Below are 72,089 nucleotides of genomic sequence, written 5' to 3' on the forward strand. Positions count from 1 at the left end.
GATGTATTATTTTTTAATATATTTTTTATGTATTTTAATAATGTATTTTTGAAGATCTTTATTGTTATTAGTTTATATTTATATTTTTTTGTATTTTGCAGTTATATATAATTAGTTTTTTGTTTTAATGTTTTTTGTACAATATATATTTTTTATATATGGTTTTTGTATTCTTTAACAATTTTATAATTATATAAAAAATTATTTATTAGTTTAATTATATGAAATATATAATTTTATTATATTAATATTTTTGTAATTAAAACAAACGGATGTGGTGGAATGGGGTAAGAATCTGAAAAGAAAGAGAAGGAGAGTTGGGAGGTGGGGCTCAGTGAAAAGTAAAAATGGGTAAAAAGATAGGATTGAGTTTAAAGTAAATAAATAGGGTTAAAATAAAAAAGGTTATTTTTGTAGTTAAAATTTTTTTGCAAAAAGGTTGGGGAGGTGGAGGGAGAAGTGGTGGTGGTGGAGGGAGCAAAACCCATGTCTTTTTGGAAGACACTTTTTCCACCTCTATTCTGGATCAAACTTTCCGAAAGCTTACAAATGGGGTACAAGAAGAAATTTGATATGGTGTAGAAAGAAATACCCTGTACTTTATAAATAAGGAAAGATAATGATTCAATCTTAATGGTTATGGATAGATTTTTAAAAATAGTCCATTTTATTCCGGTCATTAAGTTGATGATGTGTATCATATTATAAATTTCTTCTTTAATGAGGTTGGGTAACTCTATTACTTTTAAGAAGTATTATGTATAATAGATATTAAAAATTCTTGAATATTTTTAAAATACATTTATGCAAAAATGTGAAATTAAAATCTTAATTTTTATTGCTCATCATTCCCAACTTGGTAATCAACATAAAGGGTCAATATAACTATTTAGATGCACAATTACTAAGAACCTAAAAAAATAGTAAAAACGTTTACTTTTTGTTAAGTTTTCGTATAATAGAGTGGTTAACAACTTATTATTCTCCTTTTGAGGTTATATATGGATTAAATCCATTAAAATCTGTTATAGTTCTTCTTGATTATAACTCTATGATATGCTATGGTGGTTTTGAGAAAGCACAATTTGTAGAAGAATTACACTATTGTCAAAGCAAAAATTGGGAAGAATGTTGGTTAATCATCAAATCCAATAGTAGCTTTATCTCTGAGTTCTTTTCGAACATGTATATAAAATTACACCACTCATGGTGAAAAAAAAAATACAACCATTTTGGCTTTTACATTTTCTTCAAGCCCATTTCATATACACACTAAGATGACTTCCAAAAATCTCCATTTACATTTCCATCTTTCCAAATTTATAAGTTTTAAGGATCAGAACATGCAACAACAAAAAAGTAATTCTAAAAGAAGAAAAAAAAATCAAAGAAATGTGTGAAACCACAGTGTATGCGTTAATTATGCATGCAAACTAACAATGAAAGTAATGTAGAATATGCAGAAGTAGAATGCATCACTTAACTACTCTTACCCTTTGTTTGGTGACAAAAATAGAGTGAACAAGAATAGAAATGTAGAAAATAAAAAAAAAAACAAATAAAGTCAATACGTTTGTTTGAAGAAAAATAAGAAATGAAAAAATTGGAAAGGAGAGAGGATTATTAATTATTTTCATTTTAATTTTGCTTTGTCTTTAGGGCTTGATTAGTATTTAGTCTTTATATTTAGGCTTTTATTTATTTTGGTTCTTACATTTTATTTTATTTAATTGAGTCTACATTTTTTAAAAAAAAATTAATTAAATCTCTATTTTTGTTTAAAAGTTTCAATAAACATAATGAGTTGTTCTTCATTTATAATCTGCTAACAAAATATATACTTTAGTCACTATTAGATCAACATTTTGAGAGTTATGACTTGTAGTCTCTATTATTTTGAGAGGTTGCATAGAATTTTGTTAATATTATCAAAATTATCATAAACCTTACCTAGTGATCTTAACTCATTGAGATGGTTTGGAATCTGTTGAACATGATTTGCATATTCGCAAGAAGAACAACATGTATTGTGTGGTCAACAAATAGAGGTTGTTCTTTTAACTTCATTAAATCTTTCATATGTGATAATAAGGGTGTCACATATTTTCTTAGCGCTTGAATCCATAAATTTTTCTATATTCTTTTTCAAACTTGTGAACTTTGAAGATAAGAAAATACCTTTTTTTTGTCTGACCATCTCTTTCTCATCAGTAACTCACCCTCTTCATTACACCTCTTCATTAAGAGGTATATAGTTTTCGTTTCCAACTATATTCCACATGTTAATATAACATGATTCAGAATAGAAAAATGATTTTTTGACACACTTAAATATTTTACATTCATTTGACATTACGCTTACTTATTTTTTATTTTACTCTTTTCTTTCTTGAAAAAACAAAAATAATACTTTGACACACATGTTTGCTTTTCACATTCAAATGACACAATGGGTTTCACTTTTTTTTTAATATTTATTAAAGATGAAAGGGTAATTTTGGAAGAAATAATTGAAAAATAGAGTGTCAATTGAATGTTTTTGCCACGTGAGCGTGTCAATGTATTAGTATCCTCGAAAAATTACAAAACTTTACACTTTTTGAATCATTTTACCTTTATATCTTGTGTCAAATGAACGTAAAAATATGTCATAGTACCATTTCTCTTCAGAATGTTATCATTCTCTATTTCTAGTAGTTGAATTGTTCCTCCTTAAAAAAAATACGGTAAATAACGTAGTATTTGTTTTCCATCGAAAAAAGAAACTTTCCTCACGTCAATAACTAACCACTAAGAGTACCGCTTAACTCTCTGCATAATTTTTTTTGTTAAGAAAACCCAAATACATACTTTTCAAATCTAATTGATCCAGTTTCATAGAAAGAAACTTCAAAGTTGATTGCAATTTTGAAACTATTGGCCAATGAGAAAACACCGTATCCATACAATGAACTTAATGAAGCTAACATCAAAGTGATGGTAGATCAGTAATTCAGGGAAGCAATCGCCATCAAGCTTTTCATTTTCCGCCAAGTAACTATCGGTAGCGGGTTATTATATATGTGATCTTCAATGTATATGATTAAACCAAATAATTATACCAAAATTTATACAAGTTAAGTATTAAAACTAAATTTATCCTAACTCATTCTATAAACAACCCCGAAAGAAGAAAAAAATGGAGAAGTTTGTAGATGTGAGCGATAAAATATGACAATATTTAAAGAAAGAAAGTAGAAAAACATTGAACCAAATAACGTTTGACCTACATCATACAGTGTTAGATAGAGGTTGATGAAAATCTGGACCTAATTTCAAAGCATTTTGAACGCAGAATAAGGCAATGCTAGCCAGCATTAAGCAACCAACACCTTACTTGCTGTGAAGAACAAAATAAATTGTCACATGGCTGACTTCATTTCTGGACAAGGTAATGACACCTGTAATTGATGCTGTTTTACTCCTTTTAAGGTCTCCTACCATGGAAATTTCTCTACTCATCCAAAAACTTGTGGAGAAGAAGGTGACACATCATAACACCATTTTATTAACACAACAAAACTATAAACTTTTCAGAATTGACTAAAGTAAAAAACTCAAATGGTAGTTGATTAAATAAGGAATGTTTTATTTAACAGAGGGAATTCATTAATTCTCTTCATCATGTTGATATAAAATTTGCTAATTAAGAATAATTTAATTTTTTAAATTCATTTTGTATTGATAAATATTAATAATTCGTTTAATATTATGGATTTAATTCTATTCAGTGATAATTTAAAATCTTACATAATTCTTGACATTATATAAAATCGTTAGTACGAAGAAGTACTATTGTCGTTATTATAATGATAATAAATCTGTTATTTATATATCTTTTTCCTTTCTTCATGATAATGATAAGGAAAACTATGTTGTTCCAAATTGCATTTCAAAAATGTGTAATGTATTGCACAATATAAGGCCAAATTGGAGTAATAATGATTTTAAATTTTTTGTTTAGGAAATAAATTATTAGAGTTGAAAAACAAACGAGTGGGTGTGGGAAGATTTTTGACCAAAGAACATCCTTTTTCTGACCCAAAACAACAATCGTCACGCTTACATCAGAATCGAATAGAAAGAAAAAAATGAAAAAGTAATCTTCACCAAACAGTAATTTTTGCAGCACATTTGTTTTCTTTTAATTTCTTGGAAAAAGCACCAGTTTAATGTTTTAGAAAAAATTTCAAAGCGGATAAATTTAAAAAATAATTATAATTATATTAAGATAACATGAATATGTTGGAGAAATGGTGTGAAAGTAAATAATTTAGTTTAAAGAATTTTAAAAGTTGAAATTATCGTATTTATAACATTTTAAATTGAAGTAGTAAGTGACACGAGTTCAACTTAAAAAAATCTTTATATTAAAGTTGTTTCATCCTAATAACCTAATTTCTTTTAATAAAATCATGCGACTTATCCATACATGTAATTATTTTTAAATCTATTAATTTTTTGTAATTTAAAAAAAAAATCACAAGGAGACTCAGTAAACCTAAAACATGTGATGTAAAGTGGAAGAAAAAATTACTCTTATTAATTGAACGTGATCACTGGATTAAGTCTAAAATTCAGAAATACAATCCTCTAACTTCGAAAAATGTTACTAAGTTAAAGATAACACCACCGTACACACCAAGAAGAAAACGTGATAAGTTTTATATTAGTCACTTTTTGAAACCTTTCTCTCCCCTTCACACCCTTGTAGAAGTTTTATGCATAGTCAAACGAAACCCCACAAGGAAGCAGTGTAGTGAAAGAGAAACAGTGGAGCATATTTTCTGCAAACGTTGTTAAGGAGATTTAACAACCGTACCGTCCATGATTCTACACAATACGTAAAAACTGTAAGGTCAAGCAAAAAAGTTCAAAAATCGTTTTCTACCTGCTTCTCTTCACTGGTTTTACAATGGAAAAAGTCAGCTCCCTTGCATGTCCTTTTCAGTTTTGAATTTCGTTAACCCTGTTCTGTCCTATAACGTCACGTGCCATGGTTTCATATGTGCCCATATGAGATGCGTAAACCGTACATGGATGCAAGTATTCTACGGATATGTATTCATTGTGAAAGAAAATCTAGACAGAATACTATACATTAATTCTACTTCTATATATGAGGACCGACATCATTCTTATTATAATCAGATGTTTCTGATATCTGACACTCTTTTATACTTATCGAACACATGTATGGTGACACTTTTAATTAGATATTAGTTAAAACAAAACTTTTTTGTTAATTTGGACATTTAATTCAATATATATACTCAACTTTGACCAACATTTCTATATATAGATAGATAGGCTAAGAGTAATATATGTTAGTGTGTGTTAGGGTATAAGGTGGGAGGTAATGAGAAGGAGAAGAAAGGTAGGATGGAAGTGAGGCCGAATGGTATTGACCGTAAAGACCGAACGGTGGAAGGCATGGAGAGGTTAGGCCGAACGGTGGACAAAAAGGGAAGTGAGGCCGAACGGTATTGACCGTAAAGGCCGAACAGTGGAAGACATTGAGAGGTTAGGCCGAACGGTGGACAAAAGGGAAAGTGAGGCCGAACGGTATTGACTGTAAAGGCCGAACGGTGGAAGACATGGAGAGGTTAGGCCGAACGGTGGGAAGCAAAGAGAATATTCAGTATAAGTTAATTAGAGTAAATAAATATAGTATAAGTCAATTAGAGTAAATAAATATATATTCAAGGAAATATTCAATATAAGATATTTATAATTAAGGATATATGTTAGGATAATATATGAGGAGATATTTATATTAAATATAGGGATATTTATATTAAATGCAGATATATTCTAGGGAAATATTTAATAAGAGATGTGCGGGAAATAATTAGTATAAATAAAGTTAGAGTCTAGGGTTAAAGGTATGTTTTTTATTATTGAGTTTTGTGACAGACATTATTGTCTTGTGAGGGAGGTTATGCTCTCAAAGTAATTGAAGGAGGTTATGCTCCCAATTATTGTTTACTCTTGTTTATTCAGATATTACCATCAATAAAAGAGATTCATTCATCTATTGTCATTCGTTTATTGTTATGTTACGTGTGAAAGAGTGTGAAAGGTTGTATTTGGCTAGTTTACGTACTCAGGTATGTAACAATTGGTCCGACCTGCCGGATCATCATGGAGGGAAGAGTGAATGTCATTGAAGGGAAATTAGAGGTCATAGAAATCTTCATGGGCGGATTGCAGACGACAGTCCAAGAGCTAGTGAAGATGATGGGGGAGCGCGGTCGACGACATGAGGGGAATTCGGAGGACAGTCAAGGGTCTGTCAACGGGAGAAAGGAGGAGGAGGGTAAGAAAGACGATGGCGGGCTAGATGGGGGACACCGAGAGGAGCAGCCGATTTGGAGGAAAAGGGTCGATTTACCCGTTTTTGAAGGGATTGATCCGTTGAATTGGATCAATAGAGTGGAAAAGTTCTTTGAACTACAAGGAGTATCGGAGGAAGAAAAGTTGTGCCTATCTTATATCAGCATGGAGGGAGTTGCTAGACACTGGTTCAGTTTCTGGAGAGAGAAGGCCAGGGACAGTTCATGGGGAGGATTGAAGGAGGCGATGGTGAACCGATTTGGAGGAAGGAGTCGGGGAACAGTCTTCGAGAGGTTGGCGGCCTATAAACAAGCAGGCACCGTGGAAGAGTATATCCAAGGTTTTGAAATCTTGGTCGGCCAAACGAAAGCAATACCCGAAGCACAACTGATGGGGTATTTTATGGCAGGCTCACAGGAGGGGATCCGTATCCGAAGGAGTTGATGGTCACCATGAGAATTGCAAGGGATGCCAAGGAGGCCCAGGGCAGGACAAAGGATGAGAATTGGAGTGTGACAAAGAACCCGTCACCTTTGGAACGAACGAACGGTGAGGAGACACGACCTGGAGTAAATCGTTACAACCCAGGCCGATTGCGGTCTGAAGTCAATCACTATAACTCAGGCCGATCCGGAGTCGCCGAGAGTGTGGGGTCCGTACGGAAGGAAGGTAGTGATAATAATGGGAGAAACACCAGGAATATGCCTTATTCAGAAGCCATAAAACGAAGAGAAGAGGGAAGGTGTATCAGGTGTGAGGGACCGTTTGGTCCTTGTCACCACTGCCTGGACAGGAGTTTGAGAGTCCTGATATTGGCAGAGGACGAGGAGGAATTTCCACCACCCAAACCTCCAGACCTGAATTGATAAGGAGCCATGAGATCAAGCTCCCCCAATCCAACCTTGGGGACAAGGTTGTTTTGCAGCAGGGTGTAATGTTAGGGTATAAGGTGGGAGGTAATAAGAAGGAGAAGAAACATAGGAGGGAAGTGAGGCAGAACGATATTGACCGTAAAGGCCGAACGGTGGAAGGCATAGAGAGGTTAGGCCGAACGGTAGACAACAAGAAGCGACCAGGCCGAACGGTGGGAAGCAGAGAGAATATTCCGTATAAGTTAATTAGAGTAAATAAATATATATTCAAGGAAATATTCAATATAAGATATTTATAATTAAGGATATACGCTACGATAATATATAGGGAGATATTTATATTAAATATGGGAATATTTATATTAAGTGCAGATATATTCTAGGGAATATTTATATTAAATGCAGATATATTCTAGGGAAATATTTAATAAGAGATGTGCGGAAAATAATTAGTATAAATAAAGTTAGAGTCTAGGGTTAAAGGTATGCTTTTGATTATTGAGTTTTCTGACACACATTATTATCTTGTGAGGAAGGTTATGCTCTCAAAGTAATTGAAAGAGGTTATGTTCCCAATTATTGTTTACCCTTGTTGATATTACCATCAATAAAAGATATTCATTCATCTATTGTCATTCGTTTATTATTTTGTTACGAGTGAGAGAGTGAGAAAGGTTGTATTTGGCTAGTTTAGTTACTCAGGTACCTAACAGTGTGTATGCTACCTCTTTAATTTTTTAGAAAATGAACTTTTGTTAATCTGCTAAAAATGTGATTCATAATTCTACTTCTACCATGTTAATCTCCTTTTGGTTTCAAGTCCAATGCAACGATGTAATGGTTAGATTAATAGATAAGACATTGTTTTTGTCAAGATATCAAACACATGACGTATATAAACCGTGTATGCAATTTACTGTATGTATAATACACGTATATATATTATAACACATACATAATGCATTGATGAGTATCTTCGCTGAGCCTGAGAGAGACATGTGTCAAATGGTCGGCGCCAAATCCTTTTGACTTTGAACATCTTACACTGCTTTCCTCAGCTATAAAAGCATTGTCGTCTCAGCCATCACCACAAGCAACAGAACTTCACTTTCTGTGTCTTTTTGTGGCAAGAAATATTAAGTTTTCTACCCTTTTGGCTTATTGGAACCTTCCTGCACCGTACTCCACTTTTCATCTATATACTTTGAAAATGGGAAGAGCTCCTTGCTGTGACAAGAATGGACTCAAGAAGGGTCCATGGACACCAGAAGAAGACCTTAAACTCATCAAGTACATTCAGACTCATGGACCAGGCAATTGGAGATCCCTACCTAAAAGTGCTGGTTTGTTATTTCCTTCTCCCTCCCTTTTCATTAGCATTTACCAATAACACATTGTTTTGTTATAGGAAAGATTAGTCATACTAACTTAGAAGATATCATTTTTGTTTCGAAAAGATGTAAATGTTGTAATATATATCAAATTCTCCTAACAAAATATTGCTTGGGTTGACCTTGAGTTTGAGAAACACCATTTTTGTTTATACTAACATGTTTTCAACACATACACGGTTTTCTTGTTCTATCTACTCGATTGTTACTATTCACTAACACATACATTTGACCAGGTCTACAAAGGTGTGGCAAGAGTTGCCGCCTTCGATGGACAAATTACCTTAGACCTGATATTAAGAGAGGAAGATTCTCCTTAGAAGAAGAAGATACGATTATTCAGTTGCACAGTATCATGGGAAACAAGTAAGAACTATCTACGACCATTTTCCTTCATATATATCAGGATCTGTCTAATAAGCTTCAATATTATAGATTGGTACGAGTTTCTGATCAATAATATGGTTAATTTCTGGTTTACTTAGATGGTCATCTATAGCAGCTAGGTTGCCAGGAAGAACTGACAATGAAATAAAGAACTATTGGAACACACACATTAGGAAGAGGCTTCTTCGTATGGGAATTGATCCAGTTACACATGCCCCACGCCTTGACCTGCTAGACATGTCATCTATTTTAAGGACAGTGTTGAATCCCTCCCTTAACATGCAAGGCTTCTTAGGAGGAGCTCAAGTTTTGATCAACCAAGGCTTGTTAAACCTTGCTGCTACAGCCTCTCTTCTAGAGAATCAAAATTTGGCTTCACACAATTACGTACAAAGCCAAGTTGCTCAACCACTGGACATAACTCAGCTTCAAAGTTTGGAAGGATTCTCTGGCACCGTGGAAAACTTTAGCTGCTCAAATTCTCCTTCGGGTGATGAGAACCTTGTTTTGCAACAAAACCAAGTTGATTTGTTAGGTAACCATGTTTTTGCGCATTCCATGAAAAATGCAGAGCTGAAAAAGGGGTATGACTCGGCTATGCCTACGCCTGAGTCAAGTCCAAACCAGTTGAATTCATCATCCAACTATTTGAGAAGTGGCGGGGAGGAAGAGAAGAATAGTTTTTGCAGTGACTTGTTCGAATTTGATATTCCAGAGGGTTTAGACATTGCTGATATTTTTTGTACTGTCCCAGAGTGTTAATCTGTTAGAAGTTATCTGAAGGAGTGGCTTGTGTTGCCCCTTTTGGATGCATTGTTGCGTGTATATACATTCCAGTATTTTGCAGTTGAATTTTGTTGTTCATACAATTGGATGTTCATGTTCCTTGGTTTGTTTTCATACGTGAAATTTTGACTTTTGAGAAGATTGTTGGAGTTTTGTATTTTCACCTTCTGTTGAATATATTGTATCTCATTTTGTAAATAAGTCAACATTCTCTGATCTTTTTCACAAAATTTCATAAAGTTATACTTCCTTTGAATTTAAATATAACACTTTTTTTTAGTTTTCTCTTTTATAAAATTGTCTTTTGTTTGTGTGGTATTGAATATTTTCATCTGAATATTTTTAAATGACTTTAATTGATAACTGAAATTTTCTGTATGAATTGTTTCAATATATGTGGAATAGGGATTTTTAGAGATTAAATGTATTAAAAATTAATATTTTACAATTGTTCTCTCACAATATTCATTACGGAAAGTAATGAAATAGGAATAAATAGTTAGTCTCAATAATTTTAAGGATAATTTTGAGAACTATTATAATTATTGATTATTTAACGTTAATAAATTAATTACTTTTCAAATAGATGCTAATTAATTATCCATAATGTAGTTATAGCATTTTAAAAATATTAAGTTAATTAATATTATCAATTTCTAAGGAAATATTAATTAATTGACCTCATTCTCGTAAATCATAAATGATATATTTATCGAGATAGAAGAATTATTTTCGAAAAATGATTTTAATAATTGATATTTATTTATTTTTTGTTAGTTTATGTAAAAAAAACAATGAGTTGTATTTGTGGTGCTCTCAAAATGGGTAACCTGGCTCGACCTCTCCGACTCACTACGGATTGGTCACTTAGTGAGTCAATCCAACCCGGGTCACTTATTAGCGAGTTAAAAAAATTCGAATCTGTCCCGACCCACCACAGGTTGGTGGGTTAAACGGGTTAGCTCACTAGCTTACTTAATTATAAGTTTTTTTCAAATAAAAAAAGTTATAACTTTTTTAATTCAAATATAAATAAATTTCACTTTAAAATTATGTTAAACTCCCAAGACAATTCAAAATAAATAAAAAAATATTATATGCGTAATCCAAAAACAAGCACAAAAGACAAACAAATAAGTTTTTAATATTGATAATTTTTGTATCACTTGTCCATTTATAATATTAGAGTCTTGAATAAAAAATCTATAATATTTTTTTCTCTTTAAACATCTTTTTTTATCGTCATTTACAATATAATAAAAAAATGCTAAATAATAATATTGAAACACAAAATAATAAATAATTAAATTAAATTAGGTGGGTTGGTGAGTCAACCCAACTCACCACAGGTTCAACTCGGATGAGTCGGATTCTAAGTAAGTCAGGTTGAAAACTAACCAGTATAAAAGAATTACATTTTTTTCAAATTCAACCTAACTCTAACCTGTAGTGGACTAGGTTGGCTCGAGAGTTACAACTCATTTTGATAGCACAATATTTTCTAACTTATTATAATATTAATTATTGATAGAAATTATACTTAATGTTAGATATTATTATGTATCTTGAAATAGTAGTTCATGTCTTAAATTACATCAGTTATTTGTCACGAAAAAAATTATTAAAATAAAATAAAAGAAAAAAGTTAATTATTTTTTATTTTATATTTTTAGTTTTACAATTTTTTATGAAAAACTTTTAGAATAAAAACCTTAAATTTGTGTTGAGTTTAACTCAATTTTCTGAAATAAAGTGCATATAGAAGTTTTTATATTGTTCAATTCACGTGGATAAAAAATTGTGTTCCTTTTTGTCAAGATGACCGTGTTTAATTCTCGATTGAATTTGTTTTGTTAAAAATTCAATGAACTTGATTAAGACCATTCTTAGTGAACAAATTTAAGACATTTGTAACGGTTTCAAAGTTATTAAGATAATTTATCAAGTTTTCATATTATAGATATTTACAAATATTAAAAAAGAAACAAGACAATTCAATAGAAAAAGACATACTAAGTTTATGTAAATTCATAAGTGCATTTACCAAAAGTGTTAAATAATTGATTAATAATGACTTTTAATATTATTTATATTAGGATTATCTTAGAAAAGAATACGAAGTGAACATAGTTGAATTAGAACCATCATAGGAACAAAAATGATTATTTGAGTCATAGTCATTCAATGTGAGGATACGTTCTTATTTTCTTACAAAATTTGTATTTCCTTTTCTCTTCTCCATTATCGCGCTTCAACTGTTGGTAGCCATTATCACTCTTCTCACCCTTGAGAGTGTACCATTTTTATTAGGATAACGAAAATATACTTGATTGTAAGTAAGGTCCGTGAGAGATACTTGTAGTTAGTTTGATTTGGATATTTTAATATCTGTTTATAAAAGAGTCGGGTACCGTATCGCTGTATTTGTGAGTATCCATTACTTGTAAAAATTTAAAATTAAAATTATATTTTATTATGTTAATTTAATTAAAATTAAATTTTAATTTATATTATATTATATTTTATATTTTTTTTAATTTTATTTAGATTTTATTTTAAAAATTATAAAATATCTTTTTGTAATATTCACGGGTATTCACGGATATTCGCAGATTTTAGAATACTAGTAGATATTTTTTAAACGGGTATCTCACGAGTAATACAGCATGTAACAAGTAGATTTTTTTCATTACAGTTCGCATAGCAAGTAAACATTATTTGTGTCCGACTTGACTCGTTGTCATCCCTAATTTTTATTCCTAATCCTTGTTGTCATCCTCGTTAATGTTATTGGTATAATGTTTCTGTATATTAGCTTTGGGATATATATAACTTTTATATAATAATTTCACGGAAGAACTAAATTTAGTTTGCAGTTATTTAAAGTTTACATTAGTTAGGAGTATTTAAAATTAAAATGATCCAAAAAAATGTAAGACCCTTAAAAAATAGAGAATTATAAGTAATAAGATTTTTTAAATAATGACTCACTTATTTTAATATTAAAATTTTAAAAGTATAAATAGAAATTTAATAATCGAGTTTCATTATCTAAAACATACAATCTCTCTAAAACTTGTTCTCTCACAACTTTTTACCATCTCTCTAAGCCTTCTCACCCATTGTTCATTTGTTTGAAGATCAGAGAGTGCCTAACTTATCACTGCGACAAGGTCTTCAATTCTCCCTGATCAAATCTTGTAGAAGAGTAAGTTAGTTTTTGTTTTTCTCTCTAGTTTAGTACTTTTCTCATGCATGTGGACTTTTAGTTAGTACATATGTTCTCTGAGTCCTTTATTGTACTATTTGTTTATCAGTGATTTTAATGGTGTACTCTATTGATGATTATGTGAGTTGTAAAGAGAGCGATCTAGGTTCTAGAGTATCGTTTCAACTTCTAAAAAGTAAGGGAAGCTAAATATTATTTGTCTTTAGTTCTAATGCAAATTTGTTTTGTATGTGTGTGTGTTGATGGTTATGATTGATTTGGAATATGTGTTTGAACTGGTGTTATCATTGTTAAAAAAATTTGTTTCAAAATTATAATAGAATAGAGTTTAGTTAGACAAAAGTTTTCCATAATTGGTGATAGAATGTAGGCATTTCTGTTAGAGTTGTTGTTTGATACTGGTACTTGTGTTATTGATCTGAAATATGTATATTTGAGGTCTTGGTTATCTCATATTGGTGCTGAGATTTGTGGATTTCTAAATGAGTATCTTAAGTGAATAGATTTAGCTTAGTTGAATTGGTAAACTAAGTATGTAGTCAATTGAGCAAATTGGTATTCTTTTAAACACTAAAACACGTATTATCAATCCCTTAGTTACAAATATCAATTTGGTCATTTGAATTGATACTTAGTTCATCAAATCATAGTTTGGTAGTGTGCAGGATTTTGGTATGGCGTTGAGCGTCCATTCTGCCACTGAGCAGACCAAAGTGTGAATGTATGGAGCTAAGTGGTGGTAAAGTACCGTTGAGCACCAATTACCACAACAGGTCTTGAACTAATTTTATGATAATTCACTAAGCGAGAGATTTTTGGCGTTGAGTGAGAAAATATGTGAGAGCTTTTGCGCTGGGCGTCAAACCTTGCGTTGAGTGCCAGACCTTGTGCTAAGCTTTCCTTGTTGTAGAGTTTGTGTAGTTTTATGTGTTCAATAAATCTTGTGTGGTTTGAAGTAATGTAATTGAATTAAATATATTTTTATTTGAAATTAAGGATGACTTATGGATTGTGATATGATTGTGAATATGTATAACCTATGGTATAAGAAGGATTTTGTACAGTATGACCAACTACTTCTGAACGAGTGGTGCGACGGAGCCCATCTCCTTGTCCACAACAAATCCCTTCGTACGTCTTCAACGGAAGATGAACTCGGGCCTTGGGGGCCTGTGTACAGTATGATTGTCTGGTTAGCTACGGGTCGAGTGATCAACATACTCCTCCACCCAATGTGAAACGGTCGACTGACTGGTCGGCTGGACCACACAAAAGATTAACAATAAGAATAATTATGTTAACTCTAAGTCAAGACATTACTACTACTTAGCCTATGATTAGGCTAACATTAATCAGAAGCTCATCTCGAAATTTATAAATAGAGGTTTGATATCTAGGTAGTTGATTACTCTTACTATACATTTATTGCTACAAACATTTGGACAAACACTAATTTTACGATCAAAATACTTTCTGTAGGTAGAATTCGGCTCGACCGATATGTAAAGAGAGGATTGAAGACAAAATATTAACTTTATCTTGGAACTTGAAGAATATTTGTGAAAGAAGACTTAGTTTCAATCCCCTAAACCGAAACATATTTCCAGAAAAAATCTTGTATTACAATTATATATAGTATATGTATGGATATTTATAAAAGTTTTTATATTGTCCATTCACGTGGATAACAAATTATGTTCCTTCTTGTCAAGATGACCGTGTTTAATTCTCGATTGAATTTGTTTTGTTAAAAAATCAATGAACTTGATTAAGACCATTCTTAGTGAACAAATTTAATTACACAGAACATATATGATTTCGACATTTGTAACGGTTTCAAAGTTATTAAGATTATTTTTCAAGTTTTCCTTATTTACAAATATTAAAAAAGAAACAAGACAATTCAATAGAAAAAGACATACTAAGTTTATGTAAATTCATAAATACTGTATTTACCAAAAGTGTAAGTTATTGATTAATAATGACTTTTAATATTATTTATATGGGGATTGTCTTATAAAAAGTGAACATAGTTGAATCTGAACCATCATACGAACAAAAATGATTATTTGGGTCATAGTCATTAAAACTTATAATTTTCTTAGAAAATTTTTATTCCCTTTTCTCTCCCCTAATATTGTGTTTCAATTGTTTGTAGTTATTATTAATGTGATTATATCATTCTTGTTAAAGATCACAAAAATATTTATATTCATAAATATCTGTTAAGAAAAATCATGAGGAATAATTAGTATTTACAACTAACAGGCGGTAGATGTATTAATATCATTTATAAATAAGTTGAGTGAATGGATTATATTATTTGCATTCGCAAATATTTATTATGTATAAAAAAATTAAAATTAAAATTTAATTTATATTTTATTAAGTTAAATTTAATTAAAATTAATTTATATTTTATTATGTTAAATTTAGTAAAATTAAATTTTAATTTATATTATATTATATTTTATGTTCTTTTATAATTTTATTTAAGTTTTATTTTAAAAAATTATAAAATATCTTTTTTAAATATTTATAAATATTTATTGATATTCATAAATCTTAAAATATTTTTTAAATAAATATTCAACTAATACCGAGTCAAATAACATAATTTTTTTTATTATAAATTGGATAATAGATAGTCCCATTATTATTCCTAATCCTCGTTTATAAGCCTCTTTACCATAATGTTGTTAGTATAATGCTTCCGTATAATAGCTTTTGGGCGTATAACTTTTACGTAGAACTAAATTTAGTTTGCAGATATTTAGAATTTACATTAGTTAGGAGTATTTAAAATTAAAATGATCCAAAAAAAACTGATAAAACACGGGTAATTCACTATTAAAAATAAAATTAATCCATTTGGATATTTTCTTTAGATCGAAAAATTCGGTTTGACGTATGCTTTACACTTCGTACAACGTTTTTGTAACATCCTAAAAATACAGTATAAAACCATACTATAGAATATTCACATATTAACAATATTATAGTTCAGTTCTGGAAGAGAAAAGGTACAATTATGGCCGAATGACCTTACAATAATACTCCAGGATTTAAACTTTTACTAAGCCAAAGTCTAGACCGAACGATTTCCAAAATTAAGCTTAAATCGAACGGGTATTCAAAACAAAGCAACTACAACTACCGAACGGTCTACGGTTCGGCCTTAACCTCCACTTCTTCCAGAGCCTCTTCAAGCAACTCCTCTCCTTCTGCTCACATCCAAAGGATGATCATTGCAACAGAAAACGACAACAGGAAGGACAAAACAGATAAGACAGGAAATAGGGTAAGCATATGTAATTTAATTAATTCTATAAACATTTATTTCACATAAATTTGATATACATCAAATAGTAAATCATGCAATCATCCAATCATACATTTCCAACCAAAATCATACGTCAAAGCATGCAATGACCGACCACTTTACTTTGACCGTCCGGACTGTATGAATTCTGTGTAGCTACGACGTTTTTGCACTTGGGTGGTGTAATAACTGGGATATCCTCAGCAGCTGCCACCCAGGGTTAATCCGTTCCGCCCAAGTTCACCTTATGGTCTAGGACCTCCTGCCATTCCCACACATGAGTTACTCTTCTCTAGTGAGAATGAGTAATCACGAAATATCAGGATAAACACCAGTTAAGCTTTGTCCACATTCATACTTTACCATTCCAATACCATTCATGAGATATTCCTCCTTGGAATTCTCTTTCACATCCATATTACTCAATTCATATCACTCTTCAGCATCATCTTACTTATTCATCAATACAATAAAATCGAACTAATAGAAACAGATCTCATCTTAAACCAAAGTTGAACAATAGCACCCACCCCAGAGACAAGACCAAACGATCTGAATACTTTTTAGACTAACACAATCGAACACTTAGTGTAAGACCGAGCGGTCTTCCACTTATACACAAAACAGGACCGAACGATCTATGCTATATAAGACTCATTATAAGTCGAACACTCTTGATAATATTTAGACGTTTACTTATGACTCAACAGTTACTACAGATCGGTATTTTACTAGATGGAACTCCTAAGAATGTATCGAATATCAAATAATACATATAATTTAGACTTAACCGAAAATCATAATAACTTTTGATGAAACCTAAGAACTCAAACGAACCCTACAAGCTTTAACCGAACGCTATTGACTTGAACCGAACACTTTGGAGTTTAACCAAACATTCTTAATACCTAATGCAGGTATATGACGGAATATAATAAGACCGAGCACTTGGTCTATGACCGAGTACTACTGAGACCGAGCACCAGGTCCATGACCCAGTACTGTAGAGACCAAATACTCTAGCAAATATAAATATACAAAGCCGACCACGAAAACAACCTAACATCTATTCACATACTGAAAACGACTATAATGTTGATTACTTAACTCATTTGAAAACCCTGACTAGGCTGATAACTAAGTAGAAATAGAAAACCAAACATAAACTAAATATTTAGTGTGACAACCTACCAATAGGAGACCGAACGGTCATTAACTGAAAGTCTCTTTAGAAGGAGAATCCAGTTAAGACCGAACACAACCAAGGAAAACCGAACGGTCACGAATGACTCTCGGTTACAGTTTACTGAATTCTGCAGATTATTGCAGAATTAAGATTAAACCCTATTTCTACCCAATTCATGCCTTTTCATCAATCATCAATACATCCAAACAAACATGTAATATTTCAACATCAACCAACTCATCAATCATAACATCATTTCAGCAAGAAAAATCATAAAACGAGAATCACAATTAAATTACAAGCTTCCCTTACCTTGAAACCCAGAAAATGTTAAACTTTCACAGTACTGAATATATCCCAAGTAACTCCTACAGCTTCCTATAAGATTCTGGTTGGTGCAGAAGAACCATCCATGAAATCAAAGATGGTAAACAGTTTCAGAGAAGAGATTGATAAACACATGCAAGACCAACCAATATTTTGCATGTGATAGGAATGCATGGATCCTAAAAGACAACGAGATTTGACTTACCACTTCAAAACTGCAACTTGATCGGTCTACATGAAAGTCCTTGACGCCAGAAGAGCTCAAACGTTGCCTGAATGGTGATCGGAAGAAGGAAAAGATGAGAATTCTTAGAGAGAAGATGGAGGAATCTAGAGAGAAGGAGGAGAAAAATGAGGTTCAACAGTTTGGAGAAGAAGGGTGCATGCAGAAAGTGGGGCCGAATTTCAAAATTTCAACTTAAATACCCTTTGTACAAACCGATCGGTCCACTCTCTTGCAGCCACCTGTCTTCCACTTCCTGAGATTCATTTTCTCTTTTATGGACACATGGTTTTCACTATGTTGGGGAATTTAATGATCCTGACACTTGCAGAGCACACCTAGATTCCACTAAGTTGGGGAATTTAATGGTTGTGACAGTTTTCACCTAAACTTAAATCAATTACTTTAAATATTTACATTATTCTACATGTGTATGTGTGAAGAATAATTGTTGTAGTAGATTAAATATTACATTATTAGTCTTAAAAAGAAAAAAAAAGTGTTAAAAGCAAAATAAATTATTACTGGATAAAATAACATAAATGGATTATATATGTGTTATGTGATGTAATGTGAAATTTGGTAAATCAGGATTAATTTTGCGAATAACATATCTGATAATGATTATATAGGTTCGAGGTTTTTATAATCCCAACTAACATTAAAAAAGTGATAGTTACACTAATGAATCATACTATATAAAGTGACTCTAATCAATAATTTAAGTTTACAGAAAAAGAACGTATTATGATTATTAAAAAAAAAAGTAAGTATTTTAATGACTTCAATTAGCAATCAAAATAAATAGATTGTAACATGCAGTGCGAATAGTCACTAAATCATAGACTATCACAAATATGTGATCAAATTAGTGATAAATTACATTTATAATATCAATAACACAAATTTTCAGTAGTTAAATTCTAGTAATTAAATCGGTAGCTATTTACATAAAAAGAAATGTTAAGCATTATTTAATATATAACTAATTATTTAATATATAATTAATGATTTTTTATTTCATTATATTTATGATATAAAATCTTGAATAATTAATTTTACTAATTAAAATAATATAAATTCATATTAAAATATTTTTTTTAAAGATAAAAATATTTTTTTATCTTTTATGTTTACAATTATTTTCTAAAAACAAAATAAACTCTTTAGAGTTTTTAACGTTTTTATCAAGAAACAAATAAAAATATATCTCAGACGTTTAAAAGACTATTTTTTAGTAAAAACTTAACATACGAAGGCTTGAAAAAGTTAAGATTTGAAACATTTAAAAGGTTCTTTACGTTTAATTATATTTTAATTTTTAGCAATATTAAAATGAAAGATAAACAGTTTAAAAAATAAAACAACTGCGTTAAAAATATTTTATTATTTAATTTTTTTTTGCATCAAATAAATTATGAAATAAAATTGTATAACACTTTAGATATTTGTGTCATCTAAATAAAATAAAACTACATTAATAATTATTAAAGTCAAAATTCATTCAATATCAAAATTAATTATAAATCTTTGTAAAATTCAATATTTATTAATTGTTTTTAATCATGGCACTTATTAACATGACCCTCACATGACAATAAAAGTAATCTTTAACCAAAATCTTGCTAATTCAGATTTGAATGTTTGAAACTTATATTTCCAAACACATGTTACAATAAAAGTAATTTTTTTTTCTGCAATATTAAAATTCCACTGTTTGAAAGATGTGCAAAACAAATTAAAATTAAAATGGAGGTTCAAAAAATATTTAGTCAACAGAACTTTTTATTGCGGAGGTTCAGAAATGAACTTCCAAATACCCAATTGTTGGTTGGAGCTGGTGGTCGAAATATTTTTTTATTCTTTATTTTTATTTAAAATTAAAATTGTGATTTAAAAAAAAATAGATAAATTGAAATTATTAATTTATAATATTTTATTTAAATTTAAAAATAAATATATAAAATCATAGTTATTAAAAAATTATTTTTAAAAGAATTTAATGGTTATGATTAAGGATTATTATATTTAGTTTACTTTACGAGTATTAATAAAATATATATAGACTATAATAATGAATAATAACAATTAATTTTTTTTTTGAGTTCGCCAACGTAAATTAATAAAAGTTAGTTACAATATTACAGTTTTATTTTAAAATGTGAAATTTGAAATTATGATTAACGAATTAAAAGGTTAAAATGATTATTAATTTATATCATACTTACATTTTTAATATTAATAATCAATATCAATAATTTCAAATGTATGTAATATAAATATAAACTAAATTAAATTACTAATGTTGCGGTTCTATTTACTAATAACAGATTTAATGATCTATCGCTATAAAATAATATCTAAATAATAACAAATTCTAGTAATAAAATATATATTTACTTAGTAGTAGTTAAAATCCTGTAGCTAATATTAGTGCTCAATTGAGATACTAATTCATAATTAAAAGTATCTTAATTACCAATTTAGAAACTAATTACAATTTTTTATTCAAAATACAAACTATTTTACTTATCAATAATTTTTCATTTATAAATTGATCATTATTAATTAATTACTTTTAATTGTTAAAATTGGTTATTATTTAGAAGTTTTTTTGTGTATATAAATTATTAAATTATTAGTTTTGAATTATTAATATAAATTTGAGGTAAATTATTGTTGTTATGGTGAAATTTTGTGCAATCATGAATTTACTCGAACAATATAAACAATGTTGAAAATAGATAAAAATAAAATATAAAAAATTGAATTTTATTGATCAAGTACTTAAAACTATTATAGAATATTAAATTTAGTTAAACACTTGTTTGATGGTTGATACACTAAGAATTGCCAGGAAACCTATGTTAAGTGGTGAGAAAAGTGTTAATAAAAACAATATTTTGCACTATTTTGTTTTTTAATGTAAATCTCTATTCCTATTCTATTTTATTTTGGGTTATCTTTTTTCATCTTACTATATGGATACATTATTAATATTTTTAGCGACGAGAAGTGGATTTTAAATTGAATTGAATTTTATAAAATTGATTTATATATTTTTATATTTAAATTCATCTTATTTTTAGTTGATATAAGATTTTTAATCTACTTCTTATATTGAAATATATATATATATATATATATATATATATATATATATATATATATATTATGTATAAATTTACATATTAATGGATTATTTTATAACAGGTGATATGATATGTTTAATAAATAATAAATCTTCTAATATAATACAATAGATCCAATGAATATTTAATTTCACAAGATAGACTTTAGGTGATTTTGATATTAAAAGTGAAATTTAAACTTAACTTAACTTATAAAATTGACTTATAAGATGAGGTTTGTATCCATTTTTATATTATAAACTTTTCTTATATATAGTCCATATGAGATCTTTAGTAATGAAAATGAAAAGAAAATAGTAAAAAGCATTGTAAAGAGTTGTCCCACCGTCTATATAGATATTTAAATGTAACCATTTGTATAAAAGTATTTCATATTTAAGAATAAAACTAAAACATATGTATTTATTTTTTAGATTTAAAAATTTAGATTAAAATTATTGAGATATTATTTATTCTTTTTCATTATTAATTATGTGATATATTATTAACCTACTAATGGATGTAATATGGTCATATTTATAGATATTATTTGATGGACTTTTTAGTGCATAATTTCACCTTATTTTAGACAGCACAATTTTGTAACCTGTATTTATATTGATAGGTTGATGAGTCAAGAGGTATCAGGTTTTCTTGTTATAAAACTTATCATGGTATCAAAAGTCTAGAAAAATTACACGGAGAATTTTTTTCAAAATTATAAAAGATTATGGCAAATAAAGTGGTCAGTTTCCTACTCTCTAAAATCCAGGTGAACCAAGGGGAATTCAACATCACTTAGCACAACGATAATATTTTGAATGTTTTCAAACTCAAGGATTGCCTACTTAATAAGAATGACATCTCTTAGATTATTGATACGTGAATCTCGCATCATGTGAGAGAAAATTCATCTTGTATGATAAAATGTGAAAAAGGTAAAAAATGATAAAATGTGAGAGAAAATTAATCTTGTATGATAAAATGTGAAAATTCATCTGGTAGGATTGTCGAATGGGATGCCATAACACTAGTACAAAATAAGTCTTTAACGTCTCGCATTCAATATTGGAGTACGAAAAACCAAAGTAAAAAATGACTGGTAGCATTTTTGTAAATAAATGTTTAATTTCAATGTCAAAATTTATACTTTTCCCACATCATATGCACATTAATTAGACATCAAAATTTTCAATTTCCAATATTATATTGGGTAAATTTTATGAAAATGTTAGACGCGAAGGTGAAATTGTTACGTCGAATGTCCTAGTTTCAGACGTTAAAGAGTTATAAGATGCCATAGTTTGAAGTTTTTCGACGTCATATACATTATAATTATTTTCTAAAAGCAGCGTCGCCACATTACTTTTTCACGTTTTCTTTTCTGCTTGAACTAGGAACTTAGGAGTGCGAGGAAAAATAAATGTAAGTTTTATGTAATTTCTTTTAACAAAAGTGTTTCTGTTACTTTTGTTTGGATATTTCTTTAGTTTTTTCCATTGATATCATTTTTGGTTTTGGTTTAACAATGACGTTTAAATGCAAAAGTTATTTATCCTTAAATTATTTTTGTGTTTTTTTTTCATCTTTCAAAACATTTAAAATTTAAATTCAATATTTTTAATTACTTTTCTCTAATTTTAATTTTAACTTTTTTTAATTTCTTTCCTTTTTTTTAAAAAAAAAATATATCATAAACTCCTCTCAAATCTTGGGGCAACGAAATTCCGAAGAAGTTTCCAACTGAGAATATACAAAAAAATCAGTTAAGAATTTCGGAAAATATTAAGCTGGGGTCATTTGGAGATATACTTTTTGAAAAGTATTATTCCCAAAAACAAAAATAGAAATAAAATGTTTGTTTTAGTACTTTTTTATTTATGAAATTATTGGTTATGATACGAGGGATTGATGGTATATGACTATAGTACAGAGAAGGTGACAATGGGAAAATAGGCATTCTTGTCACCTGTCACTGCACTCTATCGTGGCTGAGGTAATGAAATGGAATAGGAATATGATGTTTACGAAAAGATAAATCAAAATACTCATCAAATAAAAATATCCTTAAGACCAAAGGTTATCAAGCATTTTAGGAATGCCATAAAGCAAAAAGCAAAACCCAATCTTCTATGTTAAACTTATATATGTGCCTATATTATTTTTCTACCATCATTCTTCTTCATTTTCGTAAGTAATTCCTGTGCTATCACTGTATTGCTATATATATGGTTTCCTTTTTCCCTTTGAAATTTCCCAAAAAAAAAAACAAAAAATTAAGTTTACTTTGTTACGTATATTAATCTTATTTGAATCTGTGAAAGCTAAATTAAAGAGAAAGAGGACAAGAGAGAGACCTACAAGTGTGTGCTCTGATCCTTTGAGTTACACCAAATCATAAAGTCATTATTACTTTGTTTAAAGTTAAAGACTTCAAAGTGGTACACAGGTGGATTTGCACAACCATTTTGAAAGTGTTTCCCAACACAAGATTTTGATTTTGACACGATCCTCATTAATTAGTAGCTAATCATTTCACTAATTTTGGAACAGCTCTTCATTAAACCAATGACATCAATGATCAAAAGACACAACATGTTTTTTCAATCATACAACATGAACTCCTTACAACCACAAACATGTAAAGTTCCATTAGCTTTGTGGTGGTGATGGGCAAAAGGGTTACAATATTGCACTGACCAGCTTTTACTCTTTACCCTAGTAGCTAGTTGCTAGTTGCTAATAAAACTTGATTGAGTTTGAGGTTCATATCATGAGAAAAACACAATCGGAGGAGGCTTTTTTGCACGTGCACGAGCGTGTGAGTGATGAGTAAGAGTAAAAGGCAATATTATTCATGCATGAATATTCACTATGCTTACGCAAGATTGTGCTCAAGAAAAAAGAAAGAAAATCCATTGTTTTGATGAATTGGAAGATGATATACATGGACCCGAGAAGCTCCATTTGTAATGGGCAACATGAACAACACGAACACCATGATTACACCTTTTGGGATAAACTTTTGGGCTCAATTACCAACCATTTTCATTCTCCTTTTGGAAGCTAATTCGATGTATATAATGCATTCTTTTTATTGACTAGTAATAATGTGTGTATGCATAAGATATTATTATACGAGTAATGTATGTAACACCCAACAAAAAGCATGATCGTCCACGGGCATGATTTGAATTTGGAGACCCTACCCGAGAAACAAAGCTATGAGATTATTGGAGGCAGGAAAAGTGGTTCAAGGCTTTTTCCAAAGCTAGTACTTTTTACGGGAACAATTTTCTTTTGGTTGACACTTTGTGTTTGTCCTTTAAACTAATAATGCATGCATTGCTTTGCTCCTATCTCTCTCTCTCTCACTCTTGTTTCGTTTTCCCGTCTTGGCCCACCTCTCTAGTTTTTACTCTCTCCTCAACTCCAACCTACTTCACACTATGCCTTACTTTGTCTTCTTGCGTATCAGAATATTCAGGGAAACGGATACATACATATAAAGTTGGCTCATTGTATTTGTTCTGCATATATGAATATGAATATAAATCAATTTTGTAATGGCAAACAAGAGAAAGTAGCAAAAGTTGCAATGGGGTTTGGCATTCCCATGTGAAATGCAAGAGTTGTGCCTGTCCAGATTAGAGCTTGAGGAGCTTCGTGTGTTTAAATAATGTTATCTTTAGAAAAACAATGCACGCAAAGAAAATGGTGTTAGTTGGCTGTCACGCATGAATATATAAGGAAAAACAAACTGATGTGTACCAGAAGTCAGGTATTCACACTTGGCATGTTCAAATTTCATCACACACATGAATTTGGTTAAGTTATTAGAGTGTTATATGTGCTAATGATAAGTGTTTGATGATTCAATTTGTAGCATATTTATTTATTTATTGGTGTTAAAAAATGTTTGAGTGGGAAAACCAAGGGTCCAGCACTGCAAGCGCACCAAAAGCTTTTTCCCCGTTCCTAGCAAAAACAAAAATATAACAGAAGAAGAAAGGACAAAGAGAGAAGAGAGATAATAAACTGATAAAATGAAAAGGACAGCACAAAGGGCCAAATATTCGGACAACCTTTTCTGTTTTTTAATAATAATATTTAAACAGTTACATATAAATATATTAAAAGATATTAATAAATAAAATTGTTTTTTATCTATACTAAAAGTTGTATAGAATTGTGAAGGTGATTCCTCCTACCTACTGTGCCTGTGCCCTGAAACGAATCTCGCTCCATTTCTGAAGAAGATCCCGTTGTTCTTTGGTTTTCTCGTGAAATCGAATCACCTTCCATTATCCAGAAACACGAAAAAGAAAAGCAGTTTTTCAATTTAAATTTTTATCCAAATTTCAAAATTAGAACTTCGAGCAGTCAGCACGCATGAATCAAGACTGATTTCTGACTAACAGATGCCTACTTTTTATCATGTGGATTGGGAAAACCGAATATTCAAATATTTGCTATAAACAATTACTTAACTTGATTACGTTTAATTTAATTTTCTCTTAATAGGATCTTTAAAGACATGAATTAAAATTTGCAAAAAAGAAAATTCTAATCATCACACGGAAAGCACACTATTATCAAACTATAAACACCAATCTCCGGGTTCTCTGAAAAGCAGAAAGTAGTGAGCGAAAGCAAGCTAAGAAAATATTACAAACCTTTACCCAAACAATCCCTTCCCTCGGTCTTAGCACCTCTTCATCTTTTCTCCTTATCAGCATAGCATGCACTGTTATTTTAGCAAACACGCCCCAATCAAATCATGGGTCTACCAATCTCAGACCAAATACCATATAGAGTTGTGATATTTTGACAAAAAAGTGGGTTTTTTCTATATATCTTTTTTCCTACCATATAATATAACCAAGACCAACTCCACCACCGTTGTCCCTTCAATCTCCCCTATAATTTTTCAACCAAACCCACGCCCCTGTTTTCCCTTTTCATTTTTCAACCCATCCCCATCTTCAACCCTTTTCTTCAAAATTTTATTTTCCTCGAATCCCAAACAGAGCAAAACAACAACCTCTAAAAAATGCAATCATTCTCCCTCAGTCTCGCGTGCCTTGCTTTTTTCACCTCGCTCTTCCTACTACAACGACAACCTTTTTCTCATGCCAGTCTACTGTCCGAACCGGTTAGTAACCCGAACCAGCCTCTCGAACCGGGCCAATACCCCTCCTCCAACACGGTTCCCGCATTCCCGGTTCAGACCCAGACGCAGACCTGCCGGCTTGACCTCTCCAATGAGCTCTTCGGCGGAGTGAAGGACGCGTGCGGCAAGGACCTCGACCGGAGCCGCTGCTGCCCCGTCCTGGCCGCGTGGCTCTTCGCTGCACACGCCCGCTCTGCCCTCGAGGTCTCTGGTGCTCCGCCGCCGGCCTCCGGCGACCTCCCCATGATGCCCGATGACTCCCAGAAGTGCGTTAACTCCCTCCAAGACTCGCTTCTCACTCGCAATATCCGAATCCCCCAACCCAACGCCACCTGCGACGCCATCCTCTGCTTCTGCGGCATCAGACTACACCAAATAACATCCTTAACTTGCAACGCAGCGTTCAACGTTTCTCTCTCCCACAAAAACGCCACCCCTACCGCCGCCGTTCGCAACTTAGAAAACAATTGTCGCAACTCCTCTTACGCCGGCTGCACCAGATGCCTCGGCGCCCTACAGAAGGTATCTCAAATCATCATTACTTTATCTCTAGATTTTTCTTCACTTGCATACACTGTTTTCACTCTTTACTCATCAATGTGGGATATCCAATATATTTCCATTACGAAAATTTACTCCCACATCACTTGCTATCTTAAAATTTAAATTTAACTTTGATTCAAATTTATGAATCCCTTAGATTAAATTTTGCATGAGCTATTTATTTTGGTTGGACGCAAATGTTGGACGAAGCGGTGAGATATCCACACAAAAAAGTGAAGAGGAAAAAATAGTCTCGTTTTTTTGCCGACCAGGTTGACCTGCGAACATGACTTCCCATGTGCGTCTACTAATTATTAGAAACTTTTCCTTTTCCTTGGTCCTTTTTGGGTTTACTTTTGCTACATTGTTGAACCGTTTTTTGTTTGTCCGGAATCGTGTTTTACTGTGGAAGATGTCGATTGGTGTAGAATGAATAGTTATATTGAAAATTTAACATGGTTTTGTAATTTTTTATTTTATGTTTGAAGGTGAAAGGGTACAAGAACGAGACAAAGGGTAGTGGAGGAAGCGAGAGGGTGAAGAAAATGTTCAACCGGGACTGTCAACTGATGGGGTTGACGTGGCTGCTTGCAAAGAACAAAACGGCTTACATACCCACCGTTTCGGCGGTGTTGCGCGCGATGATGTACAGCGCGCATCCGCATGAGTCAAAATGCAGTCCCGATCAAGAGAACATGCCGCTGGCCGTTGATTCGCTTCAGTTCGAGAGTGGAAAAGGCGCATCGCGACCGTCGAAGTTTATGGTGACGGTTTTGCCCCTGGTGGGTCTGTTATTTTCATGTTTTGTGTAGAAGGGTCCACTGGGGTTGAATAGTTTGGGTTAGTGTCTCTTCTTTTCTTCTCTCTCACTGTCACGTGAAGGTGAGGTAGTGGACAAAAACATGCACAAACAAACGTTTGTTTGAAGGCAGTAGAGTGGAGTGAAGGGTTTTGTCGCTGTAAATTTCAGAGTTCATTCACATGTATGTGTACATGCGCTGCTGGTGGTGTCACTAACTTACATAGAAAAAGAAGATGTTTTTCATTTCTCCATCTCTCCATTTCTAATCTTCAAAAAATCAAATACATAGAATATTTCTTATTCGAAATTGGACCAATACATTGTTATTGAAAAATACTTCATTAATTAAGTTGGTACTTCATTAATTAATCATAGTCCTAAATCGGAGCTTGGGTTGAGGGGAAACAAACAGCTCTCTGTGATATGGGTATGTTGGTCTATTAGGTAAATTAAGAAATGTCCAACGAATCAGCTATTTAGATGGAAAAATACAGACTAGTTTACGTTTTTCAACCAAAGTTCAGTGATGAATTGAAATTCGAGTTTCCAATTTTCAAAGCAATATTTAAAATGAATGATTAACTATTCACGGGTTCAAATGCGTTATTTGAGTTTAATTAAATTAAGGATAGTAATAGAAAAAATAGTACCGATGATAATGAGGTGGAATGTCTGTCATTTTTGGGTAGTAGGGGTGCTTCTACAACTTAGGGCAGCCAGTATTCGATCAAGGCACAAGCGACAGTTGTAAACATGTGTAGTTTATTTAAGAACATATAATGGAGCCTTTGTTGGAAGGAAGAATGAATGTGCATCATCAGTAATATTTGTTTGTGGTTTCAATGAATTGTCTTATTTATTATACCAAAAAAAACCTATAAAATTATTCATAAATTAATTAGTGTAAATATATAAATGAGATTATTTTTTCTCCTTAAATTTACTTATATAGTATACTATGTACATATTTACACATATAACACATTTTAGTTTTAGTTTAGAATTTGGTTTTCAGATTTCATTTTTGATAATGATAGACAAAATACTAATTAAAATTTGATTTTAATGAAACCAAATTCTGAATTACTTTTTATTTTTATTTTTATTTTGAATTTATAAAAATAAAAGATTTATATGTTTTTGTAATGAGAAAATATTTATTAATATGTGAATTTTTTTTAAAATGTTTTTTGTAGTTTTGTATAGTTTTTAATTTATTTAAATTATAGTTTTGAAATGATTACACTGACTTTATTTATTAAAAATTAGGACTTGTGAATAAAAATTAGTAAAGAAAAATTGTATAAATATTTAAAAAAATTGCATTAATTCTTAAAGCAATTAGAAGGCTCTCATGAGAGAGAAATATAATACATTATGGGAACTGCAAAATAGTAACTAAAATGAAATGGACTATCTTCTCTTATATAAGAGTAGTTAATAACAAACTCATTCATATAAGAGTTTAAATCAAATCAGATAATGATATAACACATATGATCAACTGGTAAAAAAACAAATTCAACCTATAAATTCATCTGTGTATCGTTTCCATACTTAGAAATATATTGAATTGTTCGTCTAAACAATATATACATCCACCAACACTCACGACAATGGAAAGATATGAAACCTTGTAGTTATGTTGATTCAAATGGTGGTATAAGATTTAGACAACTATTATTGTAATTTTTTTTGTTTAATTCTATTTTCTTTTATGTCAACTCTGTTATATATAATTGATTGAATTGAATAAAATAAATTTTGTATTAAGTTATAAATTTCAATTTCACTTTTACCATATCTCAAATTAAAAAAAAATTATAAAACATGAACGAAATTAAAACAATTTATATAGATATAATTTTATAAACATATTATTTCACAAAATCATATTATAAATAATTCAAAAAAGATATATTACAAAATTAATAAAGGCAAATTATTAAACATATCATTTCTTGATTTTTATTTCCATCTCCCATTTTTAATAAATGAAAATAAAAAAAATTATTTCAAAAGTATAATTTAACAAAATTCAAACATATAAATACATATCTTCTCATTACAAAATATACAACTTCTTTATTTTTCTTTCTCCTTTATTTTAATAAAATTCAAAATAAAAATAAAATAAAAACTAATTCAGAATTCGATTTCCTGTAAACCTAATTCTAACTAATATTTTGGCCACCATTACCAAAAGTGAAGGTCAATCTGTTCTCTAAAAATCAAATTCTAAACTAAAATAAAAAGTGTGATATTCGTGTAAATATAGTCCAGAAAAAAATCACATAATGACCACTAACTTTAAGAAATGAATTGTATCAATCTTCTTCTAGCCTTTTTGCAATTAGCTTTTCCAGGTTAGATTTAATCTTTACTTATTATCAAATTATACAAATTAAATAAGTTCACCCAAAAAATAAAATAATTATGATTTATATAATATTGTTTAATTCTCTACAATTTTGTTATATAAATTAAGATAATTTAGTTCCCATAATTTTGAAAAACAAGTGTGGTAAAGACTAGAGTATTTTTAATGAATTTAATTATTGCTTGTACCACTAATTTTTGTATATTTAGTTCTTATTTAAAAAAATAATTTTTTAGTTTGATTAATGGGATGAAGTGATCACTCATATTTTTTTTTTCATTGATTTAGATTGAATAGGAAACTAATCTTAAATCTAAAATCCAATCAAACCATTTTTTGCTTTTTGAATGTTAAGAATAGATTTAAATGTTTTAGCTGATTTAAAAATCTTGCACATAAGATAAGGATTCATTCAATAGGAACTGAGGAATCATATTGTATTTGAAATCCTTAGATTCTAAACTTAGAATTAATTAAAAAATAACCAAGGACTAAACACTGAAGATGAATGGTCTTAAAATATGTTATATCAATAATAACACAGTAAAAGAGGATTAATGAAGTTCAATTTCAAGACATTTTATCATTTTCAATTCATTTAAATCTCAATCCACTTTTATTTTGCTTGTTAATTATAGTTTCCTAAAGCACTATTTTATTGTAAATCAGATTTTTGAGTGACTAGAATGTGTAAACAAATTTCTATAGATAAGACTCTTGTTTTATAATATCCATTGCACTTGCTTCAAATTAGGCAATATAAAACATCAACAAAAACAACAATCATAAATTAACTTAATTTTTAATCAAGAAAAAATTAGCTTATACATTGAAAAACAATCCAATATGACGAGTCGTTATGATTCATCCCGATTAACACGTAAATTTGTAATTTTTAAACGATTAAAAATTACGTTCAATTATTTTATAATTTATTTGTAAAATTTTACTGTTCTTAAAAGAAATAAAGATATATTTATTATTATTGCTAGTTTATTTTATAAATTTAATTTCTCTAACAGAAATATAAATTAATATTTAAATAAATTTTAAACTAAATTATCAAAATATTTATATCCTTTGATTAATTTTATAAAATAAATAATGTAAACTTTTTATTAGATCGACCATGGCTTTTACTTCCTGTACCTCCATAATTTCTTTACACTATCTCCATAATTTCTTTACACATTGTCAAAATGACTATTTTATCTTCCGGAAAATGGTATCCAAAATTATGTATTTCAGAAACTTTTCGGAAAAGTATTTTAGAACTTTTGCCACAACATTTTTAGAATACAATTTCTAAAATAAAATTTTCAAAACGAAATGTAATTTTCGAAATGGATATTCTGAAATGCATGAAAAGTGTTTTGAGATATTTTGAAAACGAAAAACTCTCCAAAACTTATAAAATGCTTTCCGAATATTTTTATACATGAAATATGTTCCGTAAGAAACTTGTCAAAACGAGGTGTTGTTTTTGTTTTTCTGGATTTGCTATCTTCTTCCTCTACATCGTTCTCTGGCTTCTTTCTCTACAGCAGTTGTGTGATGGTAGCACTGATAGATTGGTGTGGTGCAGTGATGAAGGGTATTTGAATCGTTTTCCAAATATTATGAGAGTACAGTCAGTAATTGTAGAAGTGTGGGAAGTAATAGGCTCGATCTATTAGTTGAAAATGAGACGCAATTGATGGACCATAATTTTTTTTGTTTTGAGTTTCGAAATGTATAATTTAAAATATAAAATAAAAAATGTATTTAAAATTATATAATTTGATGCTGGAGTTGTCGTTTGAGAGAGATGAACAGCGTTGGAGGAAGAAGAAAGGAGAAAGAGAGAGGTGTGCGTGGAGGAAGGAGGAGATGATGGGAAGAAGATAAGGGCAAAATGATCTTTTCACTTGCATCTGGAGGTTCAGAGAGAAACTATGGAGGTGCATGAAGAAACACACGATTGATGACGTCCTGGGCGGCTAAAAGGGGCCGAAACCCAATTTGAGATATAAGGATTGAATTCACAAATAATTGGCACTGAAATACTCTCTTACTCGTTCAAGAGAGGTAGAAGTACTCTAAACAAACCATATGTTTTTTTAATAATGAAGCCTAATATTTAAATTCTCTACTGATCCTTTGATATTGTTCATCTTATGTACCTTTAAACTATATACTTTTAATATTTTAAAATGTATTAAAAACATATTTAACATATTAAAATCAATACATTTTGAAACAACACCTCAAAAATCAACAGAGAATCTGAAATCTGTCATTTATCTAGTTTGGCTTTTGGTTAAGATTTCACCACCCTTTCCCAATCAACCACAACCAGTCAAGTGTTACACCTGCAAAAATACCTCCAAGAAGAAACAACACCAACACGTTTCCCAAAGCATTTTGTTCTGGTCCCTACAAACATAACAAAAATAATGCACAACATTAATCAATCCGAATATGAATTTAGAAAACCATGAAAAGTTGTGGCTGTTTAACAAACCTACCATATAACCTTTGGGTGCTGAAGTGAGAACACAAACAGTGAGGTAACCGTTGGTTAACCCCAAAAGGGATGTCAGCATTATCATCCAGCCCTGTGTGCCATACTTTGCAGTAAAATAAAATGCTGGCACAAACAAAAGGCGACTAACAATGACTATGGTGAGCATTTTTCGGGACTCCAACTTCAGGCTTTTCAACAGTGGAATGTATCTTCCAATCAGATCACACACATTGTACATAGCAATTAACACAAGAGCATACCTGAAACAATTCCAAATATCGAAGGACTTAAAATCACATGAAAAATCTATTAGACAATGCATTCAACCATCATGTAACTATGGTCTCCACCAATCTTTACATGACACATTAAGCTTTTCAATTCATGAAGAATTAATTATGCTCAAATGTATGAATAATAGGTCTTTATCCTTATATGCTGATTACTTTTTTATTTTCTAATACCGTCTTTCAAGAGAAAATCAATAGGAAAATCGATGGAAGATTCTATTTCTAAAAAGATAGAGATATAAATGAAGTAAAGAAGTTAGTTAATGAAAATACCATGTTCCTAAACTGTGTGATCCGGTATCTTCTGATAAGAATCCGGGGAAAATTGATAGTGTAAGTGCGTATATTAGAAACAAATCAATTGCATAATCAATGTTTTCTAATAACAGTTGCTTAGTCCCTTTGCGCTCTAATAGTTTGCCCTCTTCATTGACCTGAAAAAAAGTACTTTCATTAACTGAAGCTTGAATGATTAGGAACATATCGTGATTTGAACATTGAAAAGAAAAGAAACAGTACTCTTGGGGTCTTGATGCCACCTTCAGCAAGGTCAGATGAAAAAGTGTTTGATCCTTCAGATGCTACTTTTGAACGGTAGTACTTCACAATTGGTAATTTAGGAAACACAAATGCATATAGAAGAACACACAGAAGCTCAAAGAATGTTGATATGGAAAAGAACAAAACTGCAGGCAAGTAGAATGACAAGTGATCAATACCTACTTTGTAAGAGTCATGTGCTGAAACAATATTTATAGTATAATGTTAAATGACATCAAATAAAATAATGAATAATCATCACAATTTCTTTAGGCATTTGAAGAAATTGGCATCGCTACTGTACATAATCATGATTCACGAATATATCTTATCAAATGTCTTAAGCTATGGAGAGTTGAACTTACTGGCTCCTTTGTGAAGACCATTCTTAGAATTCTCAAATGCAGCTTTTGTAATCAACCTCAAAGCAGATGTTAGTGCACCAGATGCTGCTGCACCAGCAAGGAAAGACTACAGCAATAAAACCATATAAGAAGAGAAAAAGAAATGCATATTTTGAAGGAAATTTTCAAAATTTCATAGTAATTCCATGGCTAAAGCAAACCTGAATGAATTCTGGAAGCATGTAAGATAGCTCTCCCACCATTCCACCTTGCGTGTGAGCATCTGCTATTCCAAATGCACCACTAACTATGCATACACCAACAAAAGTTCCAAGTCCTCCTTTACCAGATGTTACTAAATCCAACTATGGCAGATTAATGGAAAAGTAAAAGCAAAAGTCAAAACCACATTGTCAAGGAATCAAAGATTACAAACAAGTGAATGAGACTTTACAAGCAACACTGCCAAAGTGCTTATGAAGAAAAGAGTATATCCAAATAGGTTTCTTATCCTTGTATTGATTCTGTCCTCTTTGTAAGCCAGTATTGCCAGTGTTCCAACAGCAAATGGCTGATATACAAGAGTAAGCACCCTAGAGGGGTGGTATTTCTGCACAAACAGAACAGAAAATAAAATAAAAAATACTCCAAAGCAATCCAGGTATATATAGATCATAACAAGAACAATTAAGAACAGCAAAAAACAAGAAACAAACTGCGATCACATCACCAAGACAAATGAAAAAAGTTACAGCCACTGAAATTTATTGATCAGAAAGTTTAGTGATGTGATCTTAAGTTACTAGTATAGCTTCTGTATAAGATGAAAAAGACTAAAAAGTGACTAGAAATTCATTGATCATCTTATCTAAAGTGCATGGCTGAGTATCAAAGGTAACAACATAAACTGATGTAAAGCTCTGTCATCTATTCTTTCTTATCAAAATTCATGTTCTGAAAGCTTCAGGGTTCTTAAGCCAATTCCTAAACTTTTGGCAGGCTACAACTTTATCCATAAACCAATGTTTGACAGAAAAAATTGAAATTTGAAGTAGTTCAATTTGGTGAAGTCCCTGGTTAACCACAGGAATGAATGAGCAACCAGATGAAAAGAAAAATACAACATATATGAATTACCGGAAACAAGTAAATATAGTAATCTTGTATAGTCAGCATACTGTTCCATGAGAAAAGGCACCCATTGCCAAGAAGCCAACAGACTACTATTGCAGCAAATTTTCCCTGTTAATGGCAAAGAATTTAAGTGAAGAAATAATGCATATTTATTGTTTCTGAAACTAAAGTAATAAAAACAAATAAAGCACCTCAGTAGGCCTTAGAAGCTCACTGTTCTCCATGGCTGCCTTAGTTTCTTCTCTTGTATCAACCTCTGCAACAAGCCAGAAAAAAAACTGTAGTCAAGGTGATATATAGCACAATAATCATGGCTTCCATTTGTTTATTGCACCCACTTGACATGCACCACTAAAGCGAAATTCCTTCTGCACACCCCAGTGACATAAAACATCATAGAAATTACTCTTTGACACAATACAAGCCGCAGATAATGACACTGCTCGCATAAAAATCTTTACTTTTTCTAAGCAATGATCTTTTCACGGAAAACCCATTAACCAGATGCATACTATGCCATATATTTCTCGCTTTCTATGCATGGAAATAATACATAGGTGTGTATTATCATGTTCCTAAATCAAAGACAGATGAAACCAAAAACAGGAAAAAGTGAGAGATCATACTCTAACAAAACAAAGCACAGCTCAGAGAGAGAGAGAGAGAGAGAGAGTGAAAGTGAAAGAGATAGATTATAAAATTTCTTATAGGTGGAGCAGTTGCGGTTGGAATCAGAATCTAAATACGTGATCTTATGGGTACGTAACTGAAAAGGGTTGTTTTGAATCCCTGTTTATGTTTTTGTATCTCTCAAAATCTCAACAGAGTCAAATAAATTTGTCGTGTGTCTTCTTTGTGAGTACAATGTGAGAAAGTGTTTAGCCACAAGATTATTCAATTCTAGTTCAATCTTTGCGATTAGTGGATAGATAAAAAAGGGGTTGAAACCGATCTCTACGTTTTCAAACTTGTTCTGCACCTCATTTTATAATTCGTTACAAAATTATTCCCGCAGTAGTAAGATTTCATTATTAAGGTTTTTTTTTTGTTTAATATTTTATCTTTTCATCTTGTTTTTCAAAATTTTAATGGTTTCTTTAATAACTGAAAATTTTGAATTTATCAAAGGTTAAATATATTTACATTTAAATTAAAAAATTAATAATTCATAAAAATCATAAGATTAAAAATATATATAAGAAATTGGTTTGAACCCATTCACTTTATTATTGATATTTGGATTACGTTGAATTCATGATATGCTAGATCATGTTATCGAACGAATACAAATTCAGTCAACTTTTATCCTCACGCAAACACGCGTCCACACGTAACACTACTCTATTAATACTAATAGTTTCATTTATTATATATATATATATATATATATATATATATATATATATATATATATATATATATATATATATATACGTAAAAATATAATAACAAAAAATTATACATATTTATAATGTGTCAATTTACGTAGCACTTTCAAAAATCATGAAAAAAGTGTCTTAAAAAAAGTTATAATATTACTAACAAATATCTTTTTGATGCTTAAATTAATAAAATAATTTAAATTTTTTTGTGAAATATGATCAATTATTAAGTGATTTTTTTTAAGAAATACAAGTTATATTTATAAGATTAATATAAGATATCATTTGAATGATACTTAATTTAAGCATATAATAATTATAGTATAAAACCACAAATATTAGTTATAATATGTAAATATGATCAAATTCAAATAGATGTAGATTTAGGTTGTTTAATAATAAAAAGATTTAATAAACTTTATTGAAACATACTCTTTAATATATCTATTGAATATATTGTGATATTATAAATGTTTCTATAATTTTCAAAATATTGATTAAATTTATAAATAAAACTATCTCATTTATTAATTTCTCTTCTACCAATGCTGAATTTTATGTTGAATTGTTTATTTACTATTTAGGTTTCATCTTTATTTTATTTAAATTTTACTTACCCCTTAATCGAATTAAATTATCATATGAATTATGTTCATGAAATTCTTTTTCTTTTTCTAATATTCTCTAGTATTATAAATCTGAATTATCATCTTAAAAGAAACTAATTTTATAAGTAATTATCAGTAAGTATGTAGAAAGGAATGATTTTTAAATAAGAGAAGAAAATATTATTATGAATATTTTGTTATTTTCAAATATATTTTTTTAAAAATAAATATTTTTAACTATTGTACAATTTTATCTTTACTTCAAATTGAATTCCAATGTTTATTTAAAATTAACTATTTGTTAAAATAATATTATATCACAGTGTATTCTATTTACCATAAATTTAAAACAAATTATATATTAAAAATTTATTTTATTATAGGTTTTAGTTATAATATAATTTAAATAATAAAAATAGTTATTTATTATAATTTTAGTTGTATAAACGTAAACATTTATTTTATATATTGGGAAAAACAAATCAAAGAAAAATACTAAACATGTTTTTTTAATTTTTTCTTGAAAAATAAAGCAACCTTCCTGGATTTTGGTTTTTGACAGTAGTACATAAGCACTAATAACCTCTCAAATCACAGATTTGAATTCAATGAAGTTAACAGTCATTCCACGGACTACTGTATCTAAACGTGTCAAGAATATTATATGCTAACTTAAAATTATAAAATCATATATTAATATTATGTTTATGGATAATAAAATAATTATCATGAAGAATTGTTATGAAATACTTAAAATAATATTATGATTTGATGAAGGGTTAAATTGAAATATCAAAATTCAGAATGTGTCTAATAAAAGAGTTATAAAAGGTTTATGATTCATATTTATAGAAAGGTAACATTGCATAGTGTGTTTGACTTTTATTTTTTCTTTATATCAATAAAAGAGAGAAAACAAAAATAGATTGTAAGATCTGTATATATAAAATATCATCTAATAATGTTGTTCTTATTATTATTCGCATAATTCTTAATAGCCTAATCATAAATTTAGGTATGCTTCCATATTCTATTTTTATCATGAAGTAATGTATAAGTTCATTAAGGATTAATATAAGACTGTGTTAGTGAATTACAGTAGTTTGATTCCAGATGAAATCTAAATTGATGAACAAAGTTTCACTCCTGTCAACTTGATCAGGCGGTGAACGGCGAGTTCGTTAGTGAACCATTGTTGTCTGCCTCCATATGAAACCCAAGTTGATGAATGGAGTTTCACTCCTGTCAACTTGGTCGAACAGTGAACCCCTACCCCCTGGATCGCATCAAAACCCAAGTTGATGAACGAAGTTTCACTCCTATCAACTTGGTCGGGCGGTGAACCCCTACCCCCCGGATCACATCAAAACCCAAGTTGATGAACGGAGTTTCACTCCTGTCAACTTGGTCGGGCGGTGAACGACGAGTTTGTTAGCCCGGTTCTATATGAAACCCAAGTTGATGAACGAAGTTTCACTCCTGTCAACTTGGTCGGGCGGTGAACCCCTACCCCCCGGATCGCATCAAAACCCAAGTTGATGAACAAAATTTCACTCCTGTCAACTTGGTCGGACGGTGAACCCCTACCCCCGGATCACATCAAAACCCAAGTTGATGAACGGAGTTTCACTCTTGTCAACTTGGTTGGACGGTAAACCCCTACCCCTCGGATCGCATCTGTCGCAACCGGAATCGCGACGGGACGACGATCCAAATAAGAAACGGGTTTTGAAAAGAGATTTGGAGTCGCCACCATAGTTTATTATGGAAAACTATGGAAAAACCTCAAAACGATAAAGCACGGTCCACGAAAACCAAAGATTGGGTTCGGGAGTCGGTTACGTGTAGGGAAGGTATTAGCACCCTACAACGCCTGCCCTAAGGCAGTACCTTTAACTAAATACGCGACTTTGATGTGGTTTTCAAAAAATGTTTAACTATCCCTAAAATAAAATTCTAAATAAACAAAACATATTTTTTAGTTTTTTGGGCCCGACAAGGATTGACCTTGCTCCTACGTATTCTCATTCAAAATGAGAAATCAGGGTTACGTAGTTCTAGCTGAAAGACTGTTTGTTTGTTTGAAAAAAGCAGATGTTTTTAATTTTTGGAGATTTTTATGTTTTTAATATTTTCGAGAAAAAGAAGGTAATGAGTACTAGGCCGACGCGAACGGTCGCACGAGTACTCATTCCTTTAAAATGATATTTAAATACTCTTAATTAATTATTTTTGAAAAGAGAGATAACGATATTAAGCACTAGGCCGATGCGAACGATCACACGAGCACTCATACCGTTATCTACTTATTTAGGAAAACTTAAGGGTATTGAGTGCTAGGCTGATGCGGACGATCGCACGAGCACACATACCATTATTTACTTATTTAGGAAAACTTGAGAGTATTGAGTGCTAGGCTGATGCGGACGATCGCACGAGCACTCATACCCTCGTTTAATATTACGTAAATAAGAAAGAAAAGTATTGAACACTAGGACGATGCGAACGATCACACGAGTGTTCAACCTTTAAACGTATTTTTGAAATTTTATTTAAGAAAAGAAGAAAAAGGTTTTTAACACAAGGACGACGCGAGCGGTCACACGTGTGCTTAAACCTTTAAAACATATTTTTGTAAATTTATTTAAGAAAAGAAGAAAAGGTTTTTAGCACAAGGACGACGCGAGCGGTCACACGTGTGTTTAAACCTTTAAAACATATTTTTGTAAATTTATTTAAGAAAAGAAGAAAAGGTTTTTAGCACAAGGACGACGCGAGCGGTCACATGTGCGCTTAAACCTTTAAAACATTTCTTGTAAATTTATTTAAGGAAGAAGAAGAGGTTTTTAGCACAAGGACGACGCGAGCGGTCACACGTGTGCTTAAACCTTTAAAACGTATTTTTGAAATAATTTTTATAAGAAAAAGAAAAGATTTTCAGCACAAGGCCTACGCGAGCGGTCGCACGTGTGCTTAAACCCTTTCAAAATATTTTTATTTCATTTTTAATTAATTAAAAGTAGATAATGATAGAAAAATAGAAAGTAGGGGAGTTACTAAATAGAAATAAAGGGTAAAAATAAAGATAATATGGAAAGCTTAATGATGAAATAAAATAAATAAAAAATGGTGTTTAAATAAAAGATGGGAGTGTCTAAATGAGAAAATGGGGTGCCCAAACCATTTTTCTTTTATAAAAAGATTGGGCCTAAACCCAAGCTAAAAGGGGTGTGGAAGTGAGAACAGGGACTGTGCGAAGTAGAAAGGAATTTTTGTTTACTTGGGCCAAGCCCAGCACTGGCCCGAGGATGGTATGGGGGTGCGAAATATAAATAAAAGGGGAGTGCAGAACAATTTTTTTATTTTTCATGGGCTTGGCCCACCGGGGTGGTTTCCTAACCCAGAATTCTCTAGGGGTTCAAGTGACATCTCCCATTTTTGCCAGCAGCGTCCGAGACCCAGGCTTCTCCTCCCCACCACTCGAACCCAGATCCAAAGGGAAATGAGAGAGATCTAGGGTCTTCTTCGAAGAAGGTAACCCAGGGGGGTTTGCCTCCACTGCGCGCGCACGCACCACCACCGCCACCGATCAGTCGCCGCGAGTCACCGCGCAAGACGTCGCCAGCACCGCTGCTTGACGCCGAAAGTATCCCCAGCCATGACGCCATGACACTCGGACCGCCGCTGGCCACGGCTTCGGATCCCTCGCCCTCTTACGAGCTCATCTTCTTCTCCGTGTAACGCTCCCTTCGAACCCCACATCTTCCTCTGCCTTCATCTCCGATTTCCTTCGAGTCATCAACACCCATCATCATTATCCTCAACCACCGAACCATCCTCTCCGCCGCTGCTACTGGCACAAGAAGACCAGGCGTCGCCATCACCGTTGTCGCCAAGACCAAACGCCACCAACCTACGCCGGAAGAAACCACGCCCTTCACGGCGGCTCAAAATACTTGTTCCCTCTACTTGCGCGAGCTAGATTCCAACTCCGAGAGCTCACAACTCTCACCGCTGCTCCCATCGATCTTGGCGGCAGATCTGACTTGAACTTAGCCCTAATGACACCACCGTCTTCTATCCCTGCGTGTCTCTATACTATGTTTTGTGTTTGTTTGGTTGGGAATGGGGATGGTGATAGCCGTGAGTGTGAATACAGCTATGGTGATGGAGGGAACGAGGGAGGAGGGGATGAGTCAGTGAAGATGAAACCATTGTTCGGTTATTTTATTTCTGTTATATGATTTTCTGGTGAGTAACCATTCTACATTCAAATTCATTTGATGGTTGGAGATGGAAAGAGGCATAGTTTCATGGTCTGACTCAGTTTGTGGTTACCGTATTTGATTCTCTGCTTTTTGGGTGAAGGGATACAGCAAAGCCATGTTTATGGTGTTGGAGTGGTGAACTCGCTAAAGATAGCCGAGAGCTCGAACCGCTGTGGCCAGACCACTTCGTAACATAGTGATGAGGTGAGCTCCAACGGGTCAGGTTATTCAGAGGTTAAGCGGCGTTGGCAGAGAACGAGCAAAGGCTCGAAGTACATGGGTTGAAGATGATGGGAGAGAATGAAGAAAGTGAAGTGTGCTTTTGTTGATGATGCAGATGCAAATAGAAGCTGGAGCAAAAGCTCTACGAGTAGCAGTCTATTCGGTCAGAAACCGAAGGAAGACAATGGGCCGACTCAACTCGCATTAAGGTGAGGCGAGCGTGAATAAGGGGTGATATTGGGGGGAAGTGAATGAAACAGTGAATGAAACAATAACCGAAAATTTGTACATCAGTAATGGCTATGGATGTAGCTAATATAAGTTAGGGATACTTACCTTCAATGAACGAGTAGCCCCCTCCTTCCTCTACTGTGGACTTGCTTCCACCTTTCCTCCGCTCTTCCAACCCTTGCACTCTCGTCTCTTTTTTTTTGTGAATAATCTCCCCCTCAGCAATGGATGATCCACGAAGATCCCAGGCCCCTTTGCTTTTCTGTGCTTTTTTCTTCCGCCCCCAAAACCGAATCATAACCACCTTCCCTCTGTTTTCTCTGTCCCCTCTCCACCAAAATTCTCCTCCCTTTTTTTTTCTTCCAAAAATCTTTGGAAAAAATTCTCCTTAACCACCTTGTCCCCCCACTCCAGACATGCATCCCATACATCATTTCCCCACGTTTTTTTTATTTTCTTATTTCAATTTTATTTTATTTTTTTATTTTATTATTATTATTTTTTACTTTATTTTTAATTTTAATTTTATTTTTCAATTATTTTGACTAATTAATTCTATTAAAACAAAATGAATATAAAAAAATAAAATAGAAATTAAATTAAAAGCAAAGATCTAAATACAGTGAAATAGAATAAAACAAAAGATAAAAAATGAAATAAAATGAAAATAATAGAAAACCAATAAAAACACATTTTTTTACAACCCGGACAAAATTGAGTGTTGACAGCATCAAAACCCAAGTTGATGAACGAAGTTTCACTCTTGTCAACTTGGTCGGGCGGTGAACCCCTACCCCCCGGATCACATCAAAACCCAAAGTTGATGAACGGAGTTTTACTCCTATCATCTGTTCGGCCACACGTTGGCCTCAACTCCTCGGCCTCTACGGCCTCACCGTTCGACCTTCAGAGGCCTCAACATTATCGGCCACCACGACCTCAACATCTCGGCCTCCGCGCCCTCAACCATTAGGCCTCATCTTGGCCCCTCGGCCTCAACTTATCGGCCTCCGAAGGCCTCAACCGTTCGACCTCCTCGGCCTCAACTCATCGGCCTCCAAAGGACTCGTCGTTCGGCCTCCAAAGGCCTCAACCATTCGGCCTCCTCGGCCTCAACTTATCGGCCTCTGAAGGCCTCACCTCTCGGCCTCCAAAGGCCTCAACTCATCGGCCTCCAAAGGCCTCACCGTTCGGCCTCCAAAGACCTCACCATTCGGCCTCCAAAGGCCTCAACCATTCGGCCTCTTCGGCCCCATCTTGGCCTCCTCAGCCTCATCTTGGCCTCCTAGGCCTCAACTTCTCGACCTTCAAAGGCCTCGACCACTCGGCCATGCATATGGCCTCATCTCTCGGCCTCCAAAACGCCACAACCGTTCGGCCATTTCTTGGCCTCAACTTCCCGACCTTCGAAGGCCTCAACATTCTTGGCCATCGTTGCCTCAACCGCTCGGCATCTGGAAGCCTGAATTTCTCGGTTACCATGACCTCAACCCGTCGACCGCGAATGGCCTGAATACATTGGCCTCCTAACTCCTTTATCTTCTCGGCCTCCTAAGGCCTGAAGCTCTCAGTCATAGCCTGGCCTCAATCATTCGGTCATCTTTTGGTCTCAACTTGTCGGCCATAGCTTGGTCTCAACTTCACGGCCTCTACCGTTCGGCCTCAACTTGGCCCCTGATGGCCTTAAAATTCTCTGCCTCCCAAAGGCCTCAAATCCTCGGCCTCGAATGGCCTCAACAAGCACGACTCTTTATCTTCCATCCACTCACCCACAAGCAGAGGCGACTTAGAAACGAAGCCAACCAGGGAACCCGTTCTTTCCAGGAGAGCCATCTACTAAAACCCTTCACATCATTAACATCATGCTCGGGCTTGTGGGGATGATGTACCGACTACCAAGCTGACCACCCATACAGACCGACCGTCCTGTATGGACCGAACAACTCCCCCAAAGTCGGCTCCTCCATGGCCGACTCTCCTAAGGCCGTCCCAGGACCGACCATATCACGAGACCGAATGGTCTCCCCAAGACCGCTCATCCGGTTCAACCACCAGGCCGACCACCCATACTGACAGGTCGTCCCGGCCGACAAACCACTAGGCCGACCACTTGGTTAGATTACAAATAGTAATCACTCATTAAGGCACCTAATGGAGATTAAGGTATGATTGGACCGTCATCAGACCCACGAAAGGTAAAAGCCCATTACAACTGCTATAAATAAAGGTCACAGGTATGATTTTTGGGCAGACTGCACACGCTGCACATTATGCTATACTTGCATCACTTATTATAACCGTTCGGTCACCTTACTGACTTGAGCGTCGGAGTGTCTTTGAAAGGTGCCCGCCCGCCCAGCTTGGAAGAGGAGGAGGACGATCACCTGGAGTGCATGGAGAAAAACCCGCTCGATTTTCAACCTAGAGCATGGAATAGCGTCCATCTACCCCAAGCCTCGTCTAATCCGTAGCGTCTACAGTGTTCGTCCACCAAGTCTTTAGTATTCCCTAATCTTCGATACTATTACGAGTGTTTTAGTAAAATTTCAACCAGATCCAACCGAATGAGTAACAATTTGAAAATTAGTTCATACAATTGCTTTGAATAAAGAAAGTTTAGAACCTTTACAATATATTTTCATTGATATGATTTGACCATTCATGATGACCAGACTCAAGATCGTTGAGAATGTCAATACCTCTGTAAAGATTCATGAAAAAAACAATGGAATAATTGAAAATGACTTAATCAAGTGTCAAGTCATGTAAAATCTTAACTTTAAAAAGTTTGTTGAAACAATAAATGAGGAGTATAAATCTGTACAAAACAACAAAATTTAATAATTTGTTTCAATTAACAAAAACAAATATGAAATTTCATTACATACAAATGAATATTTAAGGCCAAACTAAATTTAAAAAATAATGTAAAAAGATATAAAATTTGAATATGGACTTTACCCAAAAAAGAAATACGATTATTACTTCAAATTTGAACTAGTCATTTTAAACAACAAAAAAATGATCTTTAATGTTACTGTTACTTTTTGATGCTGATGGTTGAAAAGAACATAAACGCCATCATTTTTGTCTAATTATAATTTTTTTCTTTTAATATAACTTGAGCAATAAACAATTTTTTTAAAAAAGAATGTTATTATCTTTGAAAGATATTGTTTATATGAATAAGAAGATCTGTATATAAATTTTATAAAATAATTAAAGTATTTTTATCATGATGGTAGTGTCCAAACACTCAATCAAATTCTAACATAATTTTCCTAAATTTAGTACATGATTGGATTGATGATTGAAAACAGATTTTGAATCAATTTTATTTTGCAAACTAAGTTATAAAAGCCACTTAAGTTTTCTTTGATTTGATACTTGGGTTGGAGCCAATAGGTGTGAAAAATTGTCGTATGAGAAGTCAGAAGTTGAACGCTTTACAAAAATTAATTTTCAGATGAGGTTGGATTTTGATATTGAGAATAAAATTCCAAAAGCTAATTGATTTTAGAAATTTGTGCAGTTCCCCATAAAATGTATAAAAATGTCTCATGGTTTATTTTATTTCCATTTTCAAAGATTTTGTAATAAAGTAAAAATAAGCTGACACTTATATAATTATTTATAAAATAAAAATAATGAATATTTTCTCAATTCTCCACATTTTTGGCAAATAAAATAAGTATGTTGGAAGATAATGATAAACAACCAATGACAAATGCAACATCAATTAAAACCCTTCTAATTTCCTCGTGTGACGCAACATTGACCACTAATATAAAGCCTGAAAAACCTGAGTTTTTTTTTTTTTACTAAATAGGAATAAAATTTTATTTGTAGAAATATATATTTTAAAAAGTTTACTTGAATAAATGAATAATGCTTCCAAATGATGGTATTGTAAAGAAGTTAGGTTAACGCAGTGTTTCTTTTTAATTTATTAGAAAGTCAAGCGGACCTTCTATCTTCCTATATTTTTTCTCAAATTATCAGAATATAAATAAAATTTCAAGAATTACTTATAAAAAATTATTATAATTATTCTATATTTAAATAAATATTATTACAATTATTCTGTATTTTAAAATTTAAATTATTAAATAAGCATAACAGTAGTAACATCCCAAAAATACATCATAAAACCATATTTGAGTTCAGTTATGAGATTAAGAAGTACAATTCTGACCGAACGGCCTTACCAAAACACTGCAGAATTTAAACTTTACAGAAATACTGACTAGACCGAACGGTTTCCATAATTACCTATATCGAACGGTTCTACAAAACTAGAAGCAGAATAATAACCGAACGGTCCTAAGATTCGGTCTTCACTTCCACTTCTTCCAAAGCTTCTTCCAGCAACTCTTCTCCTTCTGCTCACATCCACAGTTGCAACATAAAGGACAACCGAACGGACAAAACAAACAAGACAAGAAATAGGGTAAGCTTATGTAATTTAATTAATGGAACAAACATATATATCACATAAGTCTAATAGAAATTAATATATCATACATTATTGCATGCAATTAAACAACCTTTTCACTCTGACTGTCCGGATTGTATGAATTGTGTAGCTACGACGTTTGTGCACCCGGGTGATGTAGTAACTGGGATACCCTCAACAGCTGCCACCCGAGGTTAATCCATTCCGTCCAAGTTAACCTTATGGACTAGGACCTCCTGCCATTCCCACACATGAGTTACTCCTCTCTAAGTGAGAATGAGTAATCACGGAATATCAGGACAAACGCCAGCTAAGCTTTGCTCACATTCATACTTTACCATTCAATAAGCAATTTCTGAGATATCCAAACTATTTCATTCGTATCACATTTCAAATTCCATCATACTTCATCATCAGGATATTCAACTGAAATAAGACCACACTTTCTCATCATAGAACAAGTCCGAATGGAATAACACTCCTTAGAAACTAACATGACCGAGCGCTATTTACCAATTGATCCGCTTCAATGAACTGACCCTTAAGAGTTCAAACCGAACACTACAAAGCTTAGGCCGAATACTAAGACTCTAGGCCGAACACCATTTAGTGAGACTGAATACAGTTTGACACCGAATACTATGAAGAAACCGAGAGATAGAAAGATGCTGAGTACTAATAATACTTAGTTTTCAGTCTTAAGACAGCACACTGAAGAGACCGAGTGCTAGTCTGAGACCGAGCACTGTAGAAACCAAACACTATTGAGTTTGGTCGAACGCTCTTATTTTAAACACAATAATGATAGATTACTGAGACGAGACCGAGCGCTTGGTTTAAGACTGAGCACCACTTAGACCGAGTGCCGGGTTTAAAACCGAACACTACTTAACTTATGAAATGAAGAATTAAATACAGATACAATAATGGATTCTTAAGGGAATATAAATATACTAGTATATGTGTAAGAAATATTGAATACCAAATACAAGGAGACAACTACACTTAGACAGACACTTATTTACAAGTATACTAAGATAAAATTGATCGGTCATCAACTGAAATTCTTCCCAAGGAAAGGATCCAGTACAGACTGAATGCTCAAAGGAAAAACCAAACGGTCAATAATGACTTTCGGTGACAACCACAGGATTACACAAAGAACTACAAACTTAAGATCAAACCTTATATCAACCCAGTTCCTCATCATTTATACTCAAACATTCATACAACCAAAAATGCAGTAACAACCATACTTCATATTCATCCAATAATCAAACAAACATGCAACCATTCAAAACAATAATCATAATCAAATTATATAAGCTTCTCTTACCTCTAAACGTAACCTGATGCTCACAGGTGCAGAATACTGGTTCACCACTACAATTTCTTCTACCCTTAGAATTCACTGATTACAAAACTAGACCAAAATAAAGGACCAAAGCACTATCAGAATCACATATAGAAAAGTGATCAATCCATGCAACCAGAACTTGGTTTGCATGTGCCAGAAAACCACACAGCTGAGAAAGGAATGAACTTACCAGCTTAAACCCAAAACTTGATCAGTGCAAAGCGTAGCTCTTGGCACCAGGAATACTCAGGCGTGGTCTGAATGATGATCGAAAGAAGAAAAAAGTAAGATTTCTTAGAGAGAAGTAGGAGGTTTGTAGAGAGAAGGACGAGAGGATGAAAACTCAGAAGGTTGAAGATGAAGGGTGCATGCAAAAAAGTGGCGTGAAATTTGAAAACTTAAGTTTTACTCCTACCGTAAAAACCGATTGGCCACTCAGCTACTCATATCTGTCCTCCACTTTCTGATTTCCAGATACCCCTTCACTGACACATGTAATTCACTAAGCTGGAGTTTTCAGGTTCTGACAACTATAAGTATGATCACAAAACCCAATAAGTCGTAGCTGTAGACAAAAATAAAAACAATCCGAGTATACTCAACCACAAAACAAAAAGAACACACTATAACATTAACATGTGTAACAAATTCTTATAAATGTTTTTTCTTGAATTTAATTAGCATATTATTTATTATTTTATAATATTTAATATTTTAAGGCTTATAAAAAGTATATTACCATTTTTTAATTTTAAAAATATAGTTACGTTAAAGGCAAAATAAACAATTTAAAATTGAAAGGTTAATTTAATGTAACATATAAAATGATTGTAATCACATTTTTGTTTTCTAAAATCGTATATATATAACCTAATTATTTTCTATGCCATGTGGGCTTACTCTTTATTAGTCCTATACGGTCCAATTGTAATGTTATAGGAGTGGGCCAACCCTTAAAGTTTACATCATGGGCGTTACTGCCTCCACTACCACAACATGTTTCCTACATCTCTCCTATTTTTTTTCTTAATTCCAATCCTATCCTTAAGTTAAAATTTGTTACTTTTACCATATTTTAATTTATTTGAAACCTGGTTCTCCTACTTTACTCTTCGCAGCTGCACCTAATCTCACATATCTCTCTTCTCCGTTTCACTTTTCCTCCTCCATTTTTTTCCTTCATTTGTTTCTTCCTCACTTTCCTTTTGGATTTCAAAGCTTCCATTGTCGTTGATCTCTGGTGTGGAGGAGCGTGGATCCAATTTCTTTGCTACGATCTCTAGATTGTCCAAGTTGGTTCTCCACTCACCATTTTTGTAGCTTTATTTTATGTTAGGTAGTTTAATTTAGGGTTTATTATTGTTTATGTGCTTTGAATCTGTGTTGGACTGTTGTGCCGATGTCGTCGTGTTGCCGTTTGTTTGATTGTTTCTCGCCTGAACATAACCCGCGAAAGAAGCTCCTGTACCTGGCGAAGATTTTAATTTTTTAGGGTTTATTACGTACCTGGCGAAGAAGCTCTTGTACCTTCACGACTTTCCCCACTGCACCTTCAAGCACCACCACCAACCTCTGACACCACCACCACATTGCTGGATGATTCCTTGCACCACCGACCTTTGTAAGCACACCACGAAACACACTCACACCACCCCCACACTCACAGCACAAGCCACAACACTCTCACAGTACAACGAAACAATGAAATAGGCAAAGATAAAAGAGGAAGAAGACCTTGTCGTTGCATGAATTCATATGGGGACACCATTATTAGGTTATTGATGGAGTGGGTAAAAATTTAAAAATATTAACCCTAAAAGTTAAATTTTACTGAAGAGTAAAATAGGATTGGGGAGATATTGGGAGCATTCGGTGGTAGTGTAGGGAGCAACGCCCTTACATCATTAACCAAGTTTGTAAGATTGTTTCTTACTGTAAGTCTCTTTTTTCTCACCGCACCTTATAAAATCTATAAATTTTAGATTTAATACATCATTTGCTCCTTACTTTTAGGAGTTTGATTCAAAGTGATCCTACCTTTTAAAAAAGTTCTGTAAGATCCCATATTTCGTTAAAAAATGTTCAATCTGGTCCTTTTCGCTCACGTCGTTAAAAACATAACGATGCAAATGACACTGTGGCTAAACCTGAGTAAGTTGTGCAGTTTGATGAATACGTGGCTAAAAGAATTAAATGGAGAGAAATGTAAATGGTTGTTTGAAGAATTAAATGCAGAGAGAGAATACACCACTTTCACTCAATAACATTACACAACATCCATTCACACACAACCCAACCTATCCATATATCAACATCAAATGAATATAATCCATCATAACCATCAACCATAAAGATCAATACATTCATGACTTCTTGCAGATTATCCTACTAACCATACACCAAGTACATAACCCAATATTTCTAAAACAACTATGTTCCCTCCACGATCAAGTATTCAAGTCTCTCGGCTTCTCTGGACACTACCAACAATGCACCAGTTTTATATACCCACCTCCAGATTCCACCCTATATCACCCTATATACTAATCCACTCAATAATAACTCAAAAATGATATAATTTTCGAAACCCATAAACTAGATATTTCACTGTTAGGATGACATCAGTATTACTAAAACAAAGAATCCTTGCTTATTAACAACAAAACTGTGACCATTAGATAACCTCTGCACCTCTCTCATTCATCTTTATATCTTCAAAGAAAACTCCTTTAGCTTCCCTAAACCTATTTTATAGACCCAAAATTTAAAATCTGCATAACGAAAACCTTAGCATGTAACCCTTCCCCATTCTTATAATCCACCCATGCAACCCCAAAATATCATTTGTGTACTTTACTTATCAACAAGGGACGTAGCAGCACATGCACAACAACAATTTCATGCACTTGGTATTACCCATATTATGATTTCCCTCCCAAAGTAGGTACCACGAAAACCATTAAATGCCAATATTAAGAACCCCTTCTATCTCTCTGGATTCCAACGTCTACACTATACAGGAAGAAAATATAATATTTCTCTTCATCTTACCGTGGCCCCCACATGCATTGAAACTCTTCACTCGCAAAAAGAAAACATGCACTCATATCATTATGTGATGACAGTACATTACTCAACATATATACTACTTCCATACATTTAATACCCATCAAACATTCCATGCAATTACAAAATAATAATTTATTATACCTATAAACCCATGTTGGTATCTCTATTGAGAACACAACCCATCACCAATGCACTCTATTGTCATATTTCACTCATACAATACGTTAACACTTCCTACTCTTATTTACATTCTTAACCTAGCCAATCCACGGCTACCTTCCAAAGATTCACTATATGCACTTATCCCTTACTACAAAACCACATGCACTGTAATCCTTCAACCCGTGCATTCATATTCTGGGAATAACATCCCAAACCATTTTTTTTCCTTGGCAACCCACAACCTTCCAATTGGGTATACTATCTATCCACACCGTTTCTCAAGATTAACAAGTTTCAAAGGAAACGCATCATGCTCAATCAATACATTAAAAAGTTAACTCCCCTCACCTAGGTTTTGCAGTGAATTCTTTAAAGGCCCCTTGGTTCCTAGAAAATCATGTGACTGCAACAAGGGCCCCTACACAACTCCTTGGTACTCATAGTCTTCTCTCTATTACTCACTACGCTCAAGGTGGAGGACAAAAGGTGGTGGTTTTTCTCTTGCGCACTCTCTCGAGTTGTTCTAGAATGTAGCTTAGGATTGCTTCTTATTTCGCACACAAGCCGCCAGAGGCCGCGCATTCTTCCTCCCTTGCTGCCGTCGTCATTGAGGATACCCAGCTAGTGATGGCGTTGCTGGGATTTGCACCTAACTTACATTATTTTTTAATTTTTTTTTAAATATTTACACAGTGCAACCTCTTCAAACGTGCCACGTATTCATCAAAGCACAACTCACTCAGGTTTGGCCACGTTGGCATTTAGACCATTATGATTTTAACGGCGTGAGCGAAAAGGACCAGACTGAACATTTTTTAACGAAATATGGGGCCTTACTGAACTTTTTTAAAAGATAGGATCACTTTGAACGAAACCCCTACAAATAGGGACCAAATGACGTATTAAACCTAAATTTTAAATTACCCTTCATTAAAATTATATTAAAAAGGTAAAAATTATTCATACACCTTTTTTTTTTATAAATTCCAGATTGTATAATTCAAAAGATATATTTTTTTTATCTATAATCATGTTTTGGATAAGGAAAATGATACTTGAACAACCATTTTTGACAACATTTAGACACGCGCACACGTGTCAAAATCTGAGTGGTCCAGTTGGAAAAATTAAATGAAAATGGACCACTCAGATTTTGACACGTGTGCGCGTGTCTAAATGTTGTCAAAAATGGTTGTTCAAGTGTCATTTTCCTTTGGATAATATATTTTAGAATGTATTAAAAAACACATATGCCAAAATATATATTTCGAAATATATTTTCACATTTAGAAAAAAATTATACCATCCAAAATATATTTTAAGATTTTGGAAAAGCCTTCAAGATTATATAATCTAAAATATAAATTAAAATAATAAAACATTTCAAATTAAATATTTTGAAAGATATTTTAAAATATTGAAATATCTTTCAAAACATTAGATTTGGTGTTTTAAAAAAAAGTATTTCTAAATTTAAAAATAACTTTTCGAATATTTGATTTAAAATAAAAGTAATATATTTAGATTAAATGTTCTGAAAAATATTTCAAATTCAAAAATACTTTATGAAACACTCAAATAGCAATGAATGTTTTTTATAATCTTGTGCAGTGATGTCGTTGCTATGCTTGTGATTCGTCAACTTGCACAAATGGAGGAAATGGCTGCATAGAAGAAAGTCATAACCAAAGAAGAATGGGAGAAAAGATTAAAGGAAGCATGAAATAATTGGTAATGAATTTCCGAAGCTAGATATAGGAGAAAAAGGAGAGGCCAAAAATGTCATTTTATCAAAGCCTGTGAGGTGGAGGAAGAGAAATGGGAAGTGTAGGAAGAAATGCCGAGTTAGTAATATTAGAGGCCTGGCTCAGACTGGAGCTTGGCAAATCGGTGTGTGATTGGTTTTCATATAATTCAAATATAGAAAATTTAGAAAATTTCTTCTTGCACCCCATGTTTTCTTCATGCAGTCCATAGTTTTTAAAATACCTCTATTGTGATTAGAGTTTTGGATTGTGTATTCTGTAGATGTTTTGAATTATGTAATTCAAAATTTAAAAATATTATTTTGAATTGTATAATCTGAAATGTAGATTTGAAAAATAATTTAAATATTTATTATATTTTATATTATACTGTAATATACATTTAGTTGCGAATTGTACAGTCTATGCTTAATGCTACATCGAATCATAGTCTTGAAGATATGTCGTTCATATTGCCTGCACCAGAAAGCCCACTATCACACTGATGGATTCTAAGTATTAGTCAGGAACTGGGCTTTTATAAGTCCACTATCATACTGTCCGTTTACAATAACAATATTTTTAATAAATGGCACGAATAGATAATTTTATAACGATGAAATAAAATTAATAAGTAATATATTAAACAAAAAGTCATTAGTATGAGTATTATTGAGTTTATTCTTTCAAGTAAAATTTGAACAGAATGAAAGTTGGTTATTGAGAAAATTGATGATGAAGATGATATTATAAGAAAAAATGTGAGATATTAATATGTTATTATTGAAAAAAGGGAAAAAGTCTGATTAAATGTTGTGAGGTTTTGCAGAGAGTTGAGTGATAGAGATGGGGAGGCAGTGCATGATTGCAAAATAGTTAAATTTTATTTTCATATCAATAAATTTGACTATTTTTTTAAATTTCTTATAAATATATATTAGTCAAATTTTATAATAGTTTAATTCAATAACGTTAATGGTAATAACAAATTTAACTTAATAATAGTATAAATGAAAAAAAAAATGAATTAGTCTAGATATAGATATAGACGGCAACGTTGTAATCCAGACATAATTTACAATATATTTTTTTGTTTTTTATTTTATAATTCTATTACTTTGTGTGTGTCATGTAATTATATTGTTTTTTATGTTGTGTAGCTATATAATTCTTACTTTAAATATTATTTTTTATTTCCCTTCTAACTACGATTTTTGTTTTCTAAATTTTTTTATTTGGTTAGGTGATTTGTTGATGATCAAATCCAAATCGGGGTGCCCAAATAATTCAGCTTGCTACCTTTTTTTCAAATTCAACAAATCTAAACCCTTTAAAATTAATTATTCTAAAAAATATTCTTTAAGCACGAACTGACAAACATAATTTAAGGATCTCACCCTAGTAGTAAGAAACAAAGTTAAACATTAATTTAAGATACATCTACAAATTAAGTTGTACAAAAAAAACGTGGACTTTCTCTTGAACCAAGACATGCAAGAAGAGAGAATCTATGATTTTCTGATAACATCCAAGAAGAAAAGCAAAAGTTGTGCTGGTATAAAACTGTGCATATAATAATGGAGAGAAAGTTGTACTATATTGAGAGATATTGAAGCAACTCCAAAATAAATGGAACGTTCTTCTAAGGCATTTCGAAGTCATCAAGCAACACATGAAAAGCCATTGAGGCCTCTTGCAATGCCCCCAAAAGCCCTTAGTCAACCAACACTTCAATACAAATTATCCCAAAAAATACCCACGTGCCAATTATTTCTTATTGATAATTAAGATTATAAGTATACCTGAAACAAAAATAAAAAAAGTCAGGATGAATTTTTTTTTATAATACAAGTAAAATCCTATGAATAGAGACGAAAAATTATGTTTAAAGACATTAGTGTTAAAAAGTGACTTAGTAATAGTAATGATCACAATGATTGTGTAGTTATCAAATTAGGAAATAGTATGCCACTGTCTTTAACACTAGGGACTAAATGGATAATTTAATGATTTTTTTTCTTTATAACTTCATGGATTAATAATGAAACTTGTAGTTCTAAGGATTAATTGGATGCTTTAGTGTAAAGCATTTAAAATAAGATAAAATATGAAGCACGCTTGAACATTTCTGCACAACCAAGACACGATCCTCAGACAACCAGAACAAACCAAGAAATTCAACCTCTATATACTTTATAAGACATCATTACTCACTCAAGGATGTTTTTTCCTGCTACACTACGCATGTTTTGTTACATCAGAAAACATCAATAGATAGTTCCCAATCCTGGATTTTGTCTGAGAAAATAAATTCTCCATGTATCTCCCATGTTTATCGAGAATCATAATTTGGTCAAGAAGATTAGTTTCTAATTCAACCAATTAGTCTTTTCCACATAAAACGAATGGAAAAAACAGGATCAAAACAGGGTCAGAAATGAAATCAGTTTTTTGTTTCTTCCCCAAATGCACCAAGAACTCACCTTCTCATTTCCCAACCACAAGTTGAAGACTTTCTATAGTGATGGCAGATACGATTCATTGTGTCCCTCTTGTTCGGTCGTTCTAGTGTTTTACATCTATAAATAAAAAACTTTGTCATGTTTATCTTTGTATTTTATATGGTTGTCCATATTCAGTCCCACCAAAGTCATCGTGCAATATGTTAAAAAAATCTTGATTTCAAAACCGTGTTTAGTTTGTGCCTTTCTTTTTGGTTCAACAATGACTAGAGACAAGATCATAGTTTTCCTTTCCAGGATTCAACGTGGGACTTAATACACACAGACCAATATGGGATCCAGAAGAAGAACCGTGGACCCAGACACAACAGAGTCCTTTTTAATTTCAACTATATATGTTTCACTCACAGCCTCTTCTTTCATATCATGTAAGTTAGTCATTTTTTAAAGCAATTTGAACTAAGTTAGTTGTTCAGTTCAAATTTGAACTGCAATTGAATAATTAATTATACATGTTAATTCAGATCAACATGGTCCCATATAAATTAAATATAACTTTAATTGGATTTCCCTCTCACTGAAATTTGGTTCTAAAGTTTTATTTGATCATGATCTAGGATTGGGTAAGGGATTATTACTGTGTCGGACCTTTATTGTGTATGTAAGTAACAAACACAATTGTTCTATATGTGTGAAAAATAAAAACATATTTTTTTTCTAATTAATATGTATACCAACCGGGCTTTCATCAATAAGTAACATGCATAAACTTGACATTAACTCTTAATTTGTTCAAGTTCAATCCATGGCAGTGACTAGAGAGATTTTGAAGAAAGTGATTATCAGCATCTAGTCCCTTACTTTATCATAGGAAATAATGCTTCATTAGTGACATTGAATTCGGGCATGCGGATTGCCGTAGCCAATAACCATAGGATTGGGATCAGTATTCATTAAAGCATTTCATTGTCAGCTGCTACTTTTTTATGCTCAATTCCACAGATCCACCGAAAAAATGCAGCATAATTTAATCAAAATCGCTGATGAATGAGGAAACGTATTTATTACAAGAATAGATAGTAGTAGCATTTTGGTTGCATTTTCCGTTCGATTTTTGGACTTGCTGGTATTAAATATTAATATGAATTTGTTCCTCTTATTCAGGAGTGTGCCATTAAGCATTAAGGTCAAGATCAAGAAAATAAAAAAACTGATCGTGGTTTCATCGAATTATCATCACCCACCGTCTTAACTCTCACCCTTTTTTCCATTTAAAAGCAGAAAAAGAGGGCACAATTCAACACTTCTATGTCAAACTAAACTTTCCCATTAAAATTGACTTGTGCTTCAACCAATCTGGTCCTGCCACAGCACCATCATCTCATGCAACCCTGAACACGGTGGACCAAAAACCTCCCATTTTCCCAAAATTAATATATAGCAAAGAGAGACAATAGGGTGATGAGAGAGGCGCGGAAGGCAACAACACCAATAAAGAGAGAGCAGCGACTAGCAAAGCTCAGAGCTAGAAAAAGAAAAGTGGCAAAGCTGTTGTAGAACCGAAGCAACTCCATGCCATGGTATTCATTTGAAGAAAGCTGAGAGAACTCGGAGGTATCTCTCTGCAGCTTTACCTTTATCACTTTGCCTCCTTCAGCATGCTTTTCCTTGCCTTTTAAGCCCCATTCAGTACTACCTTCTTCCACCACCACTTCGTCCATGGAGTTTGACCTTGAAAACCCTTTGGAAAATCTTCACTCCGATGCTGTCTCTTATCTCTTCCTCATTGAATCTGACCACACCCTATCACAGAATCATTCTCACACTCTCAAAGCTAGAGATCTTGACATCTCTGTCAGAAGAGAACTTCTTTCCTTAATCGCAAAGGTGAGTGCCGAAACATTGACTGTTGTCTGAGAAAAAAAAAAGAATAGCTTTTTATGAACATAATATCAGTGTGCATTGGTTGGTCTTGTTCAGTTGTCCTGCACTTTGGATCCGGCTTTGTCTTATCTTGCTACCAACTATCTGGATCGGTTCCTAGCCAGCCAAGGAATTTCGGTAAAGAATCCAAATGTGCTACTTGTTTGCTGATTTTCTTCATTGTTCTTCAATTCTATTCATTCATATTCTTATGTTTGAATATTAAAGTAAAAAGAACATGTAATAGTACCTATCTATTGGATTCTTCTCCTTTTTAAGACGTGACTCAAATTTGGTTTATGAAACAGCAACCAAAGTCATGGGTCCTCAGGCTCATTGCTGTCTCTTGTATTTCTCTAGCTGTCAAGATGATGAGAACTGAATGCCCAGATGCTCAGGTAAAATCGCCATCATGCATTCTAAGTAGTTTATTGCTGGTATCATAAGAGGGTTTTATAAGAAAAGATTGGTAATTTGGTACGTGTATTCACTGAATGTGGTTTATTTATTAGGATATTTTGAATCAAAGTGATGGGGGCATCATCTTTGAGACACAAACAGTGCGAAGAATGGAAGCACTTATCTTGGGAGCATTACAATGGAGAATGCGGTCGATCACTCCATTCTCTTTCATACCTTTCTTCATTGCCTTGATGGGTATCGAAGGCTCACCAATGGGGAGGGTTCTGAAAAACCGTGCTTCTGAAATCATATTCATGTCACAAAGAGGTACTCATAGATTCATAAAATATGATATAGTCAATGATTTTGTACATTTTTTTTTCCAAACACTGCATTAACAGTTGGAAATGTTATTTGTCATACTTTCACACTGTCTTCTCTTTCATCGTTTTATATATAATATCAATGGGTTTTTGAGTGGTGAAAAAGTCATTCTGCATGATATATGGTATGAACAATACTCAATACCCACTTCTAATTTAATAATTGTGATCTTGTTTCTGTGCAGAGATAAGGCTTTGGGAGTTCAAGCCATCTATGACTGCTGCATCTGCTCTTTTGTGTGCTTCTCATGAGTTGTTTCCTTTTCAATATCCGTCCTTCTTAAAAGCAATAACCGAGTCTTCATATGTAAATAAAGTACAGATAACACATTCCTCCCTTATTGTTATTATTATTTTATTAGAGTATTTATGAATTGTTTTGGAGGGGAAGAGGGAAAGTGGGAAAGCATATTTTGAATGTTGAACGAAATTAATAGAGGGTACGAAAAATTTACTGCAGGAAAGCGTGGAGCAGTGCTACAAAGTGATACAAGACATAGCCATAGAGGAGGAGTACGAGTCTGCGTTGAATGGGGTTTCAAGGTCAGACACACCGATTAATGTGTTGGACCATCATTTTCTCAGCTCAGAAAGTGAAAAAACCAACGGAATCACCGTTGCTGATTCTCCTCTGAGACAAGAGAGGGACCTCAAAAGAAGGAAAATCACTCTATGTGGAAACAATCCAACGATCCACAACTCTTGAATTAACTAAACCGTGCTCAAGAACTCGCAAAGAGAGAGAGAGAGAGAGAGTAAAGTAAAGAAGAAAAAACGTTTGTGATTTATCCCAATGGTCCATCAGAAAGTGACCATGTCATTAGTCATAATGTCATATCATCTCGGTGTAGTTAACCAAAAAAAATTGAAAATTTTGAAGCCATAAAGTGATGGGACGACATTGAGAAGGGACATAAAATCTGGATCACGATCTTGGTACGTACAATAGGAGTGTTTTGGTGAGAAAAGGGAAAAGAGCACACCAAGGTAGATAGATAGATAGATAAGTGGGTGGAATTTTTGTTTTTCTTAAACACGAAAGAAAAAGACAAAACATGGCTTTGAATTGTAGTGTTGAATTTGTGTGTCTGTTATGTTTTGTGGTTTAAGTGGGGTTGTGTCGCCTAGCTTCTGGTAAGGAATTAATAATTGTAACAGTGTAAACAGTGAAGGAACAGCTTTATTGGAAAATAAAATTTAGTAGCAGTACTTTTTTGTATGTAAGAAAGCAGCATAAGTATTTATTTATTGTTTGTTTATGTGTTTAAGTTTCTTGTTTGTGAAGGGATGATGATAGGGTGAACGCAAAGCAATGGGATGTACTTTTGATAACTGTAGATGGAAATGCGTCTTTTGTCTCTGGGATTCGCTGTGAACATGTTGGAGCAAAAACGGTTAACCATTAATTAATTGGACAGCTAAGAATGCTGTTTTCTCCGGTCTCTATGTGGGGGTCTTTGTCCTTTCTTCTTTGTTTTCATCTTTGCTTCTTTCGTATTGTCTTTGTTTATGCTCCTCTTCTTTCTTTATTCACTACTTACTGTTTCATTTTTACTTCCTTTGTGTTCTTTCTTTTTGGCTCTTCTTCTTTACTTCATTACTTACTGCTTCCTGTTCTTTCCTTTTGCCTCTTCCCCTTTAATTCACTGCTTCCTGCACCTATGTGAGAGTTTCAATACCAACAATTAGGTCTAGAGATGCAAAGTCACACCTTGTATTTCTTTTCTGTCTTTAGTATTTTAAAAACAATTTCAATTTAAAATATTTAATGGAATTCGATTTATAAACTAAGAATGACACAAGATTGGTTAAAATAAAATAAGGGAAAGATTGCCCAAAAAGTTTATATTAGTTTAAATCCAATGATTTTACATTCGGATTTAATTGGCCTCATTAAAATTGGTTTCACTATCAACATATTTGTGCTCATCAAGAAAATATCAACTTTATCTACTCTTGATCCCATTGGAGAATCTCTGCCTCATCAAATCTTGACAACAAAAAGATATCAACGGTGAACAGTCCACCAATAAATTCAATGATCAAACTTCACAACAAAAGCTATTCACTAGGATTTATCACAAAACACAACCTTTGATGTTAAATCTTGTAAGCACAATTTGACAACTTGAAAATTGTCCATATGATCTCAATTTAATTCACTTATATGATTGTAATCATAGTATAAAAGATTGAGATTCAACCACTATTTATAGAGTTTTCACAATGATGATTTAAAACAAATAGTGACACTTTTAATCAATTATTTCAAGCTTCTAATTGATTATTTTAACTGAATTTTGAAAAATATTTTCAACACTTTTTTGTTTTAATTAGTTATAACTTGTATTAATAGGTTAAATTGGCATTCCATTTGATATTGAAAAAGAAGTGAATTGACTAAGAAAGAGTTTAATGAGTTATTCTTTGAAAGCACTTAAAAGTGTTATCTGGTTTAGTCAATTAACTAAATTTATAATCGATTATATTGTTCTCAAACTTCTCATACACAAAAATTTAATTGATTATGTAAAAACTTAATCAATTAATGAAGTCATAAAATATTTCTACTTTTTTTTACATTTCAAAACTTATTTTCTTTTTAATTCATTTAAATATAGTTGTGCGTATAACCTTGTGCATAACTTATATCTACGACTCAACATACAATGAAAGCAATTTTTTTAAGTCTAAAAAAACATAGAAATAAAAGTACGTTATGAAGTAGAATGTAGCGAACATATTATTTCATTGTATTTGATCTCTTGTAAATTTTAGTTTTTTTAATTAAAATTTTAGTTCTTATTCATGTTTTGAATTCCTATTTTGCATAGAATCATTTATTCAAACTTCTTATGACATCTAAAAGTATAATAAAAGATGAAGATGAGATTCATACTTTCTAAATGATTTTAAATGCTTCTTGTTATAACATTTATCATGCAAAAATAATAGAATAAAAGAATAATAATAAAAAATAGTGAGAAAGATTAATAAAATATACAATGAATGCAAATAGTATATACTAAGATTACAACTACATATTACTTATATTAAAAAGGCTTAATATACAAATGTATTTGTTTAAACATATCTATATTAAATTTCCAAAGGAATAGTAGATAAATTGACTAAAAAGAACTGTGAACAATAAATAATTAATTAAAGGAAATAAATAATAAAGAAGGGTTAAATCTATAAAGAAAGTAGAAAATTAAAACCACGCTTTAAATATGTCAAAAAGACTTAACATTCAATAAAAATAATAATAATTTATTCATTCCATTTCACATATTAGAGAGTTATCAAAATTTAAAATAGACTCAATTTTGCGGGTTTTTTTTTAAGAATATAAAACTCTAATTTATATTTAAACTTTCGTGTTTAATATTTTTTCTCTATAAAATATTTGTATGTAAAAAAGTGGTTATTTGTGTGTTAAAATAATACTTGTCTCCTCCAAATGAGTATCCATATTATAAGAGTTTGAAGAACTTAAGAGAAATCTTATATTATAAGTAATAAGTAGTTATACCTGCATTAGAAAAATATATTATTAATAAAATTTAACAAGTTATAAAGAGGTAAATATATTTTCCAATGAAACAAATCATTATAGGAACAAAATCTTGATTCCATCCATTTGATAGAAGTGCAATTATAAAAAAAAATAAAATAAAATAAAAGTAGTATTTTCATCTTTTAAATTTTATCATTTATTCAAAAACAACTACATCTATCATTTCGTCTAGTAAAACGTTTTAAAAATTTCTAAAAACACAGTTCATTTCTTATTATACATATTTACTCGAGCCATTTGCATATTCCAATGGAGTTATTTATTATCTACTCTATATTATCCCTACTTAACCATTTTTTTTTTACTTTATTTAAACCAAAATTGAAATTTGACTGCTCGAATGGGATAACCCAGATATCAGATAGGTCAAAAACTCTAACTCCTCCCAAGAGAACCAGTTTGAACTAGCAATTTTTCTTTTTACATTTTTAATTTTAAAAATTAAATAAAGAAAATTATTTTAATAAAGTTTACACATTTATATGAGTTATTTTATCATCTTTCATTTGTTATTTATAAAACATATATAATAGTCATTTATGTCAGTTTAATTTTTTATAATTTATATTATATTGATTTTTTATAATTTTTATATAAACTTATTGTTGTTATTTTATTAAGTTAACATGAATATTATGAAGTGTGTGATTTAGATTTCTATATATATGTATATATTTTGAATGCAAAGTCAAATACAATAATATTTCATTTTATTAATATTAAAATTATCATACTGTATATTTATTTAATGACATTTTTCATTTTATTTAATTGGATATAATACTTTTTAATCATAAATAAAATATTATCTTGACCAGTTTCTTAATCGTTCTACTTTTAAAAAATGGTGAAAAAAATAAAAATGATTTTTTTTTCATAAAATAAAATTAGTTATTAAAGATACCCAAATAAAAGCTTTTTTTTCATAAAACAATGGCTATTTACCATGCATTAAGTTTACAGGACATCACCCTTAACACACTTTGAGGCAAATCATTTGCACAGAATGAGTTCATGAAGTTGAAATTCATATGCACAAGTTCCTATTTTTATTTATTAATCTGAAAACCTTAAAATTAATTAAGTTGACATATAAGCACTTGGTTATGATTCATTAGAAGTTCTTCATCTCATAACCTTGAACATATCCCATAATTCTCTTTTCTACTTGTCTTTATAAATTCTTGATAAACTCTAAAATCAAAGTAATACATAGAAAAATGTGAATTTTGTCTTTTTAAATATCTCTTAGGTAAAGAAGAAGAGGAAGGAGGAATAGAAAACTCAACTGAGTTAAAGTCAATATTAGCTTATTGTGATCAATATCAAATATCAAGGGTAAAAGCTTTCAGTTTTAGACATCTTTTCCCAGGAGCTGAACAACAACATAAATATGGTTTTATGTGTCATGATTAAAACTACATTTGCAGGGTTCAAGTTTAAAAATTTCAGGTGGTTTAACTATTGATTATATACTTCTACATTATATCTATGTTTATATATACTAACCCTCTCATACATCATTGCTTGAAATTGATTGACAAGACATGTTATAGGACCAAATTGGATCATCAATAACATCTCACCATAAAGACCATCTAAGTGATGTCTGGATGTTTGGTTATGAGATCATAAGCCTAACATTATAATGATATTGATATGTTTATTCAAATTTGAAGTAATACTCAACTTAAAAACTCTAAATCTAAATGTTCCTTCATATTTATGTAAGGGTTCACAAAATAATTGATGGGATTTAATTAATATTTGATAAAATATACTCCTTTGAATAAATATGTTGTTTTTTTATGGGAATTCAAGTATGGTTATAAATTTTTTATTAAATAAAGATAAGAAAGTTGAGTATTATATTAAGACCTAAAAATATGTTGTTTTAAAATTTTTAGTTAAGATAATGTTTATTTCTTATACAAATTAGACTCATATAGTATTAGTCTCATGCGAATCTCTAAAAAAAATATATTAATGTTGTTAATTTTTTATGTATTGGACTTGTATCACAGTACAATAATGAATTCAAGTAAACTTTGGTAATTTAAAGAACAACTTATTTAAACACGATTGTTTGTGCGTTATAATTTTTTCTTTAACTTAGCTTTTATAATGATTTTTTAAAATTATAAGTTATATTTTAAGAGTTATTTTTTATATCAAATTATTCATAAACAAACACCTAATTGTAACGGGACAAATGGTTCATTTCAACACAAACAAGTATTTAAATATTTTTTTAATGTTTAATTATATTTCATTTTTAACACAATACTTTTGTTACTCTTTAAATAAATTGTAGCGTGTTAAAATTGAATAATCAATATATCTCAACTAAGAAAGTAGTGAATTGGTTTTAAACTGGTTACTCTTCTTGGACAAGTTAGGTGTAAAATATGTTAAAGATGAATTTTTCAATCTTTTTAAAGAATTAACCCATTAAGAACTAAGATCAATAAAAGAAATCACACAAAATTTATACTGGTTTAACTCTTTAAGAGTTTACATCCAGTTTTCCTCCAACAACCTAAATGGGAAGAAAATCCACTAATAAAAATGTCAATATTATAGAGATACAAGATTCACCTATGCACTCTAAATCTCAAATTATAACAAGAATAAACTCTTAAAGGTGAGACTACACACACTCACTCTATGAACCTTGCCTACACAGCAAAGGTAAACACAATTCACAAAGAATTATAGAAAAATAAAACTCGATACATCTCTACTGTCGATATTACAAAGAAACCAGAGTTCAGATCCTTCATTAATCTTTTCTTTCACTGTTGAATCTTGCAACTTAAATTTTCTCAATTGATGTTTGGCTCCTCCAAGAATGTTCCAAGAATTCGCATAAAGTGTTCTTGTTTCACAAATGATAGTTCTAACAATGTTTTTCCTATTACACACACACACACATATATATATATATATATATATATATAAATATAAAGATGCAAAACTGATGCATTTAATGGATTATGTTATTAGCTTTACTCACTATTTTAATCGATTACGTTAATTCTTTAAATCATTAAAACTAGAGATAACAATGGGTCGTGTCGAGCACGGATAGTGCCTATCCGCTACCTGACCCGAAAAAAAAATTCATCCGCTACCCACACGGATATCCGTTTAAAAAAACTCACTTTGAAAACTTGTGGATACATGCGAGTACCCACAAATATTTAAAAAATATATAGTTTTATAAATTATTAAAATAAAATTTAAATAAAATTATTAAAAAATAATATAAATATAATATAAATTAAAATTTAATTTTAATTAAATTTAACTTGATAAAATATAAATTAATTTTAATTTTAATTAAATTTAACTTAATAAAATATATATTAAATTTTTACTTTTTGCGGGATATTGGATATTCACAGGTACGGATACTATAATATCCACACCAGATCTATTTATAAGCGGGAATTAAAATACCCACTATCCACAACCTGCGGGTACCAACTATCCGTAACAGATTTTATTCACGGGTATCCGCAGACACAAATTATTTTGTCATCCTTGATTAAAATAGAGAATATCTCCCTCGTGTGATGTGATCCATTTTAATTGATTATGGACTATATTTAATTGATTAAAACAGTAGCACTACACCAAATTTATGTAGTTTTGCTATTCTATGCAACCAAGAATCTATCCTTCATGAATTTAACCTAATCTAACAATTTAATCAACTAAGAAAGAACATCTAACAAGTTCATCATGAAAAACACAATACCAAACTTGAGAGAGCTTCCCCTCTCAACACGTATGACTATTGGATAGCCACATACCAAACCGCATGATGAAATACTATCAAAACCAAATGGTTGCAGAGTCTGACCGATAGATTAATTATCAAGACATACTGAATAACTTAAGATAAAGTACGATTATCACATGAAGCATTAATATCTGAAGGTCAAAAATTAAACTGAATTTGTGTGCTCTAAACTGTTTGGAAGTTACATGAGAATTAGAGTATTGAGACCCCTTGAATTACCTTCTAAAAGTTGAACATTAACTTTCACCGTACACCTTGAAACACATATCATCTTTTTATTTTATAAATGATCTCATTTTCAAGATTTTCACTTATTTCTCTTTATGTTTTATTATCTCTCCTTTAATTAAACAACTTATTTTTTCACTTTATTTCTTTGAACTTTTTTATTTTATTTTTTTTATTTTCCACTCCTCTCTACTTGTCTCCCTCAGTTCAAAGAGAGTAGTTTATACGAGTGAAAAAGAATATAGGGGCACATTATATGATTAACCTTTGAAGCACGAGCAGAAATGGGGATGACAAGAGAACAAAGTCAGCTGATATTGGGAGATTGTTCTTTTGCTCCCTTACATACGAATTGTGCACCCTCGTAATATTTTAATATATAAGGGTAGTTTGATGATTTAGTCAAATTACTACAATTTTTTATTCTATAAGACTTGGAGAGAGTGAATGTTCTTTCTTATTTTATTTGACAGAAATTAGAAATCATAGAAACCACAGCACGAGAGCCAAAGTCACGTCCAAATGATCACTTTATCTACTGCAAAAGTCTTACGGTAGAAGTGAAAATTTCCTATCTGTCAACTTTATTAGGTGCCACTTACCACCTAAACAAAAAGTCCATGCTACCTTCTAATTTCTTCCTACAGGTTATCAGATTCCTAATATGAAACCTGTTCTTGTTGAAATATGTTAATTTCACACTCCAGAAAAAGTTCACCAAGGATTTGGATCACATGCTCCACACTTTCTCAATGACTACAACAGTATAATACTCAAGAGTTTGGCACATCATTGGTTTCATTTTCATTCAGTTCCTCCATACTTTGGTTCAACTTGGAGCTATCTCAAACCCTGTTCATATTATAATAGCTTGGTCACTTAATACCAAAAAGATTTATATGACACTTTTCGACTACCTTCTGAATTTTGTACACATAAATAAATAGACTCAGAAGGAGAATTTGGAAACTGGGTTAAAAGCGTGAATGAAAATTAAAATGATACGGTCGTTTGGAGAATTTGTACAAGAGCATGACACAGGTCTTATTATTTTGACTGTCCTAACAAACAATAATCATTTGTCATGTCATGATTTATTATTTCAACTAACAGCATGTGATAGAAAGGACATACTTGCACAAAGTTTTCTCGCTTGATTAACGAATGAAAAGTACGTAGATGTTATATAGTTTGCACTTGAACTATGAACAGTCATGGAATATTCTTCCGAACATGTTTCAAAACATGAAGCTATTCCAACGTGAACACAGTTGAAGAAGCCACAACGATATCGGGTCATACCTAAGGCAATGTTAGATAAAATTTAGAAAAGTACATTAATTTTGTGAAAGGGTGAAGAAAAAAAAGGTCGTTCTGAGAATAAAAACACTTTTTGTTCAAACGTAGTCCAATTTGGTGATTCGGAGATACGACGGTTGAAAGTGATTAAAGGAGAGACCAACTTGGGGTCTTGTTCATAATTATTTCTGCATGTAGTTGATGCTCCTGCCACACAGGTACATCGTAACAAATCCATTATTAAAGAAGAAAAATGTAGTACATAGATGAGTTTGACTTTAAAGTACAGTCATTTTTGCAACAAGCCCACACCAGTTTACGGACAGCCTGGACAAATAAATTAGAATCATAGTCCAACCAACACTGCTGCAGTGACAGGCTTGGTCAGTGAGTGACTCAATTGAAGAACATCACCTTCTTCAAAATAGAGGTCTTGGTCCATATGGGGTAATGAATTGCGTGAATTTTTTTGTAGAAATCAATCCCATCGCCAGCAGAGAGATATATACTTAATTAATAGCAGTGTGGAGAACCTTGCAGAGTGGCAGGAACAATTTACAGGATGCGTAAGTGTATAATATATTGGTTTTACACAAGTTGTGAATAGTGTGCTATTGAGGTTACAAAACTAGTAATCTATGGTTACATACAAAATTTGAAATGTCCATTGTAAACCACCTGATCAACCAACCATCTTATTCACTATGATGAAAAAGCTAGAGAATACCAACTCACAATATGAGAACATAGTCATGAAAAAGCAGTTGAGTTGAATGTTCTATATATAGTTTAGAACCTCTCTAAACCATGAGAGGAATAAGATGGGTCTTTCAATAAAAATTACCGATACAACAAATAAGATATGGGTGTAATCTATAAGAAAATAATATAATCTTCAACTTTAAAATAATAAATTTTGAATTAATTACTAATATACTTTTACTTGTCGTCTCGTTCTTTATAACAGGATAATTTTCCTAACTTAATCATCAAGTTGAATCGTCAGTTTGATAATGTTAATGAATCATAAGAAAAACAACTTAGAAAGATACAACATCAATAAAACATGAACTCAATCTATACACAAGTGAATAACACTACTTTTCATAAAAAAATTTAAAACAATAAATTTATAAATCTTATTTTTTATATGATATGCAATTTTTATCGTATAATTTAAATTAATCATTTATACTCTTAAGAGAATCCAAATTAGAACCAGATGAGAAAATAAACTTTTAAATGTGTTTAGATTATTTGTCTTAATAGAGAGCAAGGTATACTCTTTATATTTATATAAGTATTTAGAATTCAATTATGATTTTGTTGAATTACTTAGTTTGACCATAGACAATTTAATTGTGCACAATTGCCTATGATGAGTGTTCTGAATACATGCAGATGCAGGCAATTAAAGTCACATGAATTGCAAGTAAGAGAAATGCGAAGGAGAATTGGCATCGATATTAGTATAGTATTATAATAACAGAAGTGGTCACAATGATAAGCCTCCAAAATTTCATAAATGCGAGAGGGAGGTGACTCTTATCACCATTGGTAGTTGGGTTTGGTAAAAGCGAAATCCAAGAACTTCACAGCATCGCAGTTGCATTGCAGCTGCGCGTTTCGTACGTTGTCTAGATGCGTGCTGTCTCTGCTCCTCAGGCATTCTAATTCAATTCAAATTTTTTCCGTTAAAAAGTAGAATCTCCGGACCCTGTTTCTCTGTTCTCTATGTTACATTATGTTTAACATAACAAATGGGATTATAGACAAGGTTTCTATTTCCTAAGCAAATGTTTATTCTTTTGTTTGTGACATAGTATAAGGAAGAATTTTATATGTATGTTTACATGTAAGAACTGAACTTGGACTTAGATAAAAGGAAGGTATGGTGAGTTACAAACATATGATACAAGTGGGTTTCTCATGTATGTTTCTAACTAACTTGATTTAGGACTCAAATAAGACTAAAATTATAGAAACACTGAAACTAAAATTCATACCCCAGAAAAAAGAGAGTAGGGGTACAGTTAGTAAATTTATAAGCCTAAATAGCAAAAGTGTCTGATTTCTTGAAGTAACAAATTTTAAGCTTATGAGACATGTTGGAGTTCAATGTAATTCAAGATCATAAAATAAACTAGTGGAGTAATATATAAGTATAACAAACTCATTAGTATATTGTTTTAAAGTTTGTCGTTGAATATATGTTTTTTTTTATTGACTTGTGACTCATTGTTTAATATCTCTTTAGTGTTTCTTTTTCATTAGTTCTGCAATTAAAAAAAGAAGAAGTATTTTATGTGTTACTAATATCTGTCGCAACATTATTTGCTCCACAATTAAAAAAAATACATTTTCTATGTTACTAGTCTCTTATATTTGTCCAAATCTATCTAGAAAAAGACTTAAAAGAAGAAATTTTATATTAATTCAATGCCTTAAAGGTTTTGATATTTTCTAGTTTTCCTTAATTTGCTTTGTCTATTATTTATTATTATTATTATTATTTATTGATATTTTTCCAAAACTTACTGTATTAATTTTTCTATCTTCATTCACTTAATATCAAGTTTTACATACTAAAACAAATCAAAGTGGTTTTTGTAGATATTGAAAACATTACACTCCATATGTTAATTATCAAACTAATTTTATAATTTTTTCCTTTCCTTATTTCAACTTAAATTTATAAAAAGTGAAAAGTAAATTTAAATATTGTTATGTCATTCCCCTAATTTCAGCCAACTAATTTATTATTTGTTAAGTTTGGTTTGAGTTAAAAAAAAAACACTCACCCAATTTAACCTAATCCATTTTAATCGACTTTTGTATTAAATTTAACCAAATCCAACTCTATCAAACATGCGTCGTGAACCGTTTTAACTTTTTTTTTTATTTTCCCCAAAAAGTTATCCTATTTGATTATTTAAAAAAATACAGTGAATATTGTTTTAAGTAGACTTGATAGTTGTGTTTTTGTAGTTTATCCTTATTATTCAGCCTATGAAATCATGGAAATGTGATTTGATGCTCATAATAAATTATACTTCTCCAAACATTTTTTATATCATGTGTATTTGATGGTCCATATAAGAAAAAGGTGAAATGAACACTTTTAATTACTTAAAAAATTATATATCGAAGGTTTTATTTTATTTAAATATAATATTTTTTCAATAAAAGTTTATATTTTAAATATTTTTGTAAAGTTATTATAAAAATGATGTACTGGTAAAATGTATTCTTGATTTGGATAAAATGAAAGAAATTGATATTGGCATTGACTTCCACTATGAAAGCTGACTTCCACTATGAAAGCTAGGTTCGCCACATCCAAAGAATCCAAACATCAATTTGGACATATCTTAAAACTTTGAGGGAAAAAGACAAGTTAATCACATCACCAAACACACCATTTCTTAATACTTTCTTTGTGGAAAGAGAAGAGCATTATCACGTGATACACAAAGTCAATAATAACCACTGACAAAAAAAATATTGAAAAACTTAATGGTAAAAGAAAATGAAATAATATTGGTAAATGGGTGAAAAAAAAGGACAAAATTACCAAGAAGAAATTTTAAGTCCTTTGATCTATTTGAAAGAACTAAGATTCCTTGATTCAATGAATTTTAAAACTGTTTGCATACTTTTATGTTAAATAATAATTCTATTTAAAAAAATAGACTTTTCAGTAAAATATATTTATGAAAGGAAAAATCATTAAAATAATTCTTCAAAAAGAAAGTTTAAACTTGGAAGTTCATTAAAACTTATATTTATGAAACAATTGTTTATAATTAATTAAAATGTTGCTAATAATTTTTAAAATTGTGTATTCTTTCATAAAATATAATAAGGAAACAATCTATTATGAGCTAGTTTGTGATTGGGTAGAGTTTGATGTTAAATTAGACATTAGTATCTAATTGACACACTCAATATTTATCCTTGTAAAATAATTTTAAGATGATGTAATTAAGATTAATTTTATGATGGGATTTGATTATATGAACAAGAGTACGAATGTTGTTCTAGTTGTTAATTACTTAATAATTGTTTTTGAAATTTTATATCTAAAAGCTTATCATTCTTGTTTCTATCATATGTTTGTGGTTGTAATATTGTGTTGATTTAAATAGGAGATATTATAAGTATAACACCGTCTCACATATCAATATATATATATATTGAAAATTTTAATTTAAGTTATAATTTTATTTGTAAATCCATCTAGCTAGTGGGGATATTGTTTGATGGTTGTTATATTTTAAGCTATAATTAAAATAGTTTTTAATATCTATATTTCTTTTTTCTCTATGTTAATATAGTTCATTTCTCTCTCAATATATTAATTAAATTAAAGCTATAATTGAAAAAATATATATTCTGTAGAAATTTTTAAAAATATACATAAAAGAGAATACATTTTTCAATAATAAAAAAATCTGGATGATGATGTAAAATAATATTATAAGTTAATAACATTTAAAATTAAAAATAATATATATGTTAAGGATTTTTAATATTCAATGAAAGAATTAAGTCGTTGATATCATATACTTACTTAGGTGTAAGTGTCAATGATACCACTAATATTTACTAAAACGTTTAAATATTAAAGAATAAAAAATAATTATTTTAGATTTTTAAACAACCAAAATGACATTGTACTAAGCATTATTCTTTGAGAATGAAAAATCTTTTTTTTTCCTTTTGATTAATTTTTACAAAATTTTCCAATTATTTTGCAAATTTTTTAGTTGCAATTGACTGAATATAGGACTACTTCATCAATTTTATATTTAAAGTGATTGATTTAATTTGGTTTTGAACCATGTGTAAGTTACTATTTTTATTAAATTTCACAATTTACACATCTTAAAAATAAAATAATAAAGATTTCAAATTCAGTCCATATAGGTAATTTAGTATTTGTAAAAAACCTTTTTATTTGGGAAAGACATTTGGAAATCAAAGCTAGCAATTTATGGTCCAAAAATTAAAAACAAATATATTACATCTTCATGGGTCCATTATTACATGCCAAAAGCCCAAAAGAAAACTGAGCCTCTGTCCATTTTTCTTTTAAACACTCTTTTTTCTTTTCACCACCATCTTTTACACTCTTTGCTGTCCGGGCTTTAAATTTTGGAGTAGTTGAAACTATTTAAGTTTTACGAAAACAAACCACTGTCATTTTATTTTTATTTTTTAATATACATTTATTTTTTTTCTCTTCCATATTGTTCTAATTTTTTTTTCTATTAGTGCATTAAGTTTTAGAAAGTTACACAAAATACAACTTTTATGCAATATAATAATATAAAATAAATAACAATATGCATATTAAATTTTTAATGATAAAATATTATTTTTAAAAATGGTAATTTATAATATCATAAATAAATAAAGTATTCATATTAACCTAGTGCTACCAAATGCCTAATTTTCATTTATTTATAATTATATGGCTTTCTTTATCTACTTCATATAAATGTGATGAAAGTAAAATTAATTTAATTTAACCTTCAATAGTTTACTGTTTTGTATTTTA

The 72,089-nt window shown here is 31.4% G+C and overlaps 4 protein-coding genes across 4 annotated transcripts; 3 read left to right on the plus strand and 1 right to left on the minus strand.

The window, feature by feature from the left end:
* The first annotated feature begins 8,356 nt into the window (after positions 1–8,356).
* On the plus strand, positions 8,357–9,899 carry LOC124827658 (transcription factor MYB41-like). Its single transcript, XM_047300766.2, has 3 exons — positions 8,357–8,590; positions 8,875–9,004; positions 9,124–9,899. The coding sequence occupies exons 1-3, from the start codon at positions 8,458–8,460 to the stop codon at positions 9,785–9,787; spliced, it is 927 nt and encodes a 308-aa protein (XP_047156722.1). The 5' UTR covers positions 8,357–8,457; the 3' UTR covers positions 9,788–9,899.
* A 15,899-nt stretch (positions 9,900–25,798) lies between these two features.
* On the plus strand, positions 25,799–27,994 carry LOC124827722 (putative GPI-anchored protein At4g28100). Its single transcript, XM_047300844.2, has 2 exons — positions 25,799–26,924; positions 27,434–27,994. Exons 1-2 carry the CDS (start codon positions 26,283–26,285, stop codon positions 27,755–27,757), a joined length of 966 nt encoding a protein of 321 aa, XP_047156800.1. The 5' UTR covers positions 25,799–26,282; the 3' UTR covers positions 27,758–27,994.
* Positions 27,995–32,373: 4,379 nt separating this feature from the next.
* Positions 32,374–35,180, minus strand: LOC124827712 (equilibrative nucleotide transporter 3-like). The gene is made up of 9 exons (XM_047300834.2): positions 35,133–35,180; positions 34,945–35,049; positions 34,262–34,417; positions 34,029–34,172; positions 33,829–33,934; positions 33,443–33,609; positions 33,197–33,357; positions 32,635–32,893; positions 32,374–32,542 (listed from the first exon to the last, which is right to left on the minus strand). Exons 1-9 carry the CDS (start codon positions 35,163–35,165, stop codon positions 32,435–32,437), a joined length of 1,239 nt encoding a protein of 412 aa, XP_047156790.1. The 5' UTR covers positions 35,166–35,180; the 3' UTR covers positions 32,374–32,434.
* A 21,046-nt stretch (positions 35,181–56,226) lies between these two features.
* LOC124827704 (putative cyclin-D6-1) lies at positions 56,227–58,948 on the plus strand. The gene is made up of 6 exons (XM_047300823.2): positions 56,227–56,790; positions 56,884–56,964; positions 57,135–57,224; positions 57,339–57,555; positions 57,797–57,927; positions 58,072–58,948. The coding sequence occupies exons 1-6, from the start codon at positions 56,623–56,625 to the stop codon at positions 58,315–58,317; spliced, it is 933 nt and encodes a 310-aa protein (XP_047156779.1). The 5' UTR covers positions 56,227–56,622; the 3' UTR covers positions 58,318–58,948.
* Positions 58,949–72,089: the final 13,141 nt, after the last annotated feature.

This window comes from Vigna umbellata, chromosome 6, assembly GCF_029865625.1.
Source record: "Vigna umbellata cultivar VRB3 chromosome 6, Vumbellata_1.0, whole genome shotgun sequence".
NCBI classification, from domain to species: domain Eukaryota; kingdom Viridiplantae; phylum Streptophyta; class Magnoliopsida; order Fabales; family Fabaceae; genus Vigna; species Vigna umbellata.

What these genes read in the sequence shown, in the direction of transcription:
- LOC124827704 (XM_047300823.2), top strand. Translation starts at nt 56,623, where the DNA reads ATGGAGTTTGACCTTGAAAACCCTTTGGAAAATCTTCACTCCGATGCT. An exon ending in TTCTTTCCTTAATCGCAAAG is followed by an intron (nt 56,791 to 56,883) that starts GTGAGTGCCGAA and finishes GGTCTTGTTCAG; the next exon opens with TTGTCCTGCACTTTGGATCC. An exon ending in TAGCCAGCCAAGGAATTTCG is followed by an intron (nt 56,965 to 57,134) that starts GTAAAGAATCCA and finishes TTTATGAAACAG; the next exon opens with CAACCAAAGTCATGGGTCCT.
- LOC124827722 (XM_047300844.2), top strand. Translation starts at nt 26,283, where the DNA reads ATGCAATCATTCTCCCTCAGTCTCGCGTGCCTTGCTTTTTTCACCTCG. An exon ending in GCCTCGGCGCCCTACAGAAG is followed by an intron (nt 26,925 to 27,433) that starts GTATCTCAAATC and finishes TTATGTTTGAAG; the next exon opens with GTGAAAGGGTACAAGAACGA.
- LOC124827712 (XM_047300834.2), bottom strand. Translation starts at nt 35,165, where the DNA reads ATGGAGAACAGTGAGCTTCTAAGGCCTACTGAG. An exon ending in AGCTTCTAAGGCCTACTGAG is followed by an intron (nt 35,050 to 35,132) that starts GTGCTTTATTTG and finishes TGCCATTAACAG; the next exon opens with GGAAAATTTGCTGCAATAGT. An exon ending in CAGCACCCAAAGGTTATATG is followed by an intron (nt 32,543 to 32,634) that starts GTAGGTTTGTTA and finishes TTATGTTTGTAG; the next exon opens with GGACCAGAACAAAATGCTTT.
- LOC124827658 (XM_047300766.2), top strand. Translation starts at nt 8,458, where the DNA reads ATGGGAAGAGCTCCTTGCTGTGACAAGAATGGACTCAAGAAGGGTCCA. An exon ending in ATCCCTACCTAAAAGTGCTG is followed by an intron (nt 8,591 to 8,874) that starts GTTTGTTATTTC and finishes ACATTTGACCAG; the next exon opens with GTCTACAAAGGTGTGGCAAG. An exon ending in CACAGTATCATGGGAAACAA is followed by an intron (nt 9,005 to 9,123) that starts GTAAGAACTATC and finishes TGGTTTACTTAG; the next exon opens with ATGGTCATCTATAGCAGCTA.